This window comes from Ovis aries, chromosome 4 (genome assembly GCF_016772045.2).
Source record: "Ovis aries strain OAR_USU_Benz2616 breed Rambouillet chromosome 4, ARS-UI_Ramb_v3.0, whole genome shotgun sequence".
Taxonomy (NCBI): domain Eukaryota; kingdom Metazoa; phylum Chordata; class Mammalia; order Artiodactyla; family Bovidae; genus Ovis; species Ovis aries.
Window position 1 is genome coordinate 114902365 of NC_056057.1, and position 70118 is coordinate 114972482.

The following is a 70118-nucleotide window of genomic DNA, read 5'->3' on the forward strand; positions in this document are numbered from 1 at the left end:
TCATTCCAACTAAGTGGCCATCTGCTTGCCCACAAGAGTCTAAGATGCTCATTGCCATGCCTGCTCTGAATGAAGCCCTGGTGGTATTTGAAGACTCAGAAGAAAACAATCCTGTTTCACCATTGGGCCACCACCAACCTGAGGGAATCTCCAGATAGTTATACCACCTGCAAGTAGTAGCAGATTTGTTTTTTCTTTTCCAATTGTTGTAACTAATTTTTCCTGTCTTATTGCATTGGCTAAGACTTCCAATGTAATATTGGATAAAGGAAGTGGTAGAAGACATCCTTGCCTTGTTGCTAACTTGAAAGGGAAACCTTCAGGTGTTTCAGCATTAAATTATAAATAAATATGGACTTTGATTTCTTTCTTTTTTTCTACTTTCTGCCTTATAGATTACTTAAATTATTTAACTCTCCTTTATGCTGTAAATTATAGATTATATTTTTATTCTTTTAAAACTGACTCAAATTCTAAATATATAAATTGATGAGAATTGAAGTCAATCAGTAGCTCTATGCTGCTCCCCATCAGTGACATTCTTAGGTCACTTTGGGATCTTGGGTGTCAGTCTTTTGTTTGTTTGTTTTTGTTTCTCTTTGTCTTGTTTCTTTACTTCTTTTTTTTTAAGTATAGTTTTGAAGTCTAGTTGATTTATAATATTTTTAGTTTTATGTCTACAGCAAAGTGATTCAAATATATACATAATTTTTCAGATTCTCTTTCATTATAGGTTATTACAAGATATTGAATATAGTTTCCTGTGCTATACAATAAACCCTTGTTATCTGTTTTACCTAGAGTGGTTTGCATCTGTTACTTCCATACTCCTAATATAACACATTCCCTCCGTTTCTTCTGTGGTAATCATAAGTTTGTTTTTTATGTCTGTGGTCTGTTTCTGTTTTGTATGTAGATTCATTTGTATTATTTTTGAGATTCCACATATAAGTGATATCCTATAATTTTATCGTTCTCTGTCTGACTTACTTCACCTAGTATCATAATTTCTAGCTTTATCCATGTTGCTGCAAATGGCAATACTACATTCACTTCTATGGCTGAGTAATATTTCTGCTGCCACAAAATTAAAAGAAATTTGCTCCTTGGAACAATATGTATGTCAAACCTAGACAGTATTTTTTAAAAAGCAGACATCACTTTGCCAACAAAAGTCCGTGTAGTCAAAGCTATGATTTTTCCAGTCATCATGTATGGCTGTGAGAAGTCGGACCATAAATAAGACCGAGCACCAAAGAATTGACACTTTCAAACTGTGGTGCTGGAGAAGACTCTTGACAATCCCTTGGACAGCAAGGAGATCAAACTGGTCAATCCTAAAGGAAATCAGTCCTGAATATTCAGTGGAAGGACTGATGCTGAAGCTAAATCTCCAGTACTTTGGCCACCTGATGAGAAGAACTGACAAATTGGAAAAGACCCTGATGCTGGGAAAAATTGAGGGTGAGAAGAGAAGGGGGTGACAGAAGATGAGATAGTTGGATGGCATCACTGACTCAGTGGACATGAGTTTAAACAAACTCAGGCAGCTAGAGATGGACAGAGAAGCCTCTGCTGCAGTTCATGCAGTCACAAAGAGTTGGACATGACTTAGCTACTGAACAGTAACAACAAATATTTCACTGAGAATATCTATATTCTATTTAAACCAATTGTCTGTTGATGTGCTTTTAGATTGTTTCAGTGCCTTGATTATTGAAAATAGCGCTGCTATGAACACTGTGGTGTGTGTATTTTTTTTAATTAGTTTTCATCTTTTCTGCATACCTGCCCAGAAGTGAGGTTGCAGGATCAAAAGGTAGCTAATTATTCCACATGTAGATGTATTTTTAACGTGTTTGTTGCAGGAGGGAGGTGCGCTCCACGTCCTCTTACTCTACCATCTTGATCGCTCTCCTTAGGTGTCATTCCTGATTTGGGGGGGAAAAAAAAAACAGTTCAATGAGATCTCTATGGTGAGATCAATTGTCCTTTCCATAGTAAGATCTCTCTTCTCCCCAGCTTTCCCACTCTCCCTCATTCTAAGTCCCATCTCACATAAAGAGTAAAAGGCACATGGCCCAGCATTTTAACTCTCTCCTGTGAAGTGACCATAACATTTTGTGATGGGGAAGGAAAATGGTGGAGGAGTTGAGGTAGAAAACTGCTGTGGCAGAGACAGGAAGTAATGTAGCTGCACACAGATAGAGTGACAAGTTTCGTTCCTACTATGTGAGACGGTTCTGGGAAATGCCCTAACCTCACTTGTACACACAGACTTCCTGGGGACATGCTGAGATGCACAAACAAAACCCCTCATCATACTGTTAAAGTCAAAAACAAATATAGACCAGCCTTAGAAATTCCCTGGCAGACAAAACCAGTGTTGTCATACAAAGTTTAATTTATCTTATCTTGAAAGACTAACTTGGACTGGGTCATTTCTTGCTTATGTCTCTGGAATTCACAAGCAAACCTTAAACTGTGCCCCAAAACTGATATGAGGCAGTCACTTACCAATTCCCCATCATTTAAGAAAATCCTAATATTATTACCATCACTTTGAAAAATAGTCACTGCCTTGTCACTAACCTAAGCTGTCTTGCAACAGCATACCCCTGAGCCCCTTCCATGTTCTGCTTTGAGTGCTCCCAGCTTTCAAATTGTCTTTTTGGTATGGGCAAAATAAACCTTTACAATGACTATTTCAGCAATTCATTGGTTTTACTTCTGTAGTTTCTGAACTTTCAACAGTATCCATAGTAGTAAAGAGGTACAAACTTTGATGAGTGATAGAGAATCTGCATCAAGCAAAGATGGTAATTTGCAGAGGGGAGAACTGCAGACAGTAGAAGACATTGTCCAGACCTAGCATGGAACCTTGCTGGTGGCACATCACTAGACTGGTGATTCTTCCATGCCTGTCCAGGATCTCCTGGATGGAGTCTGCTCCCACCAACAACATTAAGGAATTGGTAAGAATTCAGGGGCTATTCAAGTGAATAGTGTGCTTTGTGGGGAAGTGAGAAACTTGGGGCTACCTGGAAGGGGCCATGTACACCCTCGTCTCCTTGTTTGAAAAAGTGAACGTGTTAGTTGTTCATTCTTAGCCGACTCTCTCGACCCCATGGACTGTGGTCCACCAGGCTCCTCTGTCCATGAAATTCTCCAGGCAAGAATACTGGAGTGGGGTGCCATTCCCTTCTATCAGGGATCTTCCTGACCCAGGGATCAAACCCAGGGATCTTCTGCATCGCAGGCAGATTCTTTACCATCTGATCTATCAGGGAAGCTTGTACCAAAAGGTGAGTATAAATGGCTTAATTTACCCTCAAATGTCTCCAACTCAACATTTCTGAGATGAATCTAGGAATCAAAACCCCAGGACCCAGAAGGCTGGCTTTTATTGCTATTGCCCTGGTAGGACTCTTTATTGTAAGTTTCCCAGATTTGTCACTGTCCCTCCCCTGGACTGGTCACCACCTAGGATCTCTCATCAGGGAGCACTGGTCCTCTGAGCCAGCCCTGCAAAGTGAAAAGTGCATTCTGACCAGCTTTCTGAGGATTTATGGGTTTGTGAGGAAGAGATCATGCTCTTGGGTGAGCTGGACTGTCATGCTCACTGGGTATGCTAAGAAATATTGGGGAACTTTAATGTCACCATAGGAAGAGACCTCAGACCATTGGCCACAACCTTCATTTTAACCATAAACAAATGCTGCTCAGAAACTTTATGAGCCTTGCCCATAAAATACAGTGGCAGCCCCTTGCCCACAACTTCCATCTTTTGATCTCAACACATGTTTTTTTCACTTTATTTGTGTTAACAAGAGGCACAAGTGCTGAGATGACAGTGGGAATGTCCAGTGCTGAGGGGGCTCACAGGAGCAAACCAGCAACTGTGAGCTGATGCAAAAGTCTTAAAGTCACCCACAGGCATAATGAATACTGAAGGACACTCAGAGAGGGAAGATCTAATGTCTTAATAGGAAGAGGCAGAGATGATTTTAGGGGAAGACTGGGGGAAAGCCCCTATATATTTTAATGCAGCAGAAAAAGGGCTTTTGGAGTTAATACAGCCCCCTTTGTTAACCACAATACAGTTTTTTCTAGGTAGGAATTCAAGTTCCTGCCATTGTGTCAAATGTGTCTCACTGCCAGTAGGTTGTGCTTATAAGAAAGGTTTTGCAACAATCTCTAACCACCCTAGCTTAACAGTCAGTCTGCTCCCTGAAATGTCCTTCATCTCTTAAAAAAAAGAAAATCTTTGCCAGTATCCAGATTAAATTAACCTTTGAAAAACATTCTTCCATAAGGATGCTAATCTTCAGAAAGAATAAGACCTGAAAGCAGGACAGGCTGGGAATGGGCTGGGGGCTGAGCACCAGAGTTTGTGTGGTCTGTGTGTGTGTGTTTGTGTGTGTGTGTGTGTGTGTGTGTGTGTGTGTGTGTGTGTACTTCAGTTGAAGAAGTCTCTGAGGAGCAGCTTGGGCAGAGTCTGGAGCAGCCTTTCCAGAATATCTAGTGCCTCTGTATTCTTTGTGACCCTCAGACTCACCAGTTCTCAAATCTGCCAGGACCCCAAACCAGGACTGAAGGGAAGGGTGTTCTCATGAGGTTGGGTCTCTCAGACTCCCTGGTATAGTGGGATCAAGAACTGGGGTCCAGAGTCAAAAAGACGTTGTGTGAACCTAAAAGTCCATCAACGGATGAATGGATAAAGACGATGTGGCAGATATACACAGTGGGATACTGCTCACCCATAAACAAGAATGAAATCTTGCCATTTGCAGCAATGTGGATGAACCTAGAGATTATCACACTAAGTGAAGCAAGTCAGACAATGACACATGATATCACTTATATGTCAAATCTAAAAAAAGATACAAGTGAGCTCATTTACAAAACAGAAATGGATTCACAGACATTGAAAACACACATGGTTATCAAAGGGGAAAGAGGGGAAAGATAAACTGGGAGTTTTGGATGAACAGATACACATTGCTATATATAGAATAGATAACTAACAAGGGCCTACTTGTAGCACAGGAAACTATATTCCATATCTTGTGATAATCTATGATGGAAAAGAATCTGAAAAAGAATACGTGTGTATGTATAACTGAATCACTTTGCTGTTCACCTGAAACTAAGCACGTACATGCTCAGTCACTCAGTCCTGTCCAACTCTTTGTAACCCCATGGACTGTAGCCTGCCAAGCTCCTCTGTTCGTGAGAATCTGCAGGCAAGAATACTGGAGTGGGGTGTCATTTCCTCCTCCAGGGGATGTTCCTGACCCAAGGATCGATTGAACCCATGTCCTCTGCAAGAGATTCATCAGCAGGCAGATTCACTGAGCCACTTAAGAAGCCCCACGAAACTAAGATAACATTGTAAATCGACTATACTTCAGTTTTCTTTGTTTGTTTAAAAAAAAGACATTGTGCAAGAAAGATAGGAGAGGAAGTGGAAGAGAGACCTAGACTGATACTGGGTAACGCAGGATTGGTGGAGTCAGAAAAAAAGGGATAAGGGAAAGAAAAACAGGAATTTCAGTGGATAGATGGTAACTTCCTATTGTCTCAGTTTCACTTCTTTAGTCTCCTCTTACCAAATCAAGATTATGCAACTCAGCTTTATCCTGTGTCTGTTGCTCAAGAGACCCCCATTGTAGATCTCAGGTCATACTCCTTGGCCTGGAATTGACAGATTTACCTCAGGCTGCAAACTTTTCTTCACAGCCCTATCTCCTTACATTTTGCTACACACACTAGCCCTGGGGACACAGCAATAGGCCTGGGGTCCTCAAAGTCCCCTTCCTGGCTCTAACCCCACACTTATTCTCTAAGTTGTTCAAGTTATTCACTTTTCTGAACCTTGTTTTTACTTATGTAGATATGGATATAATAATCTGTATTTCCCAGTGTGGCTGTAAGTATTAGGTAAGAAGAAGATATAAAACACAGTGTTTCAGTTCAGTGCAGTTCAATTCAGTTGCTCAGTCGTGTCTGACTCTTTGCAGCCCCATGAACCACAGCACACCAGGCCTCCCTGTCCATCACCAACTCCTGGGGTTCACCCAAACTCGTGTGCATAGTGTTTAGTCCAAAGTAACTAAATGGTAGTGGTGTCTGTTTCACACAGTTCACTTGCGCTCTTCTTCCCACCCGTATAATGCTTCTACCTCCAAATCACCATTCATGCCACTTCCTCCCACCTGTCTGCTTATCCCCAAAGCACTCCATGTATCCCATCCTCCCATCCTTTAGAGAAAATCTCCATGACCTCCTATGTGACAACTTGAGATCACTGATCAGCCCTCCTCCCATCAATCAGACACTGCCTCCTGGACACCACTATTCCACCAGTGTCAGTTCTTGTCTCCTCATCAATATATGAAGACACCTGTAGAAAGGAAGTCATATAGGTTTCTTCTTTTTTCCCTGACCTCATCTTCTGACACATGACAGGCACATCAGAGACATCTGAATCTACCTATAGTTTATCTAAATGGCCACTTACTCTGATCATCTCCTGAGTCATGGAAAATGCTACTATCAACTACTTTGCAGACTTACTGCATAATAGACCAGGGCTTCTCAAAGTGTGGGCCATGGACCTGCAGCATCAGCTTGAACTGGAGATTTTTTAGAAATGCAAAGTCTTGAGCTCCATCCCAAACTTACTGAACCAGAAACTGTGGGATTAGAGTGTAGCCATCTGTGTTTTTACAAACCCTCCAAGTGAGTCTGATGCAAGGTAAAAATCTGAGCACCACAGGGCTAAGGCATTTTCTGTAAAAGGTCTTTCACTTCAGATTAAATCAGCTACTAGGATATCTTAAAGGGGATAGACAAAGCACATGTGAAATGTAAAGGCTTTGGGTGAGAAAGTCAGCCCTGGACCCTCTCATCTAGAATGACCCTCAAAGCAAATGTAGGAGTGCTTTGGACAACCAGGAAATGTCCTAGATGACCCATGTATGGAGAAACCAGAAACTAAAAGTGCCTCAAGGATAAAACTCCTACTTCTATTTATAGTTGGTTCTGGGCACATGATGGTAACCCAGCTTCAATGCAAATGATGACAATGACCTAGGGCAGTCGTCCTCAAAATAAGGTCCTTGGCCCAACAGCACTCATATCACCTGGGAATTTGTTAGAACTCCCACATTTCAGGCTTCACCAAATCCTCCTAATTCAGAAACTCTAGGAATGTTGCCTAGCCCTCTGTGTTTTCACAAGTTCTTCAGGCACACTGGTGCAAGCTAACACTTAGAAATCACAGTGGTAGGCACTGGGGTGGCATACTTTCCATACATTTTTCCACTTAATTCTGATAATTCTGTCAATAGTTGAAGTTTTTTATCATTTGAAGATGAAAGAAATTAAGGTCAGATTTGCCTTAAGAGCACATGGCTGGTCAGTGACCAAACAGGAATTGAAATGGCATGTTTCCCAAACCCCACTGAGTATACAGAGGATGTGTTTTGGTCATCCGTGGTCACTGATGGGCCCTGGGAAACTAAAACTGATGGAAGGTGGGGGTGGGCAGGTGAGGACAGCAAGTTAGAACTAGAGCAAATAGAGCCATCCCTACAGTTTCAATGGAGTTGAATACAGTTGAATGGAGTTGAATACAGTTTCAATGGAGTTGAATACTTCAATATAGTTTCAATATTCAAACCCAGGATCTGGCAGCAAGTTAGATCTGAGGTATCCACCTCTTTTAAAATACCCTGTACATCTGAGAGTAAAGGGCCATAGGCTACAACAGCCAAAACTTTCAGACTATATAATGGTGTTTGGAGGACTTGAAGCTTTAACTCTTCGTTTGAACTCCTTCAACCTATATTCGGCCCCGTTTGACGTCTTTCTCAGTCTCTCTCCCTGTATGCTGTTTTCTTTGCCTAAGGACCTTCTGGAAAAGCTTTACTTGAAAGAGAGGACAGGCAGGTGGTGTTTGGTAGAGAGGGTTTCAGCCCCTTTGGATCACACCTGATAAATTGGTTTTCCTCTCAGAGGAAGGAGCTTGCCTCAGGAGTAGCTCTGGGTCTTGTGGTTTCCTTTTGCAGACAGAATAACAAACAGTTATTTTTCTCTCTTGGTTCAAGAGAAATGCCCCAAAACCAAGCTCTTCTCAAGACATAGTTGAACTTAGAACAAGAGGTGAAACAAGAAAGCATTTTATGCAGGAAGTGGTTGGAAAAAAGTGAAGGGTTGACAGAGTCCTGAGCATGGGGGAGGGAGTCAGGAAATAGTTGAGGCAGAGAGCTTGCCTCAGAAGTCACAGCCAGGGTACTTCTCCAGCTCACCTGAACCACAATAGGTCTGTTTCCACGCCCTGAGTGGAGTGAGTGGGGAGGCAGAGGAAGTGAAAGAGAACATTGAGGAAGACCCCAGGAAAGATCCCCAAATGCAGATCATATAAAGAAGGACAAGGGACAGGACTTTCCTACCCATTCTTCACACAACTCATATTCGGGGCCAGGACACTACAGCCCCAAGTCAGTCCCCGAGGGAGTTTCCATTGTTTCGCAAGAAAACATTTAGGACCAAAACTTGACAAATCCCTGTCTTGATCTCCAGCCTCATTTCTACATAATCTGACTTTCTGCCTCTGGGTTCTAGCCATCCTTGGCTTCCTTTAAATACCTGAGAACTCCATGTGGTCACTTGCCTTGGAATGTGGTGTGACTTATTCCTGGAAATACCTCCAATCCCCACCTCCCTCACTTTTCAAGTTCAGCTCAAACAATGTTGGGCTTCCCCAACAGCTCAGTTGGTAAAGAATCTGCCTGCAATGCAGAAGATCCTGTTTCAATTCCTCGTCTAGGAAGATCTGCTGGAGAAGGGATAGGCTACCCACTCCAGTATTCTTGCCTGGAAAATTCCACCAACTGGTATAGTCCATGAGGTCACAAAGAGTCAGATGCAACTGACTGACTTTCACTTTCAAACAATGTTACTTTTTCTCAGAAGTCTTTCCTGACAATCCCACTCCAATCAGTTAAACTCATCTGTTATACATTCCTGATGCACACTGACATTTTTCTTAAAAAAAAATCACTATGTTGTATAATCTTCATTCAATGTCAGACTTGCCTAAGAAAAGAAGAGATGATGGAGAAAGGTGGTGATGGTAAAAATCTTATTTTCTTAAAAGATAGAACCAAGATTCTTCTGTAGTGCAAGTATCTATTCAAGGAAAACATCATGGTTGATATGTTCAGAAGGAAAAGGAGGCCCCAAAACCAGGGTAATCAAAAGGAAAAGAATCTCCTTGTTTTAGAAAGGAATAAAATTACTCACAAAGGAATACAGAACCTCAAAATTAGCTATTATCAAATAAAATACAGCAATAACTTAGATGATAAAGATTTGTCCTAGGTGTTCAAAGAAGATTCAATATGAGGAAATATTTTCATATAATTTAATGTATTATGAAGCTATGGAGCAACATAATCCAATCATGGCCTTAGCAGTTGGAAAGTAATTTGGTAAAAATTTAGCATCTAATAATTGGCCAACAAAGGTCTGTCTAGTCAAAGCTTTGGTCTTTCCAGTAATCTTATATGGATGTGAGCTGCTGCTGCTGCTAAGTCGCTTCAGTCATGTCCGACCCTGTGCGACCCCATAGACGGCAGCCCACCAGGCTCCACCATCCCTGGGATTCTCCAGGCAAGAACATTGGAGTGGGTTGCCATTTCCTTCTCCAATGTATGAAAGTGAAAAGTGAAAGCAAAGTCACTCAGTAAGTGTCCAACTCTTTGTGACCCCATGGACTGCAGCCTACCAGGCTCCTCCATTTATGGGATTTTCCAGGCGAGAGTACTGGATTGGGTTGCCATTGCCTTCTCCAATGGATGTGACAGTTGGACTATAAAAACAAGCTGAGCACCCAAGAATTGATGCTTTTGAACTGTGGTGTTGGAGAAGACTTTTAAGAGTCCCTTGGACTGCAACATCCAACCAGTCCATCCTAAAGGAAATTAGTCCTGAATAATCATTGGAAGGACTGATGCTGAAGCTGATGCTCCAATGCTTTGGCCACCTGATGCAAAGAACTGACTCATTGGAAAAGACCTTGATGCTGGCAAAGATTGAGTACAGGAGGAGAAGGGGACAACAGAGGATGAGATGGTTGGATGGCATCACCGACTCAATGGACATGAGCTTAAGTAAGCTCCAGGAGGTGGTGATGGACAGGAAAGCCTGGCGTGCTGCAGCCCATGGGGTTGCAAAAGTCAGACGTGACTGAGAGACTGAACTAAATAATTGGTTACATTTTTACAATAATAATTTCCATCTCAATCTCAAAGCCTGTACTTTACTTAACTGGAAGCATTGAGCTATTGCCACAAAAGTTAGAAACAAGTTAAGGAGGCCTACTATATTGTGATTATTGAACATTCTTCTAGATTTTGTTGTTGTTGTTGAGTCACTAAGTTGTGTCTGACTATTTGCCACCCCATGAACTGCAGCACGCCAGACTCCCCTGTCCTTCACCATCTCCCTGAGTTTGCTCAAAGTCATGTCCATTGAGTCAGTGATGCCATTCAACCACCTCATCCTCTGTCATCTCTGTGGATCACAACAAACTGTGGGTTCTTCTAGATACTAGCCACAATAAACTAACAGCAAATGAAATTAGATTTTTTTTAATCCAAGAAGAGGATGTAAAATGATCATTTTGACTGCATAAAGAACTTCTCCAAATCAATATCAAAAGGATTAACAGAATTTAACCATGAGCAACAAATATATTCTGAGCTTCTCACGTGGCTCAGTCATAAAGAATTCACATGCCAATGCAGGAGATGTAGGAGATGAGGGTGTGATCCCTGGGTCAGGAAGAACCCCTGGAGGAGGAAATGGCAACCCACTCCAGTATCCTTGCCTGGAAAATCCCATGGACAGAGAAGCCTGGTGGGCTACTGTCCATGGAGTCACAAAGAGCCAGATATGACTGAGCTACCAAGCATGCACAGCACAAAAAACAAATATATGAGAAGATATCAATTAAAAAGACATAGTTCTTTAACAATGGAAAAATAATTTGACCACATTCATATTGAGTGATACATGTTACCAACACATGAATTCGCCACATCCTCACCAACACTCCTCTCCTGTCTTTGTAATAATAGCCATCCTAACGGATGTGAGATGCAATCTCAGGATGGTTTTGACTTACATTCCCCTGATAAATAGTGATGCTGAGCATGTGTTCAAGTACCTGTTGGCCATTAGAATGTCTTCTTTGAAACAATATCTATTCAGGTCCTTTGCCCATTTTTAATTGAGTTATTTGTCAGGATACTTACATTATCCAATACCTTTCTTTCATAAATCAAAAACATTTTGGGTATTCAAAATAGCAATATTTTATGCTTTTTTATTCTATGGAAAGTTTTATAGAGGTGCTTTACTGAATTTTACATATGATTTAGAAAATCGGTGGGCTTTGAATTCGACATTGCATTATATTTGTTTTCATATAAAACAATTGGAAATAGGTTCCTGTTAGTGTTTTGACACAGAATGTTTTGTTTTTAGGAAGAGATTACTGTTATTAAGTAGAAGACTACAAAGTAAAGGATGTGGAAGAACTCAAAACAGTGATAATAGTGTGTGACAAGGACAGTGGTGTCCCCCTGGGTCCCGGCTGCACTGTGTTTTCCAGCCTCTCGTATGATGAGGTCCAGGCCTGGGAATCGTTTCTCATCAACAGCTGGTAGGGAAAGCGAAGTGCATCACTACTGATCTGGGATGTTTAAAGGCTGCCTAAGAAGTCCCACATTTCCTGTGTCCCTACTGCGCTGAATGTCACAGAAATAAAGATAAAAACATTTGAGTGATTTCAAATTTAACCCTTTGGGTCGTTCCCCGTGACTGTAGACACTCAGAGCATTATTGTAGACATTGCCTAGATCATTGTAGACACTGCCCGGATCACTGCTCCCCCAGGGAGGCTGCCCTGAACTGTGTAGCTGAGCAAAGGAAAAGCAAAGAAACCATGAATGAGTCATTTCCAAATGCATTCAGACAGGCATCTCCCTCTCTCATTTCTCCTTTCTGTACTCTCCCTTTGCACAGCGCCCTGTCCTCGCCCCCACGCGCATACTTTCTGCCCCTGCAGTGGCGCTTGCCTTTAGAACAATCACTGCTAAGTGTGGATAAGGTTATTTCTCTAGGGAGGCCTTGGAGGGTTGCATTCAGGCAAACTTGTAAATGTAGGGACACAGCCTTGGGATGGGGGAAGGAATCAAATCTCCCAGCATCGTCAGCCTCCCTTTTATTCCACTTTAAACAATTCAAATGTTGTTTGTTTTTTCAACTGAGGCAAGGACAACAAACGACAACAAATGACTCATTAAATTTTGCCATTTTAACTGTTTATTTTTAAAAAGAGAATTTCAGACAGTCACGGTGCAGGGGCTCTGTTGCAGCACAGAAGCTCACTGGAGATTCAAGAGAGGAAGAAGCAGACTAGATTTTCAGCTTTTTTTTTTTTTTTTCCTCCTCTCTCTCTCTCTCGAAGCTGAACTGTCAAGCCACAGATTTGAACAAGGAGGCATCTGTTTCTTTCAACGATAACTCAGGTAAGCCCACACTCGTGAGAGTTCTGTGCCATTCATTCCTAGTTTTCAGGCTATGCTTGAAAAAGAAAAAAAAAGTCTAAACAAATTTGCCCTGTTTTCAGGGAAACAGAGTGATGCTAAAGTGAGGCCAGTTTGCAGGACCTGTAATCTTCTTGGGATTTGGTTTACCCAATAATGGCAAAGAGAACATTACACAAAGGGGCTGACTTGGAAGAACTTGCTCATTGACACGAGTTTTCTGTGCCATGTCGCTTGGTACAGGTTGTCAGTTTTTAAGATACTTCCCTCTGCATAGGAAAGGGAACTAAACGGCAAGGCTTCTTGTGGAAAGAGGAAAATTCAAGTAACTAGCAGATCAAATAAAGCACATTTCTGGTTTGAAGAAGAGTGCACTTTCCCGAGTCGCGTTTTTAATTCACTGAGTCTCTCAGAAAGGACTCGGTGCGAGGGCAGGGGTTTGGCGGCAAGTGGAGAACTAAGGATGGGAGCAGGTGGGGAGGAAGGAAGGAAAGAGGACTCAGCCTCGGACAACCATGGCAGACCTGGAAAGGAAACAAAAGAAGGCCACGGAAAGCAAAAGAGGGGGCGGGGGGGGGAGTCCCCCACGGAGAAGGGACCCTAGAGGAGAGGTGGGCGTGGGGGTAAGATGCAGCAAGTGGGGCCACAAACGAACCCAATCTTCTGACTCACTGAGTGAACTTTGAGCAAGTGACTACATTTCTCTGTAAACCAGCGATCGTAATTCTTTCCACCCACCTCCTCAGCTTTGTGCAGACAACTGAGGCATGGTTGTGAACATGCTCAAGAAATATAAGGTTCTTTCGTGCATCATAACTCAGAAATGACCATTTTTTAATTGACCTCTGGTCTCTCTGTCTCTCAGGAACAGCCATGGGCCAAAATGAAGGCAGTCCCTCTGGTGAGTAAGTGACCTCCTGTGCGTGGCATTTCTACCCTACTCTGTGCCTAAAGTGAAAGGGAAAGTCACTCAATCGTGTCCAACTCTTTGTGACCCCATGGATTTCATGGTCCATAGAATTCTCCAGGCCAGAATACTGGAGTGGGTAGCCTTTCCCTTCTCCACGGGATCTTCCCAACCCGGGGATCGAACCCAGGTATCCCACATTGCAGGTGAATTCTTTACCAACTGAGCTCTCAAGGAAGCCCTATTTTGTGCCTAGTTTGTATAAAAATCATGCTATCCTCTAGAATCACAATATGAGCCAGCAACTGTTTCTTCATCAGAGGGAATAACTTTGCACTGTTCATTTCAATTTCCCTGGTCCAATCATTTCACTGGTGATCGTGACCACATCTCTGCCCAGACAAGGTCAGAGGACCCATCTCTGGCCCTGGAACAGGCAGGTTACTTACCCACCTGGAGATGGAACCACCATCTTGGCTACACATTTCTGATCTTCAGAAAATTTGCCTTTTAGGGGGCCAGAACCGAGTGATATAGACAAACTGAATGACAAGATACATTTCTAATTCTATCTCATCCCCCAGTTTTCTTGGATCCAATATGACAATGCCCTGCAGACCTAGAGAAAGCTAGATGCTTTAAAATCATTATCTTGTTTGATCATAGACTCAGCTTCTACTTTATAAATACAATATATTTATTATGAGAGTATCTTCTCCCAGATATTTCCTTATCATTAAAAATATTCCATTGGCATGACAGTATGGTAATAACAAAATAAGTTTGCTCTTTTTTCCTTTTTTTTTAATTGAAATATAGTTGATTTACAATGCTGTGTTAGTTTCAGGCATGCAACAAAGTGATTTAGGTATACACACAAACACAAATATATTCTCTTTAGACACTGTTACATTACAGGTTATTACAAAATATTTAGTACAGCTCCCTGTGCTCTACAGTAGTCCTTGTTTGTTATTTTATATATAGTAATGTGTACATTTTAATCCCAAACTCATAATTTATCCCTCCCCTGCCCCTTTCCCTTTTAGTAGCCAGAAGTTGGTGCTCCTTGTCTGTGAGTCCACGTCTGGTTTCTGTGATTTATTTATGCTGCATCGGGTTCATTGCGGCACTTGGGACTCTTTGATGTATTGTGCGGGTTCACTAGGTGCAGCACACAGCCTTTTCTTGCAGCGCATGGGCTTAGTTGCCCTGCAGCATGTGGGATCTTAGTTCCCCAACCAGGGATTGAACCTGCGTCCTCTACATTGGGCCATCAGGGAAGCCTCTATAGCTGTTTTTTGTAAGTGAGTTCATCTGTATACTTTTTTTTGGGGGGGGAGACTCCACATAGAAGCGATATCATGTGTTATTTGTCTTTTTCTTCTAAGTAAACTTGCTCTTAGCAGGACCTCATACAAAGAGTCACCCAGCTCACTGTGCCAGAGGATCAGAGCTGAGAATCATTCTGGTGGGCAAAACGGGAACTGGCAAAAGTGCGACAGGGAACAGCATCCTCCAGAAGCCAGCATTTGAGTCCAGGCTGAGTGCCCGGTCCTTGACGCAGACTTGCAGTGAGAGTCGGGGCAGCTGGGGAGACAGAGAGGTAGTGGTTATTGACACACCAGATATGTTTTGCGGCAAGGACCTCTCTGACTCCCTGTACCAAGAGGTGCAGAGGTGCTACCTGCTTTCTGCCCCAGGCCCCCACGTGCTGCTCCTGGTGACACAACTGGGCCGATTCACCACGGAGGACCAGCAGGCTGTTCAGGGGGTGAAGGAGATCTTCGGAGAGGGTGCCATGAAGCACACAGTTATTGTCTTCACCCGCAAGGAAGACCTCGAGGGAGGCTCCCTGAGGGATTATATCCAAGGCTCAGACAACAGAGCCCTAAGCGAGCTGGTGGCAGCGTGTGGGGGGCGAGTGTGTGCCTTTGACAACCGTGCTACAGGGAGCATCCGGGATGACCAAGTGAAGGAGCTCATGGACTTGACTCAGAGCCTGGGGACAGTGGAAAGAGGTGACCACTACACTAACAGGCTGTACAGCCTTCTAACACAGTCAGACTGTGGGCCTGTACAGTCAGAGGAAAGACTGCAAGATGTCAAAAGGAGCTTGGTAAAATACATGGAAATTCAGAGACGTGGTACGATCATGGCCAAAGCAAACTGCCTGAGAAAAGCCCTAATCCAAGCTGTGCTGTGTATGGTATGGTGTGCTCAGGTGTCTGCCGCATTGCTCATTCGGTTATTTTGTGTATTGCACAGGACGTGTGATTTCTTTTGCCGCTTACCCTTTAGTATGCGCAGTTTATTCTGTAGTTTACTGTTAGTCATACCCAAAAAATTAGTGATGATTTTTAGAAACACCGGTAGACTGGAATGCAAGACTCCTGTGTCATAGTTGCCAATCAGTGCCTCTTCATTCGCTGTCATATCCTGGGTAAGTTACAGTTGCCCGCCCCAGATAGTCAGTGTCTGATACCGCAAAATGTTTGAGATTCTGTGAACTGTTTAGATCTCAACCTCATCCTATTTGTTAATGAATCAAATGATTTTAAAATTTCCTGTTTGTTTTGAAATATAATACCAAAACCTTCTGAAAGTTATAAACATAAAATTCCTCTCATTTGCAAGTCTCTATCTAAAGTCAGTTTTATGCTCCTGAAAACTCCATTTCTTCTTTATACTATCACTACTGCTTCTGAATATAACAAAAATGGCAATAAAATTTCTACAAGGTATAGTAAATTAACAAGTGAGCTGTAAAGTTCCTGAGATCACATGACTTTAACTCCATGCTATGGTTTTATCCTCTGAAGATGGTAAATGGACATATGGCTTATTTCTCTGACACAACCAGCTCACGCTCAACAATCACACACAGACACACACATGAACAGTCTGTTTTATGTGCATCAAAAGAAGCTCAACTAGACTTTATCCCTTGTGTCCAATCCCAGTCAGCATTGAAACATACTAGAGGCTTATGTTTCAGACAAGAGTGGACCTTTTGCATTGTACAGTATTTTACATTTAACATCTTCTTGTTAAATGCAACTAGGATTTATTAAAATAAACACAGTCTTTATGACTGATGAGCTCACTAGATAATTAGGAAAACTCCAAGGAAGCAGCAAACAATACACATAAAAGAGAGGTGGGAAAAGGTAAGAAGGATGCAGAGCTAAAAGCACCCTCTCGCAGCCAGGTAAAGCCTCAGGCAAAGTCACAGGTGGTGAGGGAAGACGCCACACGCGTGCATGAGAACACGGAAAGGCAAGGAGTTATCGAGAAACACTGGAAGCATCTTCATGAAAGGTATGCGTTGTGTAGCCAAGACTTAGTCAAGACTCGTCTGTGGTTCGGACTCGGGTGAAGCCAGTGAGGAGCCATATTCTCCTCAGTCTTAAGGAAATACTCACTGCCGGGGTCATTCACCTGCAGGATTGGCACTTGAGAAACCTTGGCAGTGTGTCTCCTTCAACTCTGTGCCCTGGACACCAAACTTTCTTCACACTAGTCCTGGCCCCACTAGTCTAGTGGGAGAATGAGAGACCCTGGGCTTCAATAATGCTGAATGGAAAAAATGGAGGTGTCAGTCACTCAAGAGACACTGTACCTGGGGAAAAAAAGAACAGAAAACAGTTGACCTTGGGTCTCTTTCCTACCTGAAAAAATGGGCTGGAAAGAAAGATGAAATAGCAGGTCCCAGCCAGTAGGTTAGGGCTCAGGACAGTCATCCTTCCCACATCCAGCGACAGTCACCTCTAAAAGGCTTGAGTTGGATTGTGAGCTGACCAGGTCTAGGGCCAGTCCTTTGGTACCTGTTCACCACACCACTGGGTCTTTTACTGACCTCACTCTCATGACCCTCACGAGAGAAGGCAGAATAACTAGAATCGGTGCTACCAGCACAGATGACCAGACTAAGCTCTACATAATGCTAGCTTAGGAATAGTGTAAACGCATGGTGGCTCGGCAGTAAAGAACCCACCTGCCAATGCAGAAGACACAGGCTCGATCCCTGGGTTGGGAAGATCCCCTGGAGGAGGAAATGGCACCCACTCCAATATTCTTTCCTAGAGAATCCCATGGACAGAGGAGCCAGGCGGGCTAAGTCCATGGGGTCACAAAGAGTTTGACATGACTGAGTGACTAAACAGCAACAGCAATTCATCCTCATCCTCAATACATCGGCTAGCTTCAAGTCCTTCCACAGCTGAGAAGACATCCTTTCTCAGATAAAACTCTGCTTCTGGATTTTTCTGACAGACTGGACCCTAGAGGGGCACCGGCCATAGGGATGTCCAGTCAATGGACAGCTGTTGAGAAAAGCTATCACGTTTTTGTTCTGGAGCAGGAATCACCCTGGACTTTTTTTATATGGGGGAAATGCTTACATGGTAAAAAGTAACTGAAGATTAGATCACTAAGCAGTTCTAAAAAGAGACTCAGGCCTTGGGGTCCTACAAGAAGATATTTGGTATGGGGGTGGGGGAGGGCCCTGCTAGAGAACACAGATTAGTCACAACAGGAGAGAGGTTTTGTGAGATAAATGCTTTGAGCCTACAATGAATGTTCCTGTCTCTTTAAATCATCACCACCACCTAACCCTTCCTCTGGGCTCACAGGAGCTGTGAGTCTCAAAGACTTCCTCTGTGCAGAGTGGAAGGAAACAGCCTGCCACACTCAAAACTGAAGGGAAAGCAGAGATCAGGGCCTTCTTGGATCACCAGTGAGAGCCTGTCACCAGGAAAGGCGAGCCCCGCAGGGAGCAGGAGCTACAACCAACCAGAAGGAACATGGTTCTGAGAGCATTTACTGTCTGAGCACCCAGGCTCCACCAGGCACCTTTCAGGTGAGTAACAGCCGGCCCCAGTAAGATGGGGTGTCCGGATTTGTAAAGATGTCCCAAGTTTCAATAGAGGAAGTCCAAAAAAGGTTTATGAGCATGGTCCCCAGTCTGGAGGGCACACATGTCTGTCTCCTTCCACATTTCCCCCATACAGTAAGAAAAGTCTGTACTCATGTCTAGGAGTAAAATGCATTTTAAAAGGCATTCAACATTGCTCAGATTGAACATTCAGCACAGGCAAAATATCTTTCTTGTGACCCCAAAGCAATCTAACTTCAGAGCAAGTTACAGTGTGCTGAGTCAGGAAACCATCAGAATTCAACCCTGCCCCAGATTCCCCTTCTCCCCTCTGTCCACAATAAGGGACCCTCAAGAGACTAAAGAGGTTAGGAACCAGGTCTTCAACCCCTCATCCTCATGACCCCTGACACGCTGGCTCCCTAATTCAAGCCTCTCCCACCCCTGCTGTAGGAACACCTCAGTTTCCTCATCTGTACAATGAACGGGTCTGAATAAACGGCTCATTTCCAAACTCTGATGTGTGGACTGATGATATCAGATACACTGGATTCATAAATCAGAATTTCTGAGCACGGTCCCCCCAGAATCGACATTTTTAAAGAACATTCCAGTAGTTCTGAAAAACAATATATTTGAGAGGCACTGAGTTACGTGAACTTTGAATTTTCAGAGTGTTCAGAATATAGGAATTCAACATGCTTTACAATAAAGAAAAGAGCTATTTATCACCCCAGAGTTCAGGAAGAGCGTATCGCCTTCTTAAAATGTATTTTAAATGGTTTTAACCCACATTTCAAACTATCTGGAAATCCCAGTGACCTACTCGAGAGTTCTGTGGATTCCCTGTAGCACACTTTCTCATTTCCATCTTTGGCGAGGACCTCTTGCTTTAGCTACTCTTCTTCTAGGGTTTGAATCTTGTGGCTCTTTCTTCATTTCTGCTCTGATGTCAATTATGGGAGTTTGTTGATGCTTAGACACAAAATAACTAATCATATCATGTGATTTGTCCTGGGGTAAACTTTACTGAAAGCTTTGCGTGGAGCAGCAGGAGAGTGACTGCAGAAACAAAAACAGCTTCGGCTTGAGTTCTGGACAAACTTGGCCGCCGAGTCCTTTGGCCAGAGAGGGGTTATTCACCCAGCCTCTCCCTTCGTTTTTCCTTCCCTGTTGGTGCCAAATGGGGTTGAATACAGTTACCTGCAGAAAACAGGTGGGCGAGGTGAGGAGGTAGAATTTCAAATGGATGTTGAAGTACAGACAGGACTTTCAGGCAGAAATGTGGGGTGGGATGAAGGGTCCTGGGAGGGAAAGCCCGAGGTGGGTTGGGAAAGGGCACTGAAATCTGTGTCTGGAGTGGCTGACTGGGGGCAGGGGTGAAGAGGGGGCAGGCGAGGTGGGATTCATTGGAAATGAGGCTGGAGAAGTAGACTGAGCAGAGACTGTGGGCTCATGTTCAGAAGCTTGTGTGATCAGGCAAACGACCACAAAATGTTTAATTGTATTAAATGATGTCTGAGTGGGTGTAATCATTGTACTTTGAGACGCCTCAGACTCGAGGGCCAGAACATAAAGAGCCAGAGGGGAACATCCCAGTCTCCCCATATTTAGATACATAAGGAGAAGCCAAACTATGTGGTTATCTAAGAGCAGAAACTCTCCAGATGAGTTTGGGAAATACGTCTGTTTTCCAATTTTCTTCTTGCTTGTTTCATAGGCCAGAGACCCTAAGGTAGTTCCTCAGTCAGTGAGCAAACTCTTATTCTCGGGGTTTTCTGAAGCCCACCCTCCATCACCACCCTCGCTGCTGAAACTCCTGGGAAATCTTGTTTCCGACAGCTTACATCACTGACAAAGGTGCTCAGTCTCTTAGTCGTGTCCAACTTTTTCTGACCCTTTGGACGGCAAACTGCCAGCCTCCTCTGTCCAGGAATTTTTCAGGCAAGAGTACTGGATTGGGTTGCCTTTTCCTGCTCCAGGGGATCTTCTTGACCTAGGGATCGAACCCGCATCTCTTGCATCTCCTGCATTGGCAGGCAGATTTTTCACCGTTAGCACCACCTGACATAGAATCACCTGGAGAAATTAACATCTGAAGTTCACTCATTGGCATGGGTGGGATTAAGTGTTATCATCTCCCCTTTGCTCTTTGCATTTGGGGGCCCTGAGAAGACAAAGCCAAGCTCACCAGGTATTCTCACAGCATCATCCCAACCCAGACCAGGCTACTCCTTCCCTAAACTCCGATGCTCAGAGGAGGGCAGGGACTATGACCTTCTCACAGTGGGGTCACCAGCATTTTGGACTTGACCTGACATTGTAGACAGTTACACCTATTTGATGAATGAGTGAATGAACAAATTGTGTCTGGGATTCTTTCAGGTAATCATGGGAGGACGGAAGATGCCAAGAGATGAAGAAAATGCCTATGGTAAGAACACATCTCACAATGACTGTTTGTCCCCAGGAGTGAGCTCTAGGTAGTAGGGGAATGGGCTAATTCAAGACTGAACAGAGAGAAGTCGAGAGGTGACTCGATGCTGGGGTGAAGCAGCAAGAGGCCTGGGGCTGGCACTTCACCTGATCTGTACCACCGCCCTGCAGTGAGATATTAAGTTCTTTGACTAACCTGCAGCTCTGTTCCCAAAGTAAAATGAATAAACAGAAGGCGACGTAGAGGGCATCAGATCGTATATTAGAGAGAACATGATTCACCAGGTAGAAAGTGTTAGGGAACACGGATGGAGGTTATTAGACAGCAGTTTTAAGAGAGAGGAGAAGAGAGGAGGAGGAGGGAGGGAAGAGAGATGGCCTGGTCTTATCCTCCCAAGAGCCTATGAGGACAGCGCTACAATATTGATTCTGTTTGTGCAGAAGAGGTTTAACACTTAGATTAAGCAGCTCCCAGGATTACAAGGCTGGTAGAGGACAGGTCTATGATTCAAAGCCCCTGCTTTGGGACTCCAGATAGCCCTCCCGGCTGGGCCCACTGCCCCACCCTTTTCTCCAGTGGGACAGTATCAGGGAAAATAAGACAGAAATTGTCACTGGGGACCAGCTCTGCACAGCCTGGATGACAGATCATATCAGACGAAGTAATGGCCTGTATTACAAAGGCGCATTCTCTAGAGAGACGTTCAGCAGCTGCTGGAGCACCTACAGGTGCACGTGTGACGCCAAAGACGGGAGAAACAGACGGGTAGAGACCCCTTGGAGTGCCCAAATCTCACACCAGGTCACTCAGTAAAGGTCTGGCCCCAAACACAACCGTGGAAGCGCTCTGTTCTTTGCTCGCAAGGCGTCCAGGAGACCTGGGGACCGGGACATATTGCTCTCAGATCCCGAAGCTTACAGACCACCGGTGCCCACAGGTTTCCAGGAGTCCAGGTCCGCCCTGCAGGAGCGCAGGCTGCGCCTCCTCCTGGCAGGGAGGTCGGGGACCGGGAAGAGCGCCACGGGCAACACCATCCTCCAGCGGAAGCACTTCCTCTCCAGGCTCGCGGCCACGGCGGTGACGAGCGCCTGCGCCACGGGGAGCTGCCGCTGGGCCTCGTGGGACGTGGAAGTCCTCGACACCCCCGACCTCTTCAGCCCCGAGGTCGCCCAGGCAGACCCGGGCTTCGAGGAGAGAGGCCGCTGCTACCTGCTGTCGGCCCCGGGGCCCCACGCCGTGCTCCTGGTGACCCAGCTCGGCCGCTTCACCGCCCAGGACCTGCGGGCCTGGCGCGGGGTGAAGGCGCTCTTCGGGGCGGGCATCGCGGCGCGCACCATCGTGGTCTTCACCCGCAGGGAGGACCTGGAGGGGGGCTCGCTGCAGCAGTACGTGCGCGACACCGACAACCGCGCGCTCCGGGAGCTGGTGGCCGAGTGCGGGGGCCGCTGCTGCGCCTTCGACAACCAAGCGGCCGACGGGGAGCGGGAGGCGCAGGTCCGGGAGCTGATGAGGCTGGTGGAGGAGCTGGTGAGGGACCACGGCGGCGCCCCCTACACCAACGACGTGTACCGCCTGGCGCAGACCCTGGGCGGGCTGAGCCCCGAGGAGAGGCTGCGCAGGGTGGCGGAGCGACTGACTGCCCGTGCGCCGTCGTGGCCGGAGCGCTGGCCTCTGGCTGGGCTGTGGCGGTGGCCCAAGGTGGGGCCGGGGACCCGGTGTAAGCTGGGCCTGGCCGCCCTGCTGGGTGCCCTGTTCCTGCTGTACCTGCTCTGCAGGCGCCGGCCCGAGGCGGTGACGGTGTGACCTTAGTCTTGCAGGTCACCTGGCAAGAAAGGACCTGGACACTTAGGTCTGAAGGGGGATTTCCAAGGAATCATGCTTACTCCAGCACATAGTTTTAAAATAAAGTTGTACCACTTTAAAACATCCTTAAAAATGTGTTTAGTTATTTTGAGGTATTGGTCATCTGTGAGAAATCGTAAAATGACTGGCAGTTTTTGGTAAAAAATGGATTCCTAGCCAAGGAATCCCACTCTTTATTTTGAGCTTGTGTGTGTCAGTTTGCTGGTTTGTTTGTTTAGACACTGCCTTCCTCTCCTTGGACTTCTATTTTAAACACACACACACAGAGCTGGGTGGCTTAAAAACAACAGACATTTATTCCACACAGTTCTGGAGGCTGGAAATCCATGATCATGGTCGGGTTTGGGGGAGAGTCCTCTCTGAGATTGCAGAATGCCAGCTTCTGACTGTGCCCTCACACTCAATTAGAACAAAACACTAAGTCCAATCATGAGGAGTCTACCCTCCTGACCTAAGACCCTCCCAATGACACTACCTCCTAATACCCTCCTCTCCAGACTAGGTTTTCAGCCTGTGAATGTTGAGGGGGGAGGGGGCAGACACAAACATTCAGACCATAGCCTACACAGACTCTTCTTGATATTTTCTAGTTCTTACAGCTAGTTACCTCCCTTCAGTGTTCTTGCAGATTTTTATTATCATCAAGGAAAGAGAAGTCACAGTCAAACATGTAAATGTTTAATTCCAGGTGACACTGCAAGTGAAAGTCACTCAGTCCTGTCCAGTTCTTTGCAACCCCAGAGACTATACAGTCCATGGAATTCTCCAGGCCAGAATATTGGAGTGGGCAGCCTTTCCCTTCTCCAGGGGATCTTCTCAACCCAGAGATCAAACCCAGGTCTCCCACATAGCAGGCAGATTCTTTACCAGCTGAGCCACAAAAAGAATCCACCTAGCAATGCAGGAGACCCACGAGCTGTGTATTCAATCCCTGGGTCAGGAAGATCCCCTGGAGCAGGTAATGGCAACCCACTCCAGTATTGTTGCCTGGAAAATCCCATGGCCAGAGGAGCCTGGTGGGCTACAATCCATGGGGTTGCAAAGAGTTGGACACGACTGAGCATGCACACATACATCAGTTTATTTACCAGTGCAATGACTTAGAACCAAGAAGTTAAATGTGACTATACTGAAAATAACACAATTTCAAATTTTCTAGCATGTATTATGGTTCATGTCTGTCCCAAATGAAGTAAGATTTGGGGAAAATAACATGCAATGTCTTCAATGTAGTTTTCTATCTGGATTTTTATGCAAATAATAATAAAGTTCCTGTCTCAGAGAAGACAGGAAGCCGCAGGTACGTCAGCAGAGAGGCACAGAGAACTCGAGGTTAGGTGTGGCTGCACCACTGTGGGTTTTTACATGGGGTGGGTCAACCCACCTAAGTCCTTGAACCCTGTCCTTACATTGTGTAAACAATCGTTATCGTTATCATCTCCTTATTTCTGAAACAACACTTCAAAGGGAAGCCTTTCTATCAGCCACGCCCTAGTTAGGAGGTGTGGATGCGGCAGGATGAAGATACCCCAAGACTATCAGGGCTCAAGTGTGCTAACGGGGAGGGTGATGTGCGGAGGGCATGGAACAGGCCAGAGGGATAATAGAGGGTGGGAGGAGTGAGGTTGTGTGCAGGCACCCTAGGGCCATCCCAGTTCCGTGGAGCAGGAGTCTATGCTCATGCGCTTCAATGCCACCTCAGAGTAAAGCTCTAGGGAGAGGGAGACTCGGGATGAACTCTGGCCTTAAGGCTGCCTGCAGTTGGGGAGCCTGAGGGCCGTGACTTAGACTCAGTGAAGTTCAGCTGGAAAAAAAATTTATTATCAATTCCTTCTTTAGCTGCCTGCTGGGCCCATGCAGAGACTGTCAGCCAGAGAGAAAATCCTTCTACAACCTGAGGCGCCCAGGAAAAGGCCCCTGTGGCGGGGATCGCCAGGTCTGCAGCTTGCCCATCCAGGGCCACGTGTGCATGAGCACGCGCTGTGGGCCAAGACTGCTTACCACAGAGCTGAATTTAACCTGCTGTTCTTTCAGTTTTTCGTTTTCTCACATCTGAATGTGCATCTATACCCTCCAATTTCTATCATTACTTGTTATTTGTCTTGTTTGTAAATGTAAATACAATTTTTAAGACAAATATGAGTGTTAGTTGCTCAGTTGTATGCGATTCTTTGTGACGTGATGGACTGCAGCCTGCCAGCCTCCTCTGTCCATGAAATTTCCTGGCAAGAATACTGGAGTGGGTTGTATTCCCTTCTCTAGGGGATCTTCCTGACCCAGGGATTGAATTCAAGTATCCTGCATTGCAGGCAGATTTTTTTTTACCATCTAAGCTACCAGGGAAGCCTCAAATATGAGTATTCAGTTCAGTTCAGTTCAGTCGCTCAGTCGTGTCCAACTCTTTGTGACCCCATGAATCACAGCACACCAGGCCTCCCTGTCCATCACCAACTCCCAGAGTTCACTCAGATTCACATCTATCGAGTCAGTATTAGGACTACCAAATTCTCATGCAAACTGTAGCGTCTAGAAATGTATAGGGTCAGAAGAAGCCTTGACATTGTGGGTAAAATGCCCTGTTTGGGTATTAGTGGGACTGCTGTGGGGTACAGTAGAAAGAGCAGGAGATGTGCGGAGGGCTTATGTTCTAAAACTCATCCCTATGAACTTGCTCAGAGACTTTGTGGCCAAGGGGCTTCATCTTTTCTTGAGATGTTATATTAAAATTAATCTTAATATGTATGATGAAGTAATGCAAAAGAAAGCACTTTGTAGGTTGAATTCCACAAGAATATGATACAGAAATGAAAAGTGTAGAGGAAATATCATAATAATAATCTTCATAAATAAATTTCATACTCAGAAATACATAAATTTCACACTCGTGAATTCTCCACATTTAGTATTTGTAATAATAACTATTCCACATTATTCTATTCCACAGAGTTGGGTGCTAGTGGTAATAAAAGGTCTGTATGATTAGTCATCAAATATATTTACAAAGTACAAAGTTGTATTTATTCTCTAAAATATTGCTAATTTCTAATCCTTAGATTTAGAGCTATATAGACTCATAAGTGGGACTTCCCTGGTGGCTCAGACAGTAAAGAATCCACTTGCAATGCAGGAGACCTGGGTTCGATCCTTGGGTTGGGAAGATCCCCTGGACCAGGGCTCAGCAACCCACTCCAATATTCTTGCCTGGAGAATCCTCATGGACAGAGGAGCCTGGCAGGCTACAGTCCATGGGGCTGCAGTGTCAGACAAGACTGAGCGACTAAGCACAGCATAGCACAGACTCATAAGTAAATGGAAGACACAATTTTTAGTTTTTTAAGTGTAATAATTTAAGAACTTCCCTGGCAGCTCAGAAGTTAAGACTCCCTGTTTCCACTGCAGGGGGCATGGGTTCAATCCCTGGTCTGGGAACTAAGATCCCACATGCTACATCAGTTCAGTTCAGTTCAGTCACTCAGTCGTGTCCGACTCTTTGCAAGCCCATGAATCGCAGCATGCCAGGCCTCCCTGTCCATCACCAACTCCCAGAGTTCACTCAGACTTGCGTCCATCGAGTCAGTGATGTCATCCAGCCATCTCATCCTCAGTCTTCCCCTTCTCCTCCTGCCCCCAATCCCTCCCAGCATCAAAGTTTTTTCCAATGAGTCAACTCTTCGCATCAGGTGGCCAAAGTACTGGAGTTTCAGCTTTAGCATCATTCCTTCCAAAGAAATTCCAGGGTTGATCTCCTTGCAGTCCAAGGGACTCTCAAGAGTCTTCTCCAACACCACAGTTGAAAAGCATCAATTATTTGGCACTCAGCCTTCTTCACAGTCCAACTCTCACATCCATACATGACTACTGGAAAAACCATAGCCTTGACTAGACGGACCTTAGTCGGCAAAGTAATGTCTCTGCTTTTGAATATGCTTTCTGCTGCTGCTGCTGCTAAGTCGCTTCAGTCGTGTCCGACTCTGTGTGACCCCATAGACGGCAGCCCACCAGGCTCCCCCATCCCTGGGATTCTCCAGGCAAGAACACTGGAGTGGGTTGCCATTTCCTTCTCCAATGCATGAAAGTGAAAAGTGAAAGTGAAGTTGCTCAGTCGTGCCCAACTCTTAGTGACCCCATGGACTGCAGCCCACCAAGCTCCTCCGTCCACTGTATTTTCCAGGCAAGAGTACTGGAGTGGGGTGCCATTGCCTTCTCCGAATATGCTACCTAGGTTGGTCATAACTTTTCTTCCAAGGAGTAAGCATCTTTTAATTTCATGGCTGCAGTCACCATTTGCAGTGATCTTGGAGCCTCAAAAAATAGTCTGACACTGTTTCCACTGTTTCTCCATCTATTTCCCATGGAGTGATGGGACCGGATGCCATGATCTTCGTTTTCTGAATGTTGAGCTTTAAGCCAACTTTTTCACTCTCCTCTTTTACTTTCATCAAAAGGCTTTTTAGTTCCTCTTCACTTTCTGCCATAAGGGTGGTGTCATCTGCGTATCTGAGGTTATTGATATTTCTCCTGGCAATCTTGATTCCAGCTTGTGTTTCTTCCAGTCCAGTGTTTCTCATGATGTACTCTGAGACAGTTCCAAAGAATAGCAAGAAGAGATAAGAAACCCTTCTTCAGCGATCAATGCAAAGAAATAGAGGAAAACAACAGAATGGGAAAGACTAGAGATCTCTTCAAGAAAATGAGAGATACCAAGGGAATATTTCATCCAAAGATGGGCTCGATAAAGGACAGAAATGGTATGGACCTAACAGAAGCAGAAGATATTAAAAAGAGATGGCAAGAATACACAGAAGAACTGTACAAAAAGGATCTTCATGACCCGGATAATCATGATGGTGTGATCACTCATCTAGAGCCAGACATCCTGGAATGTGAAGTCAAGTGGGCCTTAGAAAGCATCACTATGAACAAAGCTAGTGGAGGTGATGGAATCCCAGTTGAGCTCTTTCAAATCCTGAAAGATGATGCTGTGAAAGTGCTGCACTCAATATGCCAGCAAGTTTGGAAAACTCAGCAGTGGCCACAGGACTGGAAAAGGTCAGTTTTCATTCCAATCCCAAAGAAAGGCAATGCAAAAGAATGCCCAAACTACCACACAATTGCACTCATCTCACATGCTAGTAAAGTAATGCTCAAAATTCTCCAAGCCAGGCTTCAGCAATACGTGAACCGTGAACCCCCTGATGTTCAAGCTGGTTTTAGAAAAGGCAGAGGAACCAGAGATCAAATTGCCAACATCTGCTGGATCATGGAAAAAGCAAGAGAGTTCCAGAAAAACATCAATTTCTGCTTTATTGATTATGCCAAAGCCTTTGACTGTGTGGATCACAGTAAACTGTGGAAAATTCTGAGAGAGATAGGAATACCATACCACCTGACCTGCCTCTTGAGAAATCTGTATGCAGGCCAGGAAGCAACAGTTAGAACTGGACATGGAACAACAGACTAGTTCCAAATAGGAAAAGGAGTAGGTCAAGGCTGTATATTGTCACCCTGCTTATTTAACATGCTACATAGCACAGTCAAAAAAAGTTTAAATATACATAATTTAATAATACAGATGTAATACCGTGGTCATGTATGGAGGCGAGAGTTGGACTGTGGAAAAAGCTGAGCACCGAAGAATTGATGCTTTTGAGCTGTGATGTTGGAGAAGACTCTTGAGAGTCCCTTGGACTGCAAGGAGATCCAACCAGTCCATTCTGAAGGAGATCAGCCCTGGGTGTTCTTTGGAAGGAATGATGTTGAAGCTGAAACTCCAGTACTTTGGCCACCTCATGTGAAGAGCTGACTCACTGGAAAAGAGTCTGATGCTGGGAGGGATTGGGGGCAGGAGGAGAAGGGGACGACAGAGGATGAGATGGCTGGATGGCATCACCAACTCGATGGAGGTGAGTCTGAGTGAACTCCGGGAGTTGATGATGGACAGGGAAGCCTGGCGTACTGCAATTCATGGGGTCACAGTCGGACACAACTGAGCAACTGAACTGAACTGAACTGAATACAAAATAGATAATAAAGCAAAAGAATGCAAGATTGACCATAAAATAGAAAACATAATTGTAGAGAGAATACTATAACAATTTATTGCTTAATATTTCATGATAAAAACTACCTCATGAAGTATGAAGGATAATTAATCAGTAGGAATAAGGAAAACAATTCATAAGGAAAATCATTAAGAACCTTTATTTGCAGAAGAAAGTAATCTACTGAGCATCAAGTGATTTTCTAAAGGCAAAAAGTGGCAAATCAGAACCTGAAATTATTTTTCCTTACTGTCATATAAAAAGAGCTTCCTTAACCAAACACAGGATCAAAACACTATAACTTCTCAAAAATGCTCTAAGTGAATGTATATTCATATCATTTACATAGGTCTCCTCTCACCTTTTATCTCTTCATGCACAAAAATTCCTTGTTCGTGTGTTGATCAGCTTCTTTCATATTTCCATGCCCCTACTGCCTGAATCAGCTTCATTTTACACAGAGAGGTTCATCTTTAGCTTACTTCTGAGAGTTGTTTTTGACCATATGAGGTTTTCAAGCAGATTTCAAACAATGCATACCCTCTTACCTAGTCTTGTACCATATTCAGTGTTGTACAATATTCAATAATTATGCAAAATATTCAGTGTTCATCAGCCTGGCTGGACAGATGCCACTACTCCTTCCAGAGAATAGCATGTGGGCTAAATGCCCTAGAAGAGGAATTCCTATAAGTCCTTGAGGAAGCCAGAGCTAGACTATGACCCAAGACTTTTTTTTTCCCTGCCCTGGAGCCTTCATCTGATAGTGGTAATATATGCCTTTTCTAATAGAACTGGATTTGTGCTTGCTTATTTCAGCAATAAATATTTTAAGTTTTTTTTTCTAAATTTGTCTTTTACTTTTTCTTTTAAAGTAGTTGTCTTCCAAAGTAATGTAGTATTTTGTTTTATTTTATATCTTATGAAAGTGAAAGTCGCTCGGTTGTGTTCTACTCTTTGGGATCCCATGGACAATGCAGTCCATGGAATCCTCCAGGCCAGAATACTAGAGTGGGCAGCTTTTCCTTTTTCCAGGGGATCTTCCTGACCCAGGGATCTGTCAAGGGAGTGTGTAATTTCCTCCTTTCTGTCTCGTCACAACAAAAATTTGAAGCAACAGACATTAAAGCCCTTTGACAGACCGCGTCTCAGCTCTCAGAGAGACCGTGTTACAGCTCTCGGACAGATCAGTGTCACAGCTCCGTGTTACAGCTCAGTTTTATTTAGAAAATAAAGGAAAATACATCCTCCAGGCATGAGGGGGGATGCTGACCCAAAAGACTGTGAAGAGGAGAGAGAGAGAGAGAGAGAGAGAGAGAGAGCAAGGGAGGGAGGGAAGGAGGGAGAAAGAGCAAGAGAGAGACAGAGAGAAAGGGGAGAGAGAGAAAGAGGGAGGGAGAGAAAGAGAGGGAGAAGAAGGGAAAGACAACCCCACCCCCCACCCCCCCACCCCCACGGCCCTTTGGCTCCTCTTATGTTTTTTCCCTCCCCTGGGCCTGCTATGTAAACTGGGCTAGCCAGAGGTGCTGTTTGTTCTACCTGAAGTTCTCACTCCAGTCCTCAGACCTTCCTTTGTTCTTTTTTATCAGGCTTTTCCCTTCCTAGTCTCTTAGCCACCACCATTCTGGATTCTTTTTTTCTATTCCAACTACCTAACATCGAACCCAGGTCTCCAGCATTGCAGACAGATTCTTTATTAGTTGAGCCACAAGAGAAACCCCAGTATAGTCCATGTGGTACCCACTCAAGTAGGTAGCCTATCCCTTCTCCAGTGGATCTTCCCCAACCCAAGAATCAAACCAGGGGTCTCCTCCATTGCAGGCGGATTCTTTACCAACTGAGCTATGAGGAAATATCTCATATTCAGCCTCATTCTTGGCCCAATTCTTATTTTGTATTTCTTTCACTCTTTACCCCCATTAAGTTTCAGTTCAATTCAGTTCAGTCACTCAGTCATGTCCGATTCTTTGTGATCCCATGGACCGCAGCATGCCAGGCCTCCCTGTCCATCACCAACTCCCCGAGCTTGCTCAGACTCATGTAGGTGATGCCCATCCAACCATCTCATCCTTTGTTGTCCCCTTCTCCTCCCGCCTTCAATCTTTCCCAGCATCAGGATCTTTTCCAATGACTCAGCTCTTAACTGGAGAAGGCAATGGCAACCCACTCCAGTACTCTTGCCTGGAAAATCCCATGGACAGAGGAGCCTGGTAGGCTGCAGTCCATGGGGTCACGAAGAGCCGGACATGACTGAGCAACTTCACTTTCACTTTTCACTTTCATGCATTGGAGAAGGAAATGGCAACCCACTCCAGTGTTCTTGCCTGGAGAATCCCAGGGATGGGGGAGCCTGGTGGGCTACCGTCTATGGGGTCGCACAGAGTCGGACACGACTGAGCGACTTAGCAGCAGCAGCTCTTAACATCAAATGGCCAAAATATAGGAGCCTCAGCTTTAGCATCAGGCCTTCCATCCAATGAATACTCAGGGCTGATTTCCTTTAGGGTTAACTGGTTTGATCTCCTTGGTGTCCAGGAGACTCTCAAAAGTCTTCCCCAGCGCTACAATTTAAAAGCATCAGTTCTTCAGTGCTCAGCCTTCTTTATGGTCCAACTCTCACATCCATATATGACTACTGGAAAAACCATGGCTTTGACTATATGAACCTTTAATGACAAAGTGATTTCTCTGTTTTTTAATACACTATCTGGGTTTGTCATAGCTCTCCTTCCAAGGAGCAAACATCCTTTAATTTTGTGGCTGCAGTGATTTTGGAGCCCAAGAAAATAAATATCTGTCACTGATTCTACTTTTTCCCCTTCTATTTGCCATGAAGTGATGGGACTGGATGCCATGATCTTAGTTTTTTGAATGCTGAGTTTTAAGCCAACTTTTTCACTCTCCTCTTTCACCCTCATCAAGAGGCTCTTTAGTTCCTCTTGGCTTTGTGCCATTAGAGTGGTATCATCTGCATATCTAAGGCTGTTGATATTCCTCTTGGCAATCTTGATTCCAGCTTATGATTCATCCAACCCAGCATTTCACATGATATATTCTGCTTATAGGGCTTCCCAGGTAGCTCAGCTAGTAAAGAATCTGCCAGCAATGCAGGAGAAAGTGAAAGTGAAGTTGCTCAGTCATGTCTGACTTTTTGCGATGCTGTGGACTGTAGTCCAGCAGGCTCCTCTATCCATGGGATTTTCCAGGCAAGAATCCTGGAGTGGGTTGCCATTCCCTTCTCCAGGGGATCTTCCCAACCCAGGGATCGAATATGGGTCTCCCACATTGCAGGCAGACTCTTTACCGTGGCAACCCAGGAGACGCCAGTGCAATTCCTGGCTGAGGAAGTTCCCCTGGAGAAGGGATAGGTTACCTACGCCAGTATCCTTGGGCTTCCCTGGTGGCTCAGATGGTAAAGAATCCACCTGCAATGAGGGAGAGCTGGGCTCAGTCCCTGGATTGGGAAGATCTCCTGGAGGAGGACATGGCAACCACTCCAGTATTCCTGCCTGGAAATCCCCATGGACAGAGAAGCCTGGTGGGCTTCAGTCCATGGCGTTGCAAAACGTCAGACAGGACAGAGCAACAAAGCAAAGCACAGCACATTCTGCGTATAAGTTAAATAAACAGGGTGACAATATACAGCCTTGATGTACTCCTTTCCCAATTTTGAACCAGTGAGTTGTTTCATGTCCAGTTTTAACTGTTGCTTCTTGACCCACATACCAGCACCACAGTTCAAAAACATCAGTTTTCAGGAAACAAATAAGATAGTCTGGTATTCTCATCTCTTGAAGAATTTTCCAGAGTTTGTTGTGATCCACACAGTCAAGAAGAACTGCCTACCACTCCTCAAAAATCACACACACACACACACACACACACACACTCCCTAAGAACAGACACTCCAACCCCAAAAACAAGACAAGGACAGTGGCTCTCTGCCTCCCAGTTCTGCAGAGTTTCTGGAAAGGAAGAGGGTTCCATTCTATCCTGTTCTGCACCTTGCTCCAGCTTTGCGCTGAGGGTAAAGAAGTTCTCCGCGAAAACCCAACACTCCCACGGAGGCAACCAGTGGGCTTTAGCAACGAGGGGGTGAGGGACGGGGAGTTGGAGGGGGTCCATATTTTGCTCTCTCACAATCCAAACATCACTTCTTTTCTTCTCTCACGTCTTAAGGAGGAAATGAGAGGGGGCGAGCCGCTCGCGGTCTCCGACAGGAAGCATCCCTGGGTGCAGTGGGGGTTGGGGGGTAGAGGCTGGGGGGCGGGGGCTGGTCCACGCTCTGAACCCAGTGCTCTCGGTTTCGGCGGCAGCAGTTTCTCCCCGCCCGGAGGGGACAGGGGGCGCCCTCCGTCAGCCCCACTTTCCTTCTTATCCTACAGTCGTGCCCTGCAGCCTTCGGCCGCGCGCTCTCGCCGACCCGCCGCACCCAGCCCGCAGTACCGCGCCTGGTAAGGGGACCCTGGCGGGGGTCCCGGGGTTCTGGGGAGGCCGGGGGGTGGGCGGCGAGGAGCAAAGCAGGAGGGGAGCTGGGGCTGGGGAGGGCGTCTGGAGCCAGCAGTTGAATCAGGGCTACTGACTGGTGCGACCTCACACCGGTTCCATGCCTCTGGGCTTCTCTGTCAGTGAAACCCGGCTCCTCTGTCAGTGAAACCCGGCGCCAATGGAGAGCGTTATGGACAACAGCGGATTCCCAGTGCGACTGAAGCGGGTTTGGGAACCGCTCACTCAGCGTTCACAGCCCATCGCTTTCCACAGGGCTGCGATCTTTTCCGTGTTGTGGCTTACTTCTTAGCTCCTTTGATTTTCATAAGCTTCACAGGGATTCATAGAGCTTCGCTAGTAGTCTTCACAAATAGTTCATAGCTTGTGAAACTGCCATAGAGCTTCACAAATAGTTCATCTGATAGATGAGAAAAACTCACATTCACAAGGTGAATTCACAAGGTAGGTAGAACGTACATCTTAAGTTTTACCTTCTTAATTTCTTCGATACCACCCCCGGCCCATCCCGGACAAGCACCACCTCCCAGAGATGGCAGGGGGTAGGAATCCATTCCTAGGGCTCCACAGGATGAGTACCCTCGCTGAGTCACGTGTTCCCAATGAAACCTCTCAGTGGACATTGTTCCAAGACCTTGATCTTCTGAAAGCCACCCCATTCTCCCCCAGAGATACCACATGTTTCCTGCGACATGATGTAGAACTCAATTCTATGGCAGAGAGACACCAGCGTGTACAGGAACCATCCTTGGTCTGCTGTCAACCCCCTGTAAGAGCTGTGTTATGAAATTATGATGCTAAACTGTGAAACCAGCGATGCCAGGAAACAGAGGGACTAGGGCACACCAAGAAGGAGAGCCTCATGAATGAGGAAAATGAAAAATATTTTTACCTTTCCAGAAACAGCATAATGAGAGAGCCTGCTTTCTCATGGTTTGATAAAATAATGTATTGTCAAGATAACATCAGGTTCGTCCAATTTAAAGATCAGAAGGTATATGATGTCCATTTGCTTCAGCTTCCTCCCTAAGTTAGCTCCTCCTGCTGTTCCTGTCAGATACCCTTATAATCTCTGCTTGCACACTGTCTCTATCATGATTCCTGACCCCGTTTGGGGAGGATTAAGATTTTCTTCGTGGAGAAGAAACCTGCCTCCATTCTTCATTTCCCCACTTTTGTCTGTTCTGCGATTGACACCGTGTCACATCGCTTCAGGTTTACAGTGCTTCCGGATGTCTTCCTAGGCTTGATTCAGTCCTTTTAATATCCTGTCATTTCAGCATCTCCATTAATATCCTTTCTGACTAGTCTCTGGACACTTTGGTACTTATTAATATCCACCCCATCCCCAAAAATTCCATTCTTCAGTGATATGTGTCTCCCCGGCAGCCTGACCCACTCCAAAGATGGTTCAAGAGGACGGTGCTGCACCTCTGCTCACCAACCAGAAATTTGATGGCATTTTGTGGCAGCCACAGAGCTCCATCTGGATCACACTGATCATCAAGCTGCAGAAAAACACCAGATCGTTTAAAACTGAAATCCTTCCATTCTGAGCAACTTCTGTCCCCTGCAATTTTATGTTTGAATTTTTTTTTAAATGCACCCAAAATTTTGCAACACACTTCTCTTTGTTGGCTTTAGGGCAAGCTTCGAGCCTGTTGGCTTCAGTTTTGTCTTGATCAGAGATGGCAACATGGTATGTGATGTTCCAAGAGGTTGCTTGACCTTATAATTGCTTTTCTGCCCTGATAAATCTAAGAGAATATCCAGGCAAATGTGTCATTTTTGCTCTTAGCCCCATGGCAGTTGTGTGATCATGGGCAGAGCAGTTAAGGTTCAGTTTCCCAATATTTTAATAGAAAAGTTAATGCCTATCTTGGTCACATCATAGGGAATTTTGAAGAACAATTAAAATAATGGATATAAAAGAAACTTTAAAATTTAAAATAAATGTACAGAGGATTATTATGATGCTAAAGTTCATCAACATTGTCACCACTATCTTCATCATTTTTACCACATTGATATACTGATTCCATTATATAGAAAATCTCATCGGAGGTAGAAACGGTGTCAGAGAATTTGTTCAGTTTTAGCAAAAGCCACCTGACCTGCCTCTTGAGAAACCTATATGCAGGTCAGGAAGCAACAGTTAGAACTGGACATGAAACAACAGACTGGCTCTAAATAGGAAAAGGAGTACATCAAGGCTGTATATTGTCACCCTGCTTATTTAACTTATACGCAGAGTACATCATGAGAAATGCTGGGCTGGAAGAAGCACATGCTGGAGTCAAGATTGCCGGGAGAAATATCAATAACCTCAGATATGCAGATGACACCACCCTATGGCAGAAAGTGAAGAGGAACTAAAAAGTCTCTTGATGAAAGTGAAAGAGGAGAGTGAAAAAGTTGGCTTAAAGCTCAACATTCAGAAAACTAAGATCATGGCATCTGGTCCCATCACTTCTTGGCAAATAGATGGGGAAACAGTGGAAACAGTATCAGACTTTATTTTGGGGGGCTCCAAAATCACTGCAGATGGTGACTGCAGCCATGAAATTAAAAGATGCTTAAGGAAAGTTATGACCAACCTAGATGGCATATTCAAAAGCAGAGACATTATTTTGCCAACAAAGGTCCGTCTAGTCAAGGCTATGGTTTTTCCAGTGGTAATATATGGATGTGAGACTTGGACTGTGAAGAAAGCTGAGTGCCGAAGAACTGATGCTTTTGAACTGTGGTGTTGGAGAGGACTCTTGAGAGTCCCTTGGACTGCAAGGAGATCCAACCAGTCCATTCTAAAGGAGATCAGTCCTGGGTGTTCTTTGGAAGGAATGATGTTGAAGCTGAAACTCCAGTACTTTGGCCACCTCATGCGAAGAGTTGACTCATTGGAAAAGACTCTGATTCTGGGAGGGATTGGGGGCAGGAGGAGAAGGGGACAACAGAGCATGAGATGGCTGGATGGCATCACCGACTTGAGGGACATGAGTCTGAGTGAACTCCGGGAGCTGGTGACGGACAGGGAGGCCTGGCATGCTGCAATTCATGGGGTCACAAAGAGTTGGACAGGACTGAGTGACTGAACTGAACTGAACTGAATATAATTTATCAGAGGCAAGGACAGCATGTGGGAAAGGTGGTGAGGAAAATGCTCTTCTGGGGGTGAAGGGAGGGAAAGGGGTGTGTGGGAGAAAGGGAAAGGAAGGAAGTTATCTTAATATATTCCGACAGTGTGACAAGGGATGGTTTCCCTAATGGGGACCATATTTATGCATCCAGACTGAGTGAATAGAAAAATGTAAAAAAGGTAGGAATACCAGAATCAAGCTAAATAAGCAAATCAGTTATGAAAACCGTTCTGAATTCAATGCTAATCAATACAATGCAAGTTTAAACCAATTAAGACATAAGACACTTTAATGTATGCTCCAAAGGGTAACCAAAAAATTAAAAACCTGGTATTACTAAGTGTAAGTGAAGATTTAAGGGATGCTCACATGTGGCTGCTGCCAGCATGATAGCAGAAGTGTCCTGGAGTGGGACTTGGCAACATCTAGTCAGGTGGAAGCTGTCCATCCCAGGGACTGTCACGTGCACAAGATGTGTGCAGGACTCTTCTGCAGCACTCTTGGTAGCAGCAAGGATGTATTTGGAACTCCACATGTTTGTTAAGAAAGAATTGGATTAAATGTTACATAAATAATGCCACTTCCATGAAAGATTAAAATACCAAAAAGTACTATATCTTAACTACAGGCCGATGTGTGTACAAGTGTAAATACACGATTGAGAAAGGGACATAAACATCTCGGAATACTGATTACCCCTGAAAGGAAGAGTGAGAATGAGACTGGGAAGTGGAGGAGTCAAAAAATAAAGACATGGAGCTGTTTGTGTAATGTTCTTTTAATGTTTTCAGTCCAACAGAATAGCAGCAATAACAATGCCAAAATACTGAGATTTGTTCATTGCAAATGGTGGGCATTCATTTCCTTCCTCGGTGTATTTCTCTCCTTAAAATGTTTGTTTCATGACTGCATAATCTTTCAAATTGACTAAATTAAATACAGGCTCAGAGTTCATCCTAATTATAGTTGCACATTGCAGGCTTGCCTTTTCTAATGCACAATTATCTTTCCTAGCACCAAGAAGAATGACACAACCGCATGCCTCAGCTGAATGAAACCTTTATCTCCACGGTTTTGCCAATTTCTGGTGACATCGACTGGGATTTTTTAAAGTGGCTATTGATTTAAAGACATTTGATTTAAAACTGAGCAGGCAATGACTTTATCCTGAATTTGTCCTTAATCTTGCTTCTGTCCCTCAGTTATGGCTCCAGTTTCTCTTCCCCCAGCTGCTCAGAGGAAGGAAGGTTGATGACCATGTTTGGCCCTCTTCCCCTTCTCCCTCTCATGTCCATCCTCAAAGGTGCCCTGGACCCCAAATCCACACTCCCACTGGAAGGTATATTGTACTTTCCCCTTTGCCACTGGGATGTCCATCTGATACAGAGTTTCTGGGACTGGAAATGCCCAGTACTTCAAACAAACAACTACTCATTTACAGTAAGGCAACTTTGCCTACCTTGATTCTAATAATAATAATAAAAAAATAATTACAGTAAGGCAACTTGCCTACAGTAGTCAACTTACCTACAGTAAGGCAACTTACCTACAGTAAGGCAACTTGCCTACGGTAAGGCAACTTGCCTACCTTGATTCTAATAATAATAAAATAATAAAAAGTCCAGCTTCTCATTCCTAGAAGAAGACTTTCTTTATTTCATGCCTTTCCAGCTTGAAGGGAGATAAACAACTGATGCATATTCAAACATTTCTTGCTTTCCTGTAGGAGGAAGAATAGCAAGAGTTCACTATGTTAACATAACCTGGCTTGCTTAAAGTTATATATGGATAACTGAAAGCAAAATATAAGTTAGAAAGTTAGCAAATGTAAAGATAATTATTTTTGGCTGTCTAAATTGGAGGTGTTCTCAGGCCTTCAGTTCAGTTCAGTTCAGTTCAGTTTCTCAGTCGTGTCTGACTCTTTGCAACCCTATGAATTGCAACATGCCAGGCCTCCCTGTCCATCACCAACTCCCAGAGTTCACTCAAACTCATGTCCCTCGAGTCAGTGATGCCATCCAGCCATCTCATCCTCTGTCGTCCCCTTCTCCTCCTGCCCCCAATCCCTCCCAGCATCAGAGTCTTTTCCAGTGAGTCAACTCTTCGCATGAGGTGGCCAAAGTACTGGAGTTTCAGCTTTAGCATCGTTCCTTCCAAAGAACTCCCAGGACTGATCTTCAGAATGGACTGGTTGGACCAACTCCTATAAGGACACTTGCTTTAATTCCTTTCTTCTTTTTATTCCAGAAGCTAATGGAAGGGCTTCAGAGGAGCAGATACGGAACCATGGCTGAAGGTAAGAAACCCTCCAAATTCTCAAGCTCTCTGGGCACCAGGGGGAAATCACTATCTTCCCTCCTCCACTCCCTGACCTCAAATATTGAGACAGAAAAGAAACCCAATTATTTTAAACTGCAGAAGAAAAAGGTAGCTATCGTGTTCATTGGGCTTCCCTGGTGGCTCAGCTGGTAAAGAATCCACCTGCAATGAGGATGAGCTTGGTTCAGTCCCTGGGTTGGGAAGATCCCCTGGAGAATGGAATAACTAGCCACTCCATTATTCTGGCCTGGAGAATTCCATGGACTGTATAGTCCTTTCCCTTCTCCAGGGGATCTTCCCAACCCAGGGATCAAACCCAGGTCTCCTGCATTGCAGGCAGATTCTTTACCAGCTGAGCCACAAGCGCAACCCCAGTATAGTCCATAGGGTAGGAAAGAGTCGGACACAACTGAGTGACTTTCACTTTCATCTTGTTGTTTATCTTCCCTACCATCAGCACAGCCCACACACCCAAGTGTGAAGCTCTGCTCTGCGCAGTGATGTATGGGAAATGTGGAAACAAAACTTCAAGTCAGAAGTCAGGAGATTTGGAACCAAATTGTGAAAACGTTTTTCCCTACCTGTGCTCAGCTGAAAAGAGGGCAGGTTCCCCATGTGTGCGTGCTAAGTCACTTCAATTATGTCTGACTCTTGGCGACCCTCTGGAGCTGTAGCTCGCCAGGCTCCTCTGTCTGTGGGATTTTCCAGGCAAGAATACTGGAGTGAGTTCCCATGCCCTCCTCCAGGGATCTTCCTGACCCAGGAATCAAACCTGGGTCTCTTGCATCTCCTGTATTGGCAGGCCGCTTCTTTACCACTAGTGCCACCTGGGAAACCCCAAGTTCCCCCATAGAGATTTAGTAATCATGTTTGAAAAAAATCCAGAATACTTAAGGAAAGGCAGAAACAACGCAGAGTAAAACGAGTAAAATAACAGATTTTAGGAGCCTAGAATGAATTTAATTCATTTGGGCTTATAAGAACTCCAGAAATCCTTGCATTCTCACTCTCTTCATCCCTAGAAGACTTAGCTGTTGGTACAGAGTGACCCTCACCAACACCACTTTTATTATAATTTCCTATAATTCTATCAGCCACATCAATGATCTTTCCAAAATATGTATTGTTAACGTTCTTATCATCTCTTCTTCAGCCACCCATCCAGGGTCATCTGTCAGACTCTGTCCCTGACATTAAACACAGGCCTTCCGTAGGCTCACTTTCCAATATTCAAATCCCTACCCTAAGAGCAGAAACCCAGGAACATTCATCTGGTCCTCAGTGAGAGGTCATTGAGACTCTAACATCTGAGACTTCCTTTACTCCCAGGGTTCAGATGACTGTAATGAGCAGTCTGTGTGCCTGGGAACTGGTGGGTGAAAAGCAGATAATATTTTCTCATTTATGATTTATCCTCACCTCCTTGTAATTTCACCTGAGATTAGTGTGAAACTGGCCTAAGCAATGTCATGGGAAAAGCAAAGGATCACTTTTCTTTCTGAAAACCTGTATTTTCATTGGTCCTGAAGAAGTCCTTGGAGCATCCCTCATAGTGTAGCAGTTCTGGCGCTTGGCTATGGGTCCAAGCTTGGGCTCCCAATGTGGGCTTCCTACCAGTCAAGAGCCACCCAAAGTTGTATGCAAACACCTGTACGATTTTCATATCACTGTTTGGCAGAGAGAGGTCCATAGCTTTCATGAGATACCATGAAAGGTCAGTGACAGAAACATCTTATGAATCACTAACTTTACCAACAGAGACCTACTGTATGGCACAGAGAACTCTGCTCAATATTCTAAATAATCTAAATAGGAAAAGAATTTGAAAAAGAAAAGATACACACATAGGAATGACTGACTCACTCTGCTGCATGCCTGGAACTGAAACAACAGTGCTCACCATCTTGTTGTTGCTCAGTCGCTCAGTCATGTCCTCCTCTGAGACCCCATGGACTGCAGCACACCGGGCTTCCCTGTCCTTCACCATCTCCCAGACTTTACTCAGACTCACGTCCACTGAGTCCATGATGCCATCCAACCATCTCATCCTTTGTTGTCCTCTTCTCCTCCTGCCTTCAATCTTTCCCAGCATCAGGGTCTTTTCTACTGAGTCAGCTCTTCTTTGCAGCAGGTGGCCAAAGTATTGGAGTTTCAGCTTCAGTATCAGTCCCTCCAATGAATATGCAGAGTTGATTTCCTTTAGGATTGACTGGTTTGATCTCCTTGCAGTCCAAGGGATTCTCAAGAGTCTTCTCCACAGTTTGAAAGCATCAGTTCTTCAGTGCTCAATCTTCTTTATGGTCCAACTTTCACATCTGTACAGGACTACTGGAAAAATCATAGTTTTGGCTAAACAGACCTTTGTTGGCATAGTGATATCTCTGCTTTTTAATACACTGTCTAGGTTTGTCATAGCTTTTCTTCCAAACAGCAAACATCTTTTAATTTCATGGCTGAAGTCACCATCTGCAGTGATTTTGGAGCCCAAGAAAATAAAGTCTCTGACTGTTTCCATTGTTTCCCCATTGATTTGCCATGAAGTGGTGGGACCGGTGCCATGATGTTAGTTTTCTGAATGTTGAGTTTTAAGCCAGCTCGTTATCTACTCCAAGAGTAAATAAAAATTTTAAATTAAAGAGAAAAAAAAGAATCACTACCATGGTAAAACAAGAAAATTCTTTTTTTAACAGGTGGAATAGAACATCAGGGCTTTGAACCTTCCTCCTCGTTGAGGATCATCCTGGTAGGGAAAACAGGCAGTGGGAGAAGTGCCACTGGAAACAGCATCCTCTGCCAGCCCGTGTTTGAGTCCAAGCTGGGGGCCCAGTCGGTGACCAGGAAGTGTCAGAGGGCAACAGGCATGTGGAATGGGAGGAGCATCCTGGTGGTGGACACGCCCCCCATCTTCGAGGCTGGGGCCCAGGATCAAGAGATGTATGAGAATATCGGAGCCTGTTACCTGCTGTCGGTGCCAGGGCCCCACGTGCTGCTGCTGGTGACCCAGCTGGGGCGCTTCACCGAGCAGGACGTGGTGGCTGCGACCAGGGTGAAGGAGGTCTTTGGGGTAGGAGCCGAGAGACACATGGTCATCCTCTTCACTCACAAGGAGGACTTGGCGGGCGGATCCTTGGATGAGTATGTGGCAAACACAGACAACCTCAGGCTGAGGAGCCTGGTCCGGGAGTGCGGGCGGAGGTACTGTGCCTTCAACAACCGGGCCTCCGGGGATGAGCAGAGAGAGCAGCTGGCCCAGCTGATGGCTGTGATCGAGGGGCTGGAGCGGGAGCACCAGGGCGCCTTCCTCACCAATGAGCTCTTCTTTGATGCACAGATGCTCCGGCAGATGGGGGGTGGTGCCCATGGAGAAGGTCAGAGGCACTACCTGGACAAGGTACGGCTGCAGGTTGCAAAGCAAAAGCAAGGCCTGAAAGAGGCTGAGAGAAACGGTGCCTCTAAGGCGCTCCTCCAACTCAAAGCCTGGATTGTTTCTCATGTCAAAATATTTGTTCTTCTTGTCCTGTGCCTTTTTATTTTTCTTGCCATTGTAATTATTTTGTGTAATACCCATCAAGGCTGAGCATTTTCAGATGACATCTGCTGTCAGCTTCCATTTTTTTCAGAGTCAGTATATCACTGATTCAGTGGACATGGGCTTGGGTGGACTCTGGGAGTTGGTGATGGACAGGGAGGCCTGGTGTGCTGTAGTTCATGGGGTTGCAAACAGTCAGACACGACTGAGTGACTGAACTGCACTGATACCTATGTTGATCAGGAACTTTGTTTGCTTTTTACATAATTTCACTTACAATTTCACTTCCTTGCATCAGACATGCCATCCCTTTTCTTCAGTTGCTTTTTAGGTAAATAAAATCCAAAGGGGGAAAAAATTCCCTTTCTGTTGTGTTAAAAATGGTGATGGCAAATAATAAACTAAATGCACACCATCAAGAAGTATTGAGGAGTTTGCATAAAGGAAATTGAGTGGACTGACATGCTGTGCGAGCGAGCGTCTTACCAGGGACCTACTTTTTACAGTTGAAATGGCTTATTTTATATGACAGATACTCCGACTTCCTTGTAGGTTGTAAATATATATATATACACACTCCACAAGAAAGAAAGACTAGGATGTTCTGGGACATCTCTGGGGTGTGAAGAGGCTAGGGAAGAAAGGAAGAAGGCCCTGGAGATGAGCTGGGGAGGAAGATCTCCAATAGTCAGCCCCTGGGAAATCAAGAACCGGAAATCCTTAGAGCAGGGCTGGATGAGAGCCAGATGATAAGTTTAGGAAGTCAGGCTTAGCCAGCCATCTGGTCTCCTTCAACACTCAACCGTCCTCTTGAGCAAGAAAGCCACCCTGGACAAGAAGGAAGTGACCTGCAAGGCTGCATTCCCTACAAGTTTAGAAATTTGAATTGCATGAACTTTTCTTATGTGGTGATGAAACATTCTGTTTCTTTTGATTTATTCACCCTTTAAAAAAATGTAAAAGCCCTCCTCAGCTCACAGGTTATATACAGAACTGGCCTCAGCCTTGATTTGCTCTGCAGGCTGTGGTTTGCCCACTCCCGTTTTAGAGGAGATTTTCCATCATGGGTTGAGCTGGGATGTAGTGGAACATCTTGAACCCTGGGTCAGCACAATCACGTGTGATATCTGTAGAAATTTGGGGGAAAGGTGGCATTGCACATTTCAGTGGTAGAAAAGAGAAGCAGGCAGACACTGGAGTTAAGTCTGAGTGGAGGCCACCAAATCAGTGGAAAGAGGAAGTCAGATGAGGAAGGGTCTGGGTGACCCCTTCCCAACTTCTATGGGATAGCTGCCCATGCCTTCATACCCTGTAGGGGAGACCCATGGTCGCATAGGCACCCTGTGACTGGGTAGGTAAATGATGAGCTCTCTGTGATGCCCAAGCTCATTGTCCATGTCCCCGCTGGTGATAAAGGTGTGGTTTATCTCAACAGTGCTATCCCATAACCGATTCCAATCTGTGCAAGGAGAGTTATGTATGAGCTCTTCAAACCCTTGAAACACCAAGCAACTCGGAGTTCTCAGACCAAGGACCTCCTCCTCGGTGCGGTCTTCCCACACTGTCTGAGCCAAGTTGGCCTCTCCCTTCCTTGACTTCATCCAGTCCCGCTCCACCCACATGTAGCTGAGTGCCCAATGTTGGGGTCTCTGCTGGGCACCAGGGATCTGAGAGAAGTAAGGCCAAAGGCACCTGTGTGGTAGAGGGAGGAAGGCATATAAAAATGAGGGTGAGCCAGAAGTGAGCATCCACACAGGGAAGCCAGAGTAGCCCTCGCTGGTCATGACTAAAGAAAGCCTGGGCAGCAACGAAAACCCAGTGTGGCCAATGAATAAATTAAACTAAAAATGGGTGTGAGAGAAATTTGTCCGCGGTGGGATGTCAACCAGAAGGAGAGTACAGGCTTGGGGGGCAGAGGCGCCTTGGCCAGGGTGGGGCCAGGGCTTCTAGAAACGTGCCGGCCCCTCCTTCCAGGACTGACTTCAGGCAGAGGGAGCAGGCAAGCCATTCGGTATCACAGTAATCCAAGTCTGTGCCCCAACCGGTAATGCTGGGTCAGGCAGGAGACTGAGAATCACTGGAAGAGGTAGGGAGGGACCTGGCTGGGTGGGTTCAAGGGCTTTCTCCCCGAGGTTTTTAAGCAGGTTAGGAATTTCAGGAAGATCACGCTGCAGCAATGTGGTGGATGGACTAAATAAGTGTGAGCTTAGGTACATGGCATCACACTCAGAAGAAAAGAATTCCATCTCAGCCATCCATCGGGGCCTGAGCTGTAATGGGAGGTGTGGGGATGGAGAGGACACGACAGGAATGGGGACACCGAGGGGGTGAATTGACACAGAGTGGCACTGATATCAAGGTTGGGAAGGAGCCAGCTTTCTGTTGGCCTCCCGAGGACCCTGGCTCCCCCTCACTGCCCGGGCCTCAGAGGAGACTGGGCTGAGCAGAGGAAGGCGGAGACTTCAGATCCAGTGGAGTCAACCGTGAAGCCCTCTGGGCTGGGCAGTCTCCTCCTCCCTCCAGGGAAGGCACTGGGCCAGGGAAACTCACTAAAGAAAGTATTTGGGAGCAGGGCTGCTAGAGGATGGCTTCCCTCCAGGGATGCAGATGGTCGGTTCCCAGGCCTCCCCGCAATGAGAAAGCATCTCTCACCCCAGAAGCAGCATTTCTCAGTGAGCCAGATGGCATTCCACCTTTGTTGACTTTCTAGGGGTGTAAAGCTGAAGGGTAAACCCAGGAATATTTTGCAGTAGAGGAGGAGACAGGATCGTGCTCCACCTTGACTCACACATGGATGTTCCCCAATGTCATCGCTTGGAAACTGTTCAAATATGAGCACTGATTCTCCCTCAAAAGGTGAAGGAAGCACAGAAAAACCCACCTGGGGGCCATCCCATTTCCTCTGCCCCTCCTTTTGTCATTTTCAGAATAATTCATTCCAGGGGTTTTTCACATTCTTGGGATGCAGTGAATTTCCATTTCTTGAAGTGGGAGCTTTAGATATAGGCAGAGGTCCTCCCTGTCACCTGATAAAAGAGAAATTCATTTATTTATTCTTGATTCACTTTTTTGGCAGGAAGCATGAAAACACAGGTGTTCTGATAAATTTCAGGATTTCTTTTAAAGAGATATGAAGAACTCTTTATCAGTTCAAATGTTTTCAAATGCAGATAAAAGAGACCCCAAACTCCAATGTCTTAAGTAATAAAGGAATTTATTGGCTGAATAATCAGAAATGAGAGATGGGGCGGGCTTCAGGGCTGGTTGATTCAGGGGCTAGGGTTGATTCCATTACTCTGCTCAGCTTTGAAGTGTTGGGTAAGGTGACCATGGAGAAAACGAGAGTAAGCCAGGCATTCAGGCAGAAAAAGATTCATTATAGGAAGAAAGAAAGAAAGTAACTGGCTTTAGAGAAAAACCAGTGCCCTCCCTTTACAGACAACCCTTCTTATACCTTACTGATGGGTCATTGTGCTCCAAAGGGAGGAGGCCTTAGTTTATCTTTAGCCTGCAGCTGGGGTCTTGTGGTCACGCAGTTGAAGGGGTCTCACAGTTGGGGGGTCACGTAGTCTTGAGAAACTGGCACCAGCAGGGAGAAACAGGATACTGCCTTCAGGGAAAACAGGTCGCCCACCCGGGCAATGTGGCCACTGTGACTTCATCTCGTTTGTCAGGGCACCACAATGGGCCATATTTTAACTATATGGTATGAGCCCCTTGTGAGCCCTAACATTCCAGCCTTTTTGATATAGGGTACGGGCTGAAGGTCAGTCTTCTGTATCTGCTTTGCACTGGTTTTGTTAGGGGAAACACACTGATTGAAACCGCCCACCCTGGCCGGGCACCATTTGCATGAGTTGTTTTACAACAGGAGGTCCTGGTAAGGAACACGGAACCAATAAGCCTCCACCAACCGGAAGAGTTCAGGAAAGGTCAAAAGGAGACACCGCATTTCCAGCCTCCTCCCAGAATCCTTCTCCCTGGCATCCATCTTGGCTGAACAAGGTGTGCACCACCAGGAAGAACTCTGAGTCTGAATGATTGGCTAAAGACCAACCCTGGTTGGATTAGTTAGAGAGGCTGTGATAGTAGTTTAAAGAGGTCGTGAGCCCTGCAGTCCCTGTCCCAACCAGGAACTGATAAAAGAGAAATCCAACCAGGTCAACCAGGAAACTAATCCCATCACCATAAAACCCGAGGCTGCAAGCCATGTGGCAGAGCTGTTCTCCTGGGTTCCCTTACCCTACTGCTCTCCACCCGGGCGCCCTTTCCCAATAAAATCTCTTGCTTTGTCAGCTCATGTGTCTCCTTGGACAATTCATTTCCAAGTGTTAGACAAGAGCCTAGTTTCAGACCCTGGAAGGGGTCCCCCTTCCTGCAAAAGTTTGGGGTGTTGTCATGGGGTAAGATAAGAATAGGCTGGAATGTGGGTTAAGGGAAGTCAGAGTGGGCTCAAAGCGTGTGATAATTGAAGCAAGTTAGAAGTAGCTCATGAACAGTCTGGCTGGTGAAGGCTCATAGGCAGTCCTGGAGAAAAAAAGACACATTAGACAGGGGCCGAAAGGCAGAATAAGAGTTAATATGAGAAGGGGGCCCATGGTAAAGGTAAGACCCATGGCATCCAATCCCAATTGCTTAGCCAGTTTTCCCATAATTTACTAAGATGTTGATGTATTCTTGAGGCCCTATTTGTCAGATTCCTTGCTGCCTGTTTTGCAACACCCTACTTATTGAACTGTGGTATTGGAGAAGACTCTTGAGAGTCCCTTGGACTTCAAGGAGATCCAACCAGTCCATCCTAAAGGAGATCAGTCCTGGGTGTTTATTGGAAGGACTGATGCTGAAGCTGAAACTCCAATACTTTGGCCACCTCATGCGAAGAGCTGACTCATTGAAAAAGACCCTCATGCTGGGAGGGATTGGGGGCAGGGGAGAAGGGGACAACAGAGGATGAGATGGCTGGATGGGATCACCGACTTGATGGACATGAGTTTGGGTAAACTCTGGGAGTTGGTGATGGACAGGGAAGCCTGGCATGCTGCGATTTATGGGGTTGCAAAGAGTCAGACACGATTGAGTGGCTGAACTGAGCTGAACTGACTTATTGGCATAGAAGCAACAGGCTTCGTCTATGAAAAGACAAAGGCCTCCTTTTTCTGCTGTGAGAAGGTCTAATCCCCTTCTGGTTTGAAGGACCACAGCTGTCAGGGAATCTAGTTGGCCCTGAAGAGTGATAAGGTCAGCAGCTACTTCTAGGCTCTCAGTAAGATCCTTAGAGAGGCTGTGATAGTAGTTTAAAGAGGTCATGAGCCCTGCAGTCCCTGTTTCAATTCCCACTGGTCTTCCTACGCATATCAATAAGAGAATGAATTGAATTGTTTGTTTGGTTCAGTTGTGGATTAGTGTGATAGGGAAGGTTTGGTTGTTAGGAGGAATAGAGATGTATCAAGTGAGATCAGGGTTATTGAAAGGGGCTGAAGAGATATGGGAAAAATGAGGCATCAAGTCTTCTAATGTCTCATTGCAAGTGTGACTTGGAGGTTCAGAAAAATTAGGGATGAGGGTGGTGGGGTTGAGTAGAGCAGCATTCAAAAGAGAACTCGGGAGATTCTAGGAGGGTGACATGAATTAGTTGGATACGAGAAGGTGATAGAAGAGCCATGGTCTTGTGTGAGAGTTAAGTCCTTAAGGTCATGTTGTGAGCAAATGACTGTGGGTGTCCCCAAAGTAAGTTTTTTGCTTTCTTGAGTGAGAAGTGTAGCTGCGGCCAGAGCACGCATGCAGGCTGGCCATCCCTGTATGGTGGTATCCAGTTGTTTTGACAGATAAGCAGTGGGGGCAAAGGAAAGGCCCTGCATCTGTCCTAAGACTCCTAGGGCAATTGTATGTCTCTCAGTAGTGTAGAGTATAAAAGGGCAAGAAAGATCAGGCAGTGTTAAAGCTGGGGCTGACAGAATAGCTCATTTTAGAGCATTAAAGGCTGAACAGGTGTTTGACTTAGGCTCAAGAGTCTCCGAAAGATCCCCCTGGGTTGTGCTAGGAGGGCAAAACTGGGGATCCAGAGGTGTAGATACCCAGCCAAGCCCCCAAAGGACAGAATTTCCATTTTTGATGTAGGGAGTGATTAGGGCAGATATAAGGGGTTTTCTATCAGTAGTTATATGTCTCTTTGTTGGTGACAGGAGAACTCCAAGATAGGTGACCTCAGGAAGGGGAAGTGGAGGGGATACTTGATAACCCCAATCAGCTAGGAAGTTGAGGAGTTGTATGTCACTGACAGTGTATAAGTGAGGGGCTACAAAGGAGAAGATCATTTACGTATTGGAGGATAGAGCTTGGGGCAAGATTGAGGGAGGTTAAGTCTGAGGCCAGGCTTGGCCAAAGAAATGAAGACTATCACAGAATGCTTGGGGAAGGACAGTCCAGGTTAATTGCTGGGAGCGATGACTGTCTGGATCAGTCCAGGTAAAAGCGAAAAGATCTTGAGGATCTGGGTGTAAAGGGATGGTGAAAAGTGCATCCTTGAGGTCCAGGACGATGCAATAGTTGGTAGAAGGAGAAATAAGGGAAAGAAGAGTATAGGGATTTGGAACTACTTGGTCAATGGGGACAATAGCAGCACTAATAAGTCTCAAGTCTTGCACCAGGCAGTAGGAGCCATTTGGCTTTTTAACAGAAGGATAGGCATGTTATAAGGAGAGTGAGTAGGGCACAAGCAGCAGCTTAGAGATGATGGGCTTAATCCCTGTTGATGTATTTGGGAAATAGGGTATTGAGGTTGATTGGGAAACTTTGTTGGATCTTTTAGACAAATATAAACGGGAGTATGGTGGGAAGCGATGGAGGGGTTATCAGTATCCCAGTCTGTAGGGTTTATGGAGAAGGAGGGTAATGGGGGAGGTGAGGAAATGGTAGGTTTGAGGAGCAGTAGCCAGGCCAGGTCAGGGAGAAAGATTTGGAATAGTGAGGAAAGCCTTGAATTTGGAGAGTAGATCCCTTCCAAGGATTAGAGTGGGGCATTTTGGGAGTATGAGGAAAAAAATGAGAGAATGCGGTATTTTGAAGTGTGCAAGGCAGAGGTTTGGTAATCTGTGGTGCAGACACTAAACATCAACCCCCACAACAGAGATCTGAGAGGCTTTTTCTGGAATAAGCTAGCATGGCAGAATAGGTGGCCCCCGTGTTGATAAGAAAAGAAATCTGCTTACCTGCCATTGTGAGAGTCACCCTGGGCTCCATAGAGGTGATGAGAGTTGGGGCCTGGGGCCCTGGGCACCTTTGGTCTTCAGTGGTGAGTCCAAGGCTAAGCAGAGCTGGGTCCAAGGACTCCTCCTTTGGACCGGGAGGCAATGTCTGGTCCCTAGAGGCGGATGAGGGCAGTCTACCTTCCAATGTCCCTTTATGCCATAATTAGGACTTGGACCCAGAGGGGGCCTGGGCTTTGGGCATGAGCAGGCCCAGTGCCCTTCTTTACCACACTTGTAACAGGGCCTAGATGATTTCTTTTCTCTGTCAGAGGATTGAGGTTTGGAGCCATGTAGGGCAGTGGCTGAGGCCTGATCTCTTTGAGTGTTTTCTAGTTTTGCCTGTTCTTCCAAGTTATTGAAAATTTTAAAAGCCAAATTTAAAAGATCTCGTTGAGAGGTTCCAGGGCCTTCCTCTGCCTTTTTTAGCTCTCTTTGAATGTCTGGGTATGATTGGGAAATAAAATGTGTCAGTTTAGTCCGTCAGGTCAGTCGCTGAGTCATGTCCGACTCTGTGACCCCATGGACTGCAGCACGCCTGGCCTCCCTGTCCATCACCAAATTCCGAAGTTTACTCAGATTCATGTCCATCGAGTTGGTGATGCCATCAATGGCTATTAAGGACAATAGTACCTTCTGTTGAAGTTGGATCTAATTTTGTATATTTTTTCAGGGCTTCTGTTAATCTAGCTAGAAATTATGCTGGATTTTCACCTGGTCTTTGAGTTATTTCTCTGAATTTATCAAAGTTAACAGCTTTATGTCCTGCTTTTTGGAGGCCTGCAATAAGGCAAGTCACCATATGATTATGGACTGTTCACACCAGACGCCCTGCCTGGTAGTCCCAGTTAGGGTCATCCCTGGGAATGGCAGCTGAGCCTACAGGATTAGTATCATCAGTTTGATGCACTTCATGGGCATGAGCTCAAGAAGCTTGCTGGACTCCTTCTTCTTCTGGGAGGAGGATAGAGGAGAGTAAAACGTAAACATCATGCCAGGTCAAGTCATAAGACTGGGTGAGGTATTTAAATTCTTTTAAATAAGTGTCAGGGTCACAGGAAAAACAGCCAAGACATTTTTCGATTTGAGATAAATCAGAGAGGGAGAATGGGATGGAAAGTGAGAAGGGGACATGTACCCAAACAATACCTTCTGTACCAGCCACCTCTTGCACGGGAAGAAAGGGAGTGAGAAGGGATTCAGAGTCCTATTTCTTTAAGGCCGTGCAGCCAGGATTGAGGAGGGGATTTAGAGAGGTCAGGATGGGGACTTGAGACTCTGGTCATAGAAAGTGGAGGTGGAGCTGAAATCCCAGAGCCCCTTTCGGAAATAGGGGTGGGGGAGGTTCAGAAGGCAAGAGGAGAGGGGGAACATGGAACCGGATCTGCTACGATAGGATTAGAGGGGATAAGAGATGCACTGTGGTCAGAAGGGTCAAAAGAAGAGGAGGGAAAATCCCAACAAGGATCAGGAAATATAGTTTAGGGGGATGTGGCCCAGAATGGGCTAAAAGTATCTGAGAAGTGGAACAGGAAGTACAGAGAGAGGGCCAAGGGCAGAAAGTGAAGAAAGCCTGAACAGAAGGGATCTGTGACCACTTGCATTGTGGCGGCAGAAGTTACTGAGGTCCCATAAAGTACTGTAATTGAGAGTTCCTTTTTCTGGCCACTGGGACTTATTTTCCAGTCAATATTGTGGCCATACAGTGTGAGAATAATAAGTAAGTCTCTTTGGCTTTGTTTCTCCTTGAAAACCCAAGGTTTTTAAATTTCGGAGAAGGCAGCCTAAAGGGGTAGATTTTGTAGATTCAGTTCAGTTTAGCTCAGTTCAGTCGCTCAGTCGTGTCTGACTCTTTGTGACCCCCATGGAGTGCAGCACACCAGGCCTCCCTGTCCATCACCAACTCCCAGAGTTTACTCAAACTCATGTCCACTGAGTCAGTGATGCCATCCAACCATCTCATCTTCTGTCATCCCCTTCTCCTCCCACCTTCAGTCTTTCCCAGCATCAGGGTCTTTTCCAATGAATCAGTTCTTTGAATCAGGTGGCCAAAGTATTGGGGTTTCAGCTTCAACATCAGTCTTTCCAATGAATAGTCAGGACTGATTTCCTTTAGGATGGACTGGTTGGATCTCCTTGCAGTCCAAGGGACTCTCAGGAGTCTTGTCCAACACCACAGTTCAAAAACATCAGTTCTTCAGCTCTCGATTTTCTTTACAGTCCAACTCTCACATTCATACATGACTACTGAAAACACCATAGCTTTGTAGGTTGGGACTGAGAAATTCCTGTTACAATCGAAAGGGAAGGAGGGCAAACCAGGGTGAGTGAAAAACGAGAAGAAAGTTCGGAAGGAAAGGCATCCCCATTCTCACAGCCTTCTCAGACAGTGACAGGGTCTACCTTGAAATGGATATCCCTTATTTCAAAGTGAGACCAGAGCCCAAGGGCCATGGGGATCCTCCACCTAGTGCTAGGGCTTCAAAAACCAGACCAGAGAAAGAGGATCCGAGAGAGCCAAATTCACCCACCCATGCAGCCAATGAAATTTGAACCAGGGTGTGGATGTCAGTCCAGCAAGGCAAGTGGAGAATCCCATCCCGGGGGCTCGTCCCAGCTTCTCAATGAGGTCCAAGGGAGTGGGCTCAGGAGAGGAGCCCACCTAGCCATGGTGGGTCTTCCCTCCTGAGTTTTGGCACCAGGAATGCAAGGCGAATGCAAAGAAAAAGCAAGTAAGCCAGGCATTCAGGCAGAGAAAGATTCATTATAGGAAGAAAGAAAGAAAGTAACTGGCTTTAGAGAAAAACCAGTGCCCTCCTTTTACAGACAACCTTTCTTATACTTATTGGTGGGTAATTGTGCCTTGAAGGGAGGGGGCCTTAGTTTATCTTTAGCCCGCAGCTGGGGTCTTGTGGTCACGCAGTTGAAGGGGTCTCACAGTTGGGGAGGTCACATAGTCTTGAGAAACGGGGACCAGCAGGGAGAAACAGGATACTGCCTTCAGGGAAAACAGGTCGCCCACCCGGGCAATGTGGCCACTGTGACTTCATCTCTTATTTGTCAGGGCACCACAATGGGCCATATTTTAACTATATGCTATGAGCCTCTTGTGAACCCTAACATTTTGCCTTCAACCTCACATGGCTGCTGTCTTTCCATGCCTTGCACTCAGATGCCATAGTGTCCTGAGGAAGAAGAGACTGTCTTTCTATGGGGGTCTCTCCTGGGCAAGGAGATGCCTCCTGGCCCCACCTCTGCAGACTTTTACTCACTTCCCATTGGCCCAACTTTGGTCTCAGGCCCATGACTGAGCTGGTCACTGCAAAGAAAATGGGATGGTACACACACCAGCCAGGCATCCCTGAAACTCTGTTGTTGTCTTGCTCTGAAGCACATGACTTCACCAAGGAAGCAGTGGAGGCATGAACCAAGCCAGAAATCTACAAGGAAAGAGGGTCATGGGAGCTGCAGAGACAACAAACCATGTCCTCGGCAGACCGGGAGACTTTATTTCTGAGTTAAACAATGAATCCATGAGGTGATATTTGAGAAATGGCTCTGCCACACAGATATCACACAGAATTAAAGATGGTACAGGATGATCAGTAGAATAAGAAGAAAAAGTAAACTGCACCAAACAAGACAAACACAAAGCTCATAATTCACAACCATCCAGGCTCTGAGTCGGAAGACTGTCTTGAAGGCCCAGTTTCTCCTGGCTTTTTTCAGGTCTTGCTTTTGCTTTGCAACCTGCAGCCATACCTTGTCCAGGTAGTGCCTCTGACCTTCTCCATGGGCGCCACCCCTCATCTGCTGGAGCCTCTGTGCATCAAAGAAGAGCTCATTGGTGAGGAAGGCGCCCTGGTGCTCCCGCTCCAGCCCCTCGATCACGGCCATCAGCTCGGCCAGCTGCTCTCTCTGCTCATCCCCGGAGGCCCGGTTGTTGAAGGCGCAGTATCTCGACCCGCACTTCCGGACCAGGCTCCTCAGCCTGAGGTTGTCTGTGTTTGCCACGTACTCATCCAAGGATCCACCCTCTAAGTCTTCCTTGTGGGTGAACAAGATGACCATGTATCTCTCGGCTCCTGCCCCAAAGACCTCCTTCACCCTGGTCACGGCCACCACGTCCTGCTCGGTGAAGCGCCCCAGCTGGGTCACCAGCAGCAGCACGTGGGGCCCTGGCACTGACAGCAGGTAACAGGCTCCGATATTCTCATACACCTCTTGATCCTGGGTCCCGGCCTCGAAGATGGGGGGCGTGTCCACCACCAGGATGGTCCTCCCATTCCACATGCCTGTTGCCCTCTGACACTTCCTGGTCACCGACTGGGCCCCCAGCTTGGACTCAAACACGGGCTGGCAGAGGATGCTGTTCCCAGTGGCACTTCTCCCACTGCCTGTTTTCCCTACCAGGATGATCCTCAATGTAGATGATCCTGGATTTAAGCTCTCTCCTCCTCCACCTGTCAGAGCACATGAAAAGTTAATGTGCAATCTCTATGGACTGAATGTGTTCCCCCCAAGAAAAATTCATATGTGAAACACTGATCCTCAACATGATGGTCACTGGTGGTCGGGTCTTTGGGAGGTGGTGAGGTCTATATGAGGGCATGAGGATGGAACTCCATAATGGAATTAGTGTCCTTCTAAGAAAGAAAGGACTATATTCATTAGAAGGACTGATGCTGAAACTGAGGCTCCAATATTTTGGCCACTTGATGCAAACAGTCAACTCTTTGGAAAAGACCCAACTCATTGGAAAAGGCCCTGATGCCGGGAAACACTGAGGGCAGGAGGAGAAGGGGGCGACAGAGGATGAGATGGTTGAATGGCATCACTGGCTCAATGGATGTGAGTTTGAGCAAACTCTGGGAGATGGTGAAGAACAGGGAACCCTATCCAAGTTAGGCATGCTGCAGTCCTTGGGGTCACAGAGAGTCGGACACCATTTAGCGACTGAACAACAACAAAGAAAAGAAAGAGACTACTCTCTCTCCATCAGATGTGGACACAGTAACCAGGAAGTGGCTTCTCCCCAGACACCAAATCCCCCACATCTTGACCTTGGACCTCCCAAGCTCCAGAACAGTCAGAAATAAATATTTCTTGATTACCACCCAGTCTCTGCTATTTGTTTTATCAGTTTTAACTGACAAAAAGAGTAATACATGCCTTTTGAGGAAGAAGAGAACAAAAGGAAAAAAGGAAAAGATCTCAAAGGACTAGCACATCTGGATCAATTTGGCCATCACACCCTCAATTCTCACCTCGGGCCTGGGCTCAGAGTAAATATTCTTACATAGAGAAAAAGGGAGCTCACACAGGGCTGGTAGAATAAATCACCCAGGATGACCAAAGTCTTTAGGATTGATCCTTCCAGGATGCTGGACTTTTCCAACCTTTCCAGAACCTTCTCCCTATTCAGTTCCCACCCAGAAGTCTTTCTGATGCTCCGAGCTTCCTACAACCACTGAATTAAATATTTGCCCCATACTTTCAGCTCCTCCTATCCCTGTCTGGTCTCTGTTTTATCACATGGCTGGGTTTTCTATGAAAAAAACATACACTCACTAAGGAGAGTATGACAGCAAATAGCCTAGTAAGTTCCGTTTCCTGGGGAAATGCATTTTCTTTGTCTTCAGGTGTCTTTAGTCTTGTACCTTGCACTCCAGGTGGGAAGTTGCCTGCCCCAGTGCTGAGCTCATGGCCCCCCAGTGTCATGAAGGGCTCCTCCAGACCTTACCTGTGGTGCAGCTGTCTCCTCCACCCTGCCGAAGCCCTTCCATTTTGTTCTAGGGAGAGAACAGGCAAGGATTGTTCAGACAAGTTGGATGTGACATCCAGCACAGAACACCACATTGTATAGACAAGGAGACTGAAGGGGGAAAAAACTACTACTGAAGGTCAACATAATCTAATGGATGAGCCGAGACTAAAACCAAAGTCTGCTGACCCTCAGCCACTCTTGGCACTAGACTGAGGCTCCTAGTGAAGAGTATATAGGCAGTCCCAACATAAGGGCACTGACACGTGGTTTCCCACCACCGGTATTTAGTTACTGACAAGATGCACTGAAAAACGTGCTGTCCACCCAGAAGACCATTTCCTGGCATCCTGGTCATTTCCTGGCATCCTGGCTCTCTGCCTTGAGGGTCTCAGTCCTGTCCTGAGTTCCAAACTCAAGATTGCCTGGCAAAGTTTCTCCCTTTGGTAAATTCACAAAAGAAGCTCTTGCCTAAGTTCTTCCATGGTGATGGTGGTGTAGAGGGTCACCAATCATCCCAGTTTGCCCTAGACAGAGAGGATCCCCTGATTAAAGGAGTGTCAGTGTTGAAACTGGGAGAGTCCCAGGCAAACTGGGACGAGTTGGTCATGGCAGAAGTAAGAGATGGTCATGAGTCCAGGTGGGTAAGAGGGTGGACCATACATCCAGTAAACGGAGGGAACACCTGATTTGTTAGGTTCAGACCAGTTGTTATGGTACCAAAGATCTATGCTTCTATGTTCTCAGCTCAAACAGTCCTGACCAGTAACTCCCTCAGGGCCATCTCTCTCCTGCCCACTCTCCTTCTTTCGCCTTCCCCCATATGCCTTTTTCTTGATCTTTCTCCTTTTTTCCACCTCCTACTTCTTGTGCTCAGCGAGGGGGTCCATTGAGGCCCCACCTAAGGATGACTACTCAAGCTTCATTACTGGGAAAGTTCTTCACAACCCTTTCCAAAACTACTTCAGGACCTTGCTGTGTGCAAACTTTTATTTTCTAAAGCTCAAGGAGTTAATGCTAAAGAATGAATCTCTAATTGTGGAATTTCAGCATCTAGGACAGATGAACCAAAAAAAATAATAATAATAACGTTTTGGAATAAGTGAATTTCCTCCACCATCCGTGGGATCACACCATGTAGAATATTATCTAACCATCTGTGAAATTGGCTGCAATGATTACCTTTGAAGGAAAAATAATTTAATAAATAAATTATTTTCATTTGAAGGTCAACATTCAGCTTCTGTCAGTTTCCTGATAACATTTTGTAATTCGTTCTAATGGTATTGTATTTTTCAAACCAAAAGACAATTCTGCCTCAAGACTTCATTGTCACCTCCTGCCTGAGTTTCCAGCCTGCCAGTCTGCCCACAAATTTCAGACCTACCATCCCCCATAATTGTGTGAGCCAATTCCTTCAAATAAATTTCTTCATACATATATCATATTGGTTCGGTTTTTCTAGAGAAAACTGATACATCAGTTCAGCTAATTCTCTCTGTTGAAACTTGGAAAAGGAACAAATCTGAAAATAATTCTCATTTTGGCTGGATCTTTTCAAGGAGGATTTTTAAATATATTGCATAGGGGTGACAAATGGGAGAACCGGGGGTTTTTTTTAGGTATCAGCTTGTTTTCTGTGCTGATGATCTTGAAACCAAGATGCTCTATTTTCTCACGTATTGCCCTTGGGTCATCTTGAGTGGTGGTCTCCAGAGAGGACCACTGAGGAGGGGCTCCCGAGCAGCTGAGAGTACCACACAGGTACCAGGTAAGTGACTAGAGTGATGAGGGGCAGAGAAAGTGATGCTGAAAGAGCTGCAGAAAGGGGAACTGGAGGGGAGGAGGCTAGAGATGATACACCTGGACTCATAGAGAAATCAAATGACACTGTCCACATCTTTTAAATATAAAGAAACTGTGGCTTCAGGGGGTAGATAATACAGCAATGACATGAAGCTGCCTTCACCCAGGACTGGTGTTGAAGGGATATCAGAGAGAGATGGCAACTCCTTCATTGTGTCTCCTGGCCCATTTAGAATGCAGGCAGGACCAGAGAATGCCACCTGCCCTGCATGCTGGAAGAGACTGGTCCCCTTGGGCTGCCCCTAAGTCCCTTGGGAACAGGTCAAGCAGAGCTACTCACATGATATATGTGACTAAGCAACTGGTAGCCAGCCATCTCTTCCAAGAATGAGAGGCTTAAATTGCTGCTCTCTTTGAGCCTAGCCTGAGCAGAAAGAGAAGTTAAAAAAAAAAGGTGGGGAGAGTGGGGGGGGGCCTTCTCAAGAACCATCTTTCTCAACTACTTTTTGAAGATTTGTTTCTTCTCTCTAGTTTAGTGCAAATGGCCACACCTCTGGAGAGAAGGCTGCCAACATGTCCCAGCTGCACCTCTCCCCTGCTCTGTCCCCTGAAGACCCCTGTGCCCATCAGTCCCCTCCCAAGATCACTATCATCATGCTTCCTCCTGCCAACAACCCAGCTCCCTCATTTTAAAGCCATCATCCCTTCATTCATCCATTTAAGTGCTACACAACTGAGCAACTTCACTTTCACTTTCACTTTCATGCATTGGAGAAGGAAATGGCAACCCACTCCAGTGTTCTTGCCTGGAGAATCCCAGGGACAGGGGAGCCTGGTGGGCTGCCCGTCTATGGGGTCGCACAGAGTCAGACACCACTGAAGTGACCTAGCAGCAGCAGCAGCAGCAAACACTTCTCTTCCTACACTTGAAAGACAGCTGGACCAGTTTAGATAACAGCTCCTTCTGGAGACTGGGAAAGAAGGTGATTCCTTCTACCATGCTTGGATAGCCCCACTTGCCACCACGTTTCCACTGGGCAGAGCTGAAAGGAGCACATGGGGACAGCAAAGATAGAGGCACCCTTGCAAAAATTGTGAAACTGATTCAGTTTCAGGAAAATACTGAAACTGGCCTGAAATGGACCAAAACCCGGGCAGATTATCTTGAAGTGAAGTGGCTCAGTCGTGTCCAACTCTTTGCGACCCCGGACTGTAGCCTACCAGGCTCCTCAATCCATGGAATTCTCCAGGCAATAATACTGGAGTGGGTTGCCATTTCCTTCTCCAGGGGATCTTCCCGACCCAGGGATCGAACCTGGGTCTCCCGTGTTACAGGCAGACGCTTTACCGTCTGAGCCACCAGGGAAGCCAGATTATCTTACTCTTTGTCAAAAGCATTCAGAATCTCCCCCTACTGGCCCCATAAGAGAGTGTTGGAGAGGGTGACACGCTGATTCGGAATCACAGACAAGGAAGGTAGCATGGTGAGACACTGTTACCATCACAGGGAGCCAAGCAGGATAATCCTTCAGAATAACACCCTCATGACCCCATTCTGGTTAATGAGGGAGATAAATCATTTTTTTAAACAGCAAGTTGTATTTCTTTCTCAGAAACAAAGCACATGCTTTACCTGAGCAGATCATCTTGAATCCTGTCCCTAAAAATTCCTCCCCTCTTGAAAATAGAAATTTTCCTTCCAGTTAAGCAGTGCGTGCAACAGAAACAAGCAACACATAGTTGGGGAGTTTGTGATGGACAGGTACCCACTGTTAGGTTTTAAATGGATAGCTGACAAGGATCTACGATAGAGTCCATGGAACTCGGTTCAGTGTCGTGTGGTGGCCTGGATGGGAGGGGAGTTTGGGGGAGAATGGATACATGTGATTGTATGACTGGGTCTCTACACTGTTCACCTGAAACTGTCACAACATTGTTTGTTAATTGTCTATACCCTAATACAAAGTAAGAAAGTTAAAAAGTAAATAAATAAAAGTTAGCTACCAACATTTTAAAGATAAAGGATTTCACCTTTAAAAATCTGAATTTATGTGGTTACCAGCGGGAAAACTCTGGAGATGGATGGTGGTGTGGGGGGAGGAACAAATTGGGAGATTGGATTGACATGTATATATGTATATATAGCAAATGAGGACCTAATGTATATAGCACAGGGAACCCAACTCAATACTCTGTAATGAACTATATGGGAAAAAAATCTAAAAAAGAGGATATATGTATAGCTGATTCATTTTGCTGTACAGCAGAAACTAACACAATATTGTAAATCAACTATACTCCAATAAAAAAAAATTTTTACATCCAAAAAAAAAAAGAGAGCGAGAGAGAGAGAAGCAACAGACATCAAGTTAGATTAAAATCGCAAGGCAATTTTTCAGCCCGTTTTTCAAAGGATATCCTATGACTTGAGGGAGCAGGTCAGACCCTCCTCCCAGCAATGTGCAGAAAATTCTATAGGTCCCGGTGGCTCAGACAGTAAAGAGTCTGACTCCAGTGCGGGAGACCAGGTTCCCTGGTTGGGGAAGATCCCCTGGAGAAGGGAATCACCACCCACTCCAGTATCCTTGCCTGGAGAATCCCATGGACAGAGGAGCCTGGTGGGCTACAGTCTATGGGATCGCAAAAAGCCAGACATGACTGAGCAACTAACACAGACATGCACGCAGCAGCCACCAGGTGCATATGTGAAAATTCTTTTGCACAAACACAAGACATAAGCAAGCTAGTATCACCAGAGGGCTACTGTCTGAGCTCATTATGTTCTATATTTTATGTTCTGAAACGTATAGACTTCCCTATGGCTCAGTGGGTAAAGAATCTGCCTGCAACATAAGAAATACAGGAGACACAAGTTTGATCCCTGGGTTGGGAAGATCCCCTAGAGAAGGAAATGGCAACCCACTCCAGCATTCTTGCCACTATTACGCTAGTCCGATGGATTGATACAATCATTTCTGAAAAGTATAGTACCAGTAATATTTTCTCTTGCAGTAAATTTGGGGATTTAGGCTACGTAATTCCTGGTGCTAATAATTTTGAAATAATGAAACTGAGGCTTTGAAAGATCAAGTGTGCAGGCTGACCCAGACTGTTACTGGGAGAACCACGTTGAGAGGGAAGGAGGGGGAAAGAGAGAGAGAGACTAACAAAGCCTGTTGTTACCTGCTAGATGCTGCAGAGTTCTGCAGGTTCTCAGACAGTCTTGCTGCAGTCTTCCTTCCTCTCCAGGCAGCCTCTTTCTTTGGTTTCTCGTCTCATCACAAAAACACAAGGTCAGTGGACGATGAAAAATCCTGGCCACCAATCCTTTCTGCCACAGACAAAGACCAGTCCCCCAGGGTAGGCAAAGAACAACGTGTGGGTTTCCTCACCCAGCCATCCTTGGAGAATGATTCAAATGACCTCAAAGGCAGAGACACCAGAGGAAGAGGGGTTTTTTTGGTTTTTTTTTTTTTTTTGCTTTGGTTTTGTTTTCTTTTTAATAACATGCCATTTCCTTCTCCCCACCACATCTCTATAAGGCTTTTGTGCAGAACAAGGTCTCCACGTGAGTTAGTCTGGAGACCCAGGGGAGCCAATGAACATCTGGGGCACAGCTGCACCCCAAACCAAGCATTTGCCACCTTTCACTGGCCTAAAGTGGACCACGAGGCATCTCCTCACATCCAGCATTTACCTCTTCTGCACAGATAGCTTCTTATATGTAACTCCAGACGGCAGCGAAGGCTGATCTCAAGCAGGCATCTTGCTTGCGATCCTCTGGGGATCTGGTCCTCTTGTTTCTCGTCAAATGCCCTGCCCTCAGGCTAGTCATGTTTTGACTTGCGTGCTGCTCAGTTGTCTCAGTCATATCTGAGTCTTTGCGACTCCATGGACTGTACCCACCACGCTCCTCTGTCCATGAGATTCTCCAGCCGAGACTACTGAACTGGGTTGCCATGTCCTCCTCCAGGGGATCTTCCCCACCCAGGGATAGAACCCATGTCTCTTATGTCTCCTGCATTGTCAGGCAGTCTCTTTCCCACTAGCACCACCTGGGAAGCAAGGCGTGTGCTCATGCAAATTACCATGAAAGTTGGAGGCCAATCATCTTCTGTGTAGGTTTTTTTACTACTCACATATGAAAACTATCTGAGATTGAACCCATGTCTCCTGAAGCTCCTGCATTGGCAGAAGGATTCACAGGGAAACAAAGTTTGGTAGATTTCTTCAGCTGGGTGGACTTGCATTTCCATGGAAGCCAGGGACACGTCTGTCCCCACCCGCAGTATGATTTAGGCAAAGTGACAAGTACTTAAGGGGATGCTCTGGCAGCCTCCCGCTTCCTCTGCTTCCAGGCAAAGGCCCTGCTGGGGACCCCAGGGCTGAAGCACCTCGCCGGAGACATTCTTAGGGTGAAGGGGGCATTACTAGCCCATTTGGGTTCAGATTAACTCTGGGAAAGCAACACTAAATGGGACATAGAGATACAGGTAACTCTTGGTTCTTTTGCTTTGTTTGGAGAAGTGTGCTAAGTCATTTCAATCGTGTCCCACTCTTTGTGACTCCATGGGCTGTAGCCAGTCAGGCTCCTCCAGCCATGGAATTTTCCAAGCAAGAATACTGGAGTGGGTTGCCATTTCCTCCTCCAGGGGATCTTTCTGACCCAGAGATCAAACCTGCATCTCCTGTGTCTCCTGCATTGCAGGCGGATTCTTTATTTGCTCAGCCATAATGCAGATTAACACCCACATTTCACATTTACAGTGAAAGCCACACTTAACTTACAAACTATTCCTCCATATTAATACTGTAATTTTAACTTTCCAAATAATACTAACTATTACACTGAATGTGGTGGATACATGCCCTCCTACTGTAGAGGACAGAAAAGCTTGCTTTTAACCTACAGAAGACATTGTTTTCTCTTTGCTAGCTAGAAAAGCCTCTGATATCTCATTTTTGCCCAGGGCAGGGGTGGCATGAGGAGAAGAGGGTTAAAGATCAACTCTTCTAAAACAAAATTCTTTTGCTACACATCTAACTCTTAACTGATTTATCATGAATATTTTTATGCCTGAAGTCAACTTGTTCAGTCATCTCAGCAAATATTTTGCAAATACTTGGGACATTGCTCAAAGGAATCAAATCTACATCTGCCTTGTGAGTTTTAATGGTTAAGGTAACCCGGTCTTTTCACCTGTCTTAGGCTACTCATGCCCCCATACCATAGAGACTGCGGGTCCTGACCAGCTACTTTCTGTGCATTAGAGAAAAGGCAAATTAATCATTGGGAAAAAAAAATCATCTTGGTTCTGTCTTCAGGCATTTTCTCAGCTACAGCAAAGGATGAGATAGGATGGCCTTCTGTTGGGGACAATTCTACGCTTTTTTTTCTAGACAGCCTCTTTATACACTTAGCTGCTGTTTTCTGTTAAATTGTATGTGTTTTTCTCATTGGTTCAAGAAAAGCCTTTATTTATGACTCAAGAAAGCAAAAGATTATCTGTGCTATATAACAACCACTAACACTCCTTCTCTGCCCCTTTCTTTTCTTTCTTTAGAGTTTTATGGATATTCGGGACTCCTCTTTTTCCTTCTGCATTAGCACTTGGAATCCTACTGACAGCTCTTCAAACCATGCATTAGTCGTTCAGTCATGTCTAACTCTTTGTGACCCTATGGACTGTAACCCACCACACTCCTCTGTCCATGGAATTCTCCAGGCAAGAATACTGGAGTGGGTTGCCATTCTCTTCTCCAGGGGATCTTCCCAACCCAGGGATTGAATCTGGGTCTCCTGCACTGCAGGCCGATTCTTTACCCACTGCGCCACCAAGGAAGCCCTTTAAACCACAGGTGCTTCTAATTGCTGGTGAAAGAAATATCACCTATAAAGGAGGAAGGGAGTTGCTCCTTCCTGCCCCTACAGGTGCAGGGTAAAGCGACAAGTATTATTTCTACAAAAGAGTTTGTGAGATATTCAGTCCTTGAAAACTGTAGTTCTGCCCTGTGAAAATAACTGTTCATGTCTCTAAGTCTGTGGAATTGTGGTTGTCTTATTTAATAAAGTGTTTCCCTACTGTGAGATGTAACTTGAAATCTAGTCATTCCTAACAGGTCTTAATACTCATAGGGTTTCTTAGACAGATCCACAGGAGATCACTGGCAGTCCTTTCCTCTGCCATAGGCATGCAGGCGATAAAACAAAATAGAGAAGTTTGAGGTTTGTGTCTCACATTTAAATTCACAACATGCTCAGTAAAATAGAACTGTCAAGTGGTGTCAAATGTCTTGCAAATACTACCCCCTGCTGTTTATCTCTGAAGCTCACTATGTTAAGTTTTTCACTCTGTCTGGAAATTTTAACAATTGTTTTCTTTATGGCTTCTATCATTCCTAGAAAGCCCTCCTTTCTCATCCATTTATTTAAAAATATATTATTTAGGTCCACACAAAAATCTGCACATGAATATTTAAAATAGCTTTATTCATGATCACCAAAATTTGATAGCAGCCAAGATGACCTTTAGTTCAGTTCAGTTCAGTTCAGTTCAGTCGCTCAGTCGTGTCCAACTCTTTGCAACCCCATGAACCACAGCATGCCAGGCCTCCCTGTGCATCACCAACTCCCGGAGTCCACCCAAACCCATGTCCATTGAGTTGGTGATGCCATCCAACCATCTCATCCTCTGTCGTCCTGCCCTTTTCCTCCTGCCCTCAATCTTTCCCAACATCAGGGTCTTTTCAAATGAGTCAGCTCTTCACATCAGGTGGCCAAAGTATTGGAGTTTCAGCTTCAACATCAGTCCTTCCAATGAATATTCAGGACTGATTTCCTTAGGATGGAGTGGTTGGATCTCCTTGCAGTCCAAGGGACTCTCAAGAGTCTTCTCCAACACCACACTTCAAAAGCATCAATTCTGGCACTCAGCTTTCTTTATAGTCCAACTCTCACATCCATACAATACCACTGGAAAAACCAGAGCCTTGACTAAATGGACATTTGTTGACAAAGTAATGTCTCTGCTTTTCAATGTGCTATCTAGGTTGGTCATAACTTTCCTTCCAAGGAGTAAGCGTCTTTTAATTTCATGGCTGCAATCACCATCTGCAGTGATTTTGGAGCCCAGAATAATAAAGTCAGCCACTGTTTCCACTGTTGATGCATGGATAAATAGGCTGTGGTACATACAGCCAATGGAATGTTATTCACCAATGAAAAGAAATGTGCTATCAAGCCATGAAAAGACACGGAGGAACTTTAAACACATATTACTGAGAGAGTCAATTTCTAGGTAGGTTGATAAGAAGTCCGGTGTTCCCAAGGAGGAGAAAGGAGTCTGGGGCTGTCAAGGAGGAGATAGGGGTCTGGAATTCTCAAGGAGGAGGAAAGGACAAACATTTTTTTTTCCTACATTCCTTAGTAAGGATTATATAACAACAATGTGTCCTGCTTGAGGACAGTTTCTCCTTCTTGAAAATCTTCTGACTAATCCTATTATCTTAAAATGTATATTATGGGAGTGGGTCTGGTAAGATCTTTACAACCTTGAGACATTCTTGGGGAGAAGGGAGCAGAGGGTAAGATGTATAGAAAGAATAACATGGGAACTTACATTACCATATGTAAAATAAATAGCCAACAGGAATTTGCCATATGGCTCAGGAAACTCAAAGAGGGGCTCTGTATCACTCTAAAGGGGTGGGATGGGGTGGGAGATGGGAGGGAGGTTCAAAGGGAGGGGATATATGTCTACCTATGACTGATTCATGTTGAGGTTTGACAGAAAACAACAAAATTCTGTAAAGCAATTATCCTTCAATTTAAAAATTAATTAAAAAATTATTTTGATTTATTGTAATAACCAATTGAAAAAGTATATAACTCCCTTTTCCATAACTAGTGAGGGGGCACTTTCTATCCCCCTTCTGTTACCTATTTCAGAAGCTTTCTTTGTCCTTTTTCACTTTAATAAAACTCTGCTACACAAAAGCTCTTGAGTGATCAAGCCTGGTCCCTGGTCCCAAAGCTAAATCTTCTTTGGAGATCAGGAATCTGACACTGTTCACTGTAAGCTATTATCTTGGGGACTCATCCTTGAGCTTCAGGACAAGGTAAGAACACTCAGAGCTCTAGCCTCTCTGCTTTCTCAGGACACACATTTTCTGCTTTACTAACTCTACAGTGTGCTTGCATGAATGAATGACATGCCCTGTGTGAAGTAAGTGATGAGCCCTGCTCTGTGGTTTTGTGGTGCCTTGTAATGACTGAAGGCTAGGCCCCAAAAGGGGGAGCCTTGTTGGGGATTTACACCGACCTGCCAGTGCCAAGAGACACCCAACGTCCCTGCAAGAGGAGCGGCCAGAAATGGACAAAGCATGTGGACTGAACTTTACTCTGCTTGGTCACATTTTCCTGGTCTCTTTGACCATTTCATAATTGCCTGGGGAATTAGAACTACTAACCTAACCAGTCGAATCACAGAGTTTCAAGGGACTTGTGATCCATGCCATTACTGTGTACTTTTACTTAGACCCCCTGTATGGAAGCACCTAGCCTTGCTGCTGCTGCTGCCGCCAAGCCACTTCAGTCGTGTCTGACTTTGTGTGACCCCATAGACGGCAGCCCACCAGGCTCCCCTGTCCCTGGGATTCTCCAGGCAAGAATACTGGAGTGGGTTGCCATTTCCTTCTCCAATGCATGAAAGTGAAAAGCGAAAGGGAAGTCCCTCAGTAGCGTCCGACTCTTCACGACCTCATGGACTGCAGCCCACCAGGCTCCTCTGTCCATGGGATTTTCCAGGCAAGAGTACTGGAGTGAAAGTTACATGAGAATGTTTGGGATCGAGGCAGAACTCTAGCTCCCTCTAGCTCCAGGAACGTCTCTCAGGCTAGAGGTTACTCTCTTGCCTGCCTGCCTCAGGGGCCATGACCTGAAAGTGAGTCTTTATCACGGCTGTGCCTCCAATTTATGTGGATAGAAGCATCGCTGGTGACCATTAGATTTTTGAGGACACAGACGGGGAATTGCAGGATCTGGTCAGATTGGAAGTGCAACAGGCTTCTTCCTTCGGTAGTGCTGTTAGTGGATCAGAGGAGGTTCTCCAGTGGCTTCTGTTTCAACTCCTTAGATATTCTTTTTGCAGAATCTGTGGAAATGAACTGAAGGATTGGCCCTAGTAGCTTGAGGACAAAAATCACTTTTTCCTCACTGGCCAACCCTCCAGTACCTCTTCTGCTATCATATATACTGGCATGGTGACACTCAGAAGGGACATCTTGGGTTTTTTTTTTTCATCCCTTTATGACTCACCGTTTCTACTGTGGTCAGGACTGCACTCAGGAATGCGCATGGGCGCATGTGAGGTGGACGCTTCCGCTAGTAGTACTAGATTGGGAAACATTCCAAAAGACTACTCTGCTCCACCCCACATGGCATCAGAGGAAAAGGATAAATCAAACAAAGGTCTTCATGATGGTGTGGAACTAAGTCAATTTGGGATGCCATCAGGTCTACCCCTGCCTGGTGCACCTCCACCCCGCCTCAGTGGCAGAAGGAGGGACGAGTTAAGCTTTCTGCATTGGTAAGGGACAGACTAAGTCCGACCAGGGAAGGAAAGCTTCAGTGGAAAGTCTGTCTACACCCCCATCTAGAGCAGGGATAGACACGTCCGATGGGAAGAAGCCAAGGCTGTGGATGCTGCTTTTTCCCTGTTACAGATGGGAGCTATCAGCTCCCGAACCACTCCTTTAAAATGCATTTTAAAAAAGCTGGGACAATCTTGATTCCCAGAATTTAAAAAGACACACCTGATCTTCTTCTGTGATACTGAATTGCCACAGTATCCTTTGGAAGATGGGGAATCCTGGCCTGTTGAAGTTTCTCAATTATAATACTGCTTTACAATTAGATCGGTTCTGTAGGAAACAAGAGAAATGGGTTAAAGTGCCATATATGTTGCTCTTTTTCTCGTTTTGAGACATGCCAGACTTGTGTCCTAAGGGTACAGATTTGGGTGTGAAACCTTCAACCCCCTCCTGTTCTTTTACTTTGCCCCTGTATCTGGGGCTCCCAAGTGAACAGGCTGAGAATCAGGGCACCCTTCCAGGAGGGGTTGCCTCAGTCTAGGTAGAAATTCAAACAGTCCCAATTGCAGTCGAGACTAGAGGATCCAAAAGGTACATAGAAGGCTTTACAGGAGTAACTTTACTCTATTTTTTTTTTTCTAACTTTACTTTATGACCTTACTTGGAGAGATGTAATGCATGTCTTGGGACAGACCACTCCTGACTCAAAAACTTGAGTTTGGGGGGAAGCTACTACTTTTGGAGATGAATGGCTTGAACATGAGACAAGGGTAAAGAGGGAACATAAAATAGCCCTCCTTCCTACTGGGAGCCAAGCAGTTCCCATAACAGAGCTACTTTGTCAGATGATTCTTGAAGGACTCAAGCGAGTGCGTGCTAAGACTCTAAACTATGCTAAGCTGACTTACATAGAACGGGGAGAGAAGGAAACTCCTGGTGAATTCTTAGATAGACTATGGGAGGCTCTCCGCAAGTTTACTGACATTGATCCTGAAAGTACAGAGGAAGAATGACCTTAAAGGATAGATTTCTCACTCAGTCAGCTCCAGATATCTGCCCTAAGTTACAAAAACAGGCCTTTGGACCAAATCAGTCTTTTAAAAAACTGTTACAGCTGGCTCAGATGTATATTATGGTAGAGAATACGAGGAGGAAAAAAGAACCAGGCCAAAGACTGAAGCCCCAGCAACGGCTGTTAGATCTGCTCTGAAACAGCCTGAGGAAAAATGCCCAGAGGGACCCAGGTAAGAAGGGATGGGCTTGTTATTACTGTGGAAAGGAAGGGCATCTTAAGCAGGATTGCCCTCAGGCATCTAAGCCACCCCTGGATCCATGTCCAGTCTGCAAAGGATCACACTGGAGAAGAGACTGCCCTCCAAGGTGTAGGCCCCAGTAGTTGGACTCTCAAGACAGTCACGACTGAAGGTGCCTGGGGGTCCCTACACAAGCTCCCTTCCTAATTACACCTGAGGAACCCCGGGTATTAATAACTGTGGGGGCCAATCAATTGGTTTTCTTTTGGACACTCAGGCAACTTTATCTCTGCTCACTGAGTCCCCTGGTCCACTTTCCTCCCAATCCGCTACCGTAATGGGGCTGTCAGGACAAGCCAAAGGCTATTATTTCAGTCATCCTTTAAGCTGTAACTGGGACTTTGTGATGTTTTCTCACAAGTTCCTGATCATGCCAGAGTCTTTCTCACCCCTTCTGGGGAGGCATATACTGAACAAGGTCCAGGCCTCTGTTTTCACAAATATGGAACCCGTTCTTTTTAATTGAACAAAATGTAAATCCTAGAGTTTGGACTGATTAAAAAAAACTGTGGGTCGAATACAAAATGCTGTTCCTGTCTTTATCAACCTCAAAGACCCTCACCTATTTTCACATCAAATGCAGTATCCACTAAAGCCCAAGGTTAAGGAATGGGCAAAAGCTTACTGTACTGACTTCTCATGATCTAAGTGGGATCTTAAACTCTAAAGTTCAGAGCAACAATGGCTCCACCTTTAAAGCTGCTGTAACTCAAGGGGTGTCGAAAGCTCTAGGAATAGAGTATCACTTACACTGTTCCTGGAGATCCCAATCTTCAGAAAATGTTGAAAAGATTAATGATGTTATTAAAAGATATCCATGTAAGCTAATTCAAGAAACACAAGACAGTTGGTTTAAAGTTTTACCCATAGCTTTAATGAGGGCTCAAACTGCACCACCACCACCACCACCACCACCACCACCCCCCCCCCCCCCCCCCCCCCCCCCCCCCGCCAAAGAAGGGAATGTCTCTGGGGCAGACTGTTTTTGTGCACAGATATTATCAAAAGTCCTAAAACCTTAGAATTAATTAACTATGTGACTCAGCTTTCAGCTTTTCAACAGATATTATTGAGAGGTTAACTCCTGACCCAGCCTTTGAGTCAAACAAGCTGCTGTTTGAGCCAGGAACTGAGATGGGCCTAAGAATCTATGTGGGCTTGCTTCTGCTGACTCCAAAAGTCCTGAGTCTGCTGTTTGACCCTCAAGACAACACCTTCGTGTCCTGGACTCATTTCTAGGCTGCATTCCATAATCAGTCTAATTGCTCGATCTGTGGAGTATGCCCCTCCTCATCAATTAAAGGCTTAATATGGTGGCTTTCTCCACTTCAAGGAAAGGACTTTCTTAGCTCTGTGAATACCTCTTCTTGATCTGATGATGGACAATCCTAAGATGGACTGGTGTAACATATTGTACCTTAACTATGGACATAAAGTGACTTTCAACTTTGATCATACATTATCTTGGTTTAATGACTATTTTGCTGCACATAAGAAGGTAAATTTATCGAGCCTATCTTTGCATGAAATGTTCCCTTGGTATCTCTCATTTTCTTGAAGAGATCTATAGTCTTTCCCTTTCTGTTGTTTTCCTCTATTTCTTTGCACTGATTGCTGAGGAAGGCTTTCTTATCTCTTCTTGCTATTCTTTGGAACTCTGCATTCAGATGCTTATATCTTTCTTTTTTGCCTTTGCTTTTCATTTCTCTTCTTTTCACGGCTATTTGTACAGCCTCCCCAGAGAGCCATTTTTCTTTTTTGCATTTCTTTTCCATGGGGATGGTCTTGATCCCTGTCTCCTGTACAATGTCATGAGCCTCCATCTGTAGTTCATCAGGCACTCTATCTATCAGATCTAGTCCCTTAAATCTATTTCTCACTTCCACAGTATAATCATAAGGGATTTGATTTAGGTCATACCTGAACGGTCTAGTGGTTTCCCCTACTTTCTTCAATTTAAGTCTGAATTTCACAATAAGGAGTTCATGATCTGAGCCACAGTCAACTTCCAGTCTTGTTTTTGTTGACTGTATAGAGCTTCTCCATCTTTGGCTGCAAAGAATATAATCAATCTGATTTTGGTGTTGACCATCTGGTGATGTTCATGTGTAGAGTCTTCTCTTGTATTGTTGGAAGAGGATGTTTGCTATGACCAGTGCGTT

The 70118-nt window shown here is 45.4% G+C and overlaps 4 protein-coding genes across 7 annotated transcripts; 3 read left to right on the plus strand and 1 right to left on the minus strand.

The window, feature by feature from the left end:
• The first annotated feature begins 12551 nt into the window (after window positions 1-12551).
• On the plus strand, window positions 12552-16166 carry GIMAP2 (GTPase, IMAP family member 2). 3 transcript variants are annotated; one of them, XM_042249249.2, is made up of 3 exons: window positions 12552-12605; window positions 13489-13524; window positions 14922-16166. In XM_042249249.2, exons 2-3 carry the CDS (start codon window positions 13497-13499, stop codon window positions 15932-15934), a joined length of 1041 nt encoding a protein of 346 aa, XP_042105183.1. In that variant the 5' UTR covers window positions 12552-12605; window positions 13489-13496; the 3' UTR covers window positions 15935-16166. The 3 variants fall into 3 exon arrangements, with proteins under 3 accessions (XP_042105183.1, XP_042105184.1, XP_012032736.2); XM_042249250.2 differs by having other exon boundaries at window positions 14937-16166; XM_012177346.5 differs by having other exon boundaries at window positions 14940-16166.
• Window positions 16167-18178: 2012 nt separating this feature from the next.
• GIMAP1 (GTPase, IMAP family member 1) lies at window positions 18179-22769 on the plus strand. Of its 2 annotated transcripts, none has more exons than XM_027968996.2 (3): window positions 18179-18391; window positions 20792-20840; window positions 21781-22769. In XM_027968996.2, exons 2-3 carry the CDS (start codon window positions 20798-20800, stop codon window positions 22644-22646), a joined length of 909 nt encoding a protein of 302 aa, XP_027824797.1. In that variant the 5' UTR covers window positions 18179-18391; window positions 20792-20797; the 3' UTR covers window positions 22647-22769. The 2 variants fall into 2 exon arrangements, with proteins under 2 accessions (XP_027824797.1, XP_012032733.2); XM_012177343.4 differs by lacking the exon at window positions 18179-18391 and adding an exon at window positions 19453-19622.
• Window positions 22770-33061: 10292 nt separating this feature from the next.
• Window positions 33062-42137, plus strand: LOC105615131 (GTPase IMAP family member 5-like). Its single transcript, XM_060414414.1, has 4 exons — window positions 33062-33201; window positions 38638-38686; window positions 41400-41904; window positions 42041-42137. Exons 2-4 carry the CDS (start codon window positions 38644-38646, stop codon window positions 42135-42137), a joined length of 645 nt encoding a protein of 214 aa, XP_060270397.1. The 5' UTR covers window positions 33062-33201; window positions 38638-38643.
• A 10831-nt stretch (window positions 42138-52968) lies between these two features.
• LOC101102142 (GTPase IMAP family member 5-like) lies at window positions 52969-60463 on the minus strand. The gene is made up of 3 exons (XM_012177341.5): window positions 60236-60463; window positions 55226-55274; window positions 52969-53945 (listed from the first exon to the last, which is right to left on the minus strand). The coding sequence occupies exons 2-3, from the start codon at window positions 55266-55268 to the stop codon at window positions 53065-53067; spliced, it is 924 nt and encodes a 307-aa protein (XP_012032731.2). The 5' UTR covers window positions 55269-55274; window positions 60236-60463; the 3' UTR covers window positions 52969-53064.
• Between the last annotated feature and the right edge of the window lie 9655 nt (window positions 60464-70118).

Excerpts from the sequence above, each read along its gene's own strand:
- GIMAP2 (XM_042249249.2), top strand. The coding sequence starts at position 13,497 with ATGGGCCAAAATGAAGGCAGTCCCTCTG. Across the intron at positions 13,525-14,921 it reads AAATGAAGGCAGTCCCTCTG|TAAACTTGCTCTTAGCAGGA; the intron begins GTGAGTAAGTGA and ends TTTTCTTCTAAG.
- GIMAP1 (XM_012177343.4), top strand. The coding sequence starts at position 19,590 with ATGGGGTTGAATACAGTTACCTGCAGAAAACAG. Across the intron at positions 19,623-20,791 it reads CAGTTACCTGCAGAAAACAG|GTAATCATGGGAGGACGGAA; the intron begins GTGGGCGAGGTG and ends GGATTCTTTCAG. Across the intron at positions 20,841-21,780 it reads AGATGAAGAAAATGCCTATG|GTTTCCAGGAGTCCAGGTCC; the intron begins GTAAGAACACAT and ends CGGTGCCCACAG.
- LOC105615131 (XM_060414414.1), top strand. The coding sequence starts at position 38,644 with ATGGAAGGGCTTCAGAGGAGCAGATACGGAACCATGGCTGAAG. Across the intron at positions 38,687-41,399 it reads ATACGGAACCATGGCTGAAG|GTGGAATAGAACATCAGGGC; the intron begins GTAAGAAACCCT and ends TTTTTTTAACAG. Across the intron at positions 41,905-42,040 it reads GTCCGGGAGTGCGGGCGGAG|ATGCTCCGGCAGATGGGGGG; the intron begins GTACTGTGCCTT and ends TTTGATGCACAG.
- LOC101102142 (XM_012177341.5), bottom strand. The coding sequence starts at position 55,268 with ATGGAAGGGCTTCGGCAGGGTGGAGGAGACAGCTGCACCACAG. Across the intron at positions 53,946-55,225 it reads AGGAGACAGCTGCACCACAG|GTGGAGGAGGAGAGAGCTTA; the intron begins GTAAGGTCTGGA and ends GTGCTCTGACAG.